General features: G+C 41.7%; 1 protein-coding gene across 1 annotated transcript; it reads left to right on the top strand.

The window, feature by feature from the left end:
* Positions 1 to 21,472: 21,472 nt before the first annotated feature.
* Positions 21,473 to 66,233, top strand: LOC139758289 (zwei Ig domain protein zig-8-like). Its single transcript, XM_071679504.1, has 9 exons — positions 21,473 to 21,525; positions 33,793 to 34,662; positions 43,156 to 43,283; positions 51,216 to 51,294; positions 54,650 to 54,781; positions 59,696 to 59,767; positions 62,830 to 63,002; positions 63,288 to 63,417; positions 65,277 to 66,233. Exons 2-9 carry the CDS (start codon positions 34,599 to 34,601, stop codon positions 65,618 to 65,620), a joined length of 1,122 nt encoding a protein of 373 aa, XP_071535605.1. The 5' UTR covers positions 21,473 to 21,525; positions 33,793 to 34,598; the 3' UTR covers positions 65,621 to 66,233.
* Positions 66,234 to 72,089: the final 5,856 nt, after the last annotated feature.

The following is a 72,089-nucleotide window of genomic DNA, read 5'->3' as shown; positions in this document are numbered from 1 at the left end:
ACACACACATACACATACACACACACACACACACACACACACACACACACACACACACACACACACACATACACTGATGCACAACAACTGGCAGCAGATCCAGCCTCCTCACATCCATGGGGCCAGCCATCACACTGTGCCAGCAGGCAGGAGAGCGGACCGCTCTCTCTCTCTCTCTCTCACATATTCACCACCTACCTCGCCCAGCTTTATGGTTGACATCAAGATCAACATTATTTCCGCTTGCGATGCCACATCATCCCACTGGCGCCACATATGTCCTGCGACAGGGTTAATGCTCCTGTAGAAGGGGGTTGGAGATGGGGGGAGCTGTAGAGCCGTGGGTTGCTCTTCAGGTGGTCTACTGTAAGGGTGTGAAATGGTTCTGGGGGGAGAGGGGAGGATTTCATGATGGTGTAGTGGGTTATAGATCGGCGTGGCAGTGTTGTTCATAAGAGTAGTGTTGTGTCTCGGGGGGGACTTGTGGCTGTTGCAGTTTTCTATACAACTGTGTTGTTTCGTACACGGACGTTCAGTTACTTAAAAGGGCCATTTACTGTATATTTATGGAGCCATAATTCTTCTAACTAGGTAAAAGCGTCGTGTCGGAGTCTGGCTGGGACACTGGGGTTTTCTCGTGTGTTTCCTCATCATATACAAACATAAAGCAGTACTCACTCACGAACGTTGGGCTGGTCCTAATTTTGCTGAGATATGATCATTGGGTGATCGCTGAGACTATAAAGCCATCAAGAGAGACCAGAAAGTTGTGACGGGTTTTGAAAAGAGAAAAATAATGACGTGATATAAAGGAGAGAGATAAGTTAGGAACAGTAGTGCAGTAGTATAGCTGTGGTCTTTTGGTTCATAGGGTGGATGGTGTGCGTGTGTAGGGAGGAGGGACAACTCACAGTCCAGCCCGGCTGGTAAGCTTCTTTACTGGCTCATGTGAGCCGCGCGTGGGTCTGAATGTATGATGATAGTCTGTGTAAAACGAGGGAAATGAGTAATGATTCAGGTGACAACAGCTGTCCAGGGAGGCTGATCACTACTGTAGAAGGTCTTCTTGGAGATCTATCTTGGGTCTGGTTTTATGTGAAATCTTTCTTTGATTTTGTCCATTCTAAAGTCTTCTCCCAGTGGTCTCTCGCACTGTGTCATATTCATCACACTCTTTCTCCTTTCCTTCTCTCTTGCTCACATGATGTCTTCACTCCCAAGATCTACACGTCTAACTTTACCTGTGGACCAAACCTTCATGTCGAACATTCATCATCAGAGTCTATGTACCAAGACTACTGAGGCGATCATCTCACAGACGGAGGGGAAATAAAGATCTGGCCAGAAGCTACGCTGCCGCCCTTACCACATTACCCGAGATGGTGGTCGCTGCCGGGTGGGCACGCTCAAGCTTATGGTTGCTGCGAAAACTGACAAGATTTGTAAATCTTGAAAGAGCTTTATTGGACCTTATGTGAGCTGGACTCTCTTTTGAAATAACGGGAGTGTTTCCCTCAAAAGAATCAAATTTATTCGTCTGTAAGGTAGACCTGATATGAATCCATACATTTAATGTGTCTGTGGTTGAACACTCACATCTGTTACTTAGATAAGCAAAATCATATATATTTTACAATGGGCGAGTCTTCTGAAGAACTAAGATTTACCGTCTTTGGTGTGTCACACGAACCAAAATGAAACTAAACTCGCTTTCATCTGAACAAACCAGCCGAGAAATATTACATAAACTGTCCCAAAATCTTACGACCACTTTATACATGGAAAATACATATATGTAAAATGTTTAATGAATACATGTTGGTTCTGTCTTCATGTGTTTACTGATCTCAGTCGATGTCATTCGCTTCATGTAAGATATACAATATATCGGAGTTTCTGATCTATTCTGCTATCACAAGTCTGGAAAGTAACCGTTAGCCACACTGAAGTTCGAGGACCTTAGTTGAACACTTATAACATGTGAGAGATACCTCATACCTGTCAAACTGCTTTGTGGGTTCGGACTGGCAAAATAACTTAGGGTTTTGATACCGTGCCGTTCAAACGGCCAATAAAGCTGGTTTATGATGCATTCCATATTGAGGGGTTTATTTATTTATTTACATGGGGATGCAGTGATGCATTCTGGCGCAGTGTATACTGAGGCATTTTATGGAAGGGAAGTTTATCTTTCATATTCATGAAAATTCTGGTAGGAAAACATGCGGGTTTTTATATGTGTTTGGAATCGTCACGCTGAAAGAATGAGTGCTTTTGTGTGGTCCTCAGAGGCTGGACATATTAACAGACAGACAGACAGAGGATATCATAGATACAGAAACTAAAGGACAAAGGCACATGTAAGCTACGTGTGGGTGCACGAGAGCGCGCGAGCAAAAATACACACAAGTGTACGCAAGAACATTGGCACACACACACACACACACACACACACACACACACACACACACACACACACACACACACTTTATCGTGATCAAGCATTAGAGAACTGGAAGAGATTAAAGTTCTGACAAGTACTACCTTACTCAAGAACTTGATCGTGCAAACTACAATTACACGTCGCAAAAGTTCATGAAAGTTACATTTAATAATTCAAACTTTCTCTAGTCCGTCCAGTACGACGGTACGACCCATTGGTACGTGGATACGACGAATGGGAACGACTATAAAACCCTTGGGTATGATAACCCAGTCTTTGACTTAAGCTGTGAGCCAGGGTCAGGTCAAAGTGCAGGGCATCATACCCTAGGGTCGCACCGTCGTGGTCGAGGGTCGCACCGTCGTCGTCAAGGGTCTCACCTTCGTGGTCAAGGGTCGTACTGTCGTGGTCAAGGGTCGCACCAGAGGTTAACTGAAGGTAAACGAGCCGTTGGTGCAACAGGTTTACTACAGTGATGAGAGGCAGGAGGTGTGTCGTGCGAGGCTTGAATTAATCATGGAAATTATTCAGATGGATTCACTGTTGAGGATGTAGTGAGGGACGGTCTCTACTGCAGACATTGTGCACTGATGTACGGGGACCTTCTGGAGGTAGCACGTGTGTAGCTCAGAGTAGCATAATATAATCTCAAGCACTCCTTTATGATGCTAATGTTTTACATTGTTATCTGACCAGAAGCACTTTAGAAAATCTTATATTCTTGCAATGTTAACTCACCCCTGTCCCCCCTACTCTCTCTCTCTCTCTCTCTCTCTCTCTCTCTCTCTCTCTCTCTCTCTCTCTCTCTCTCTCTCTCTCTCTCTCTCTCTCTCTCTCTCTCTCTCTCTCTCTCTCTCTCTCTCTCTCTCTCTCTCTCAAATACACTGGTATGACAGAACAAAAATACGCGTGTCCTGCGAGGAAGATGGAACGATTCTTCAACGTTCCATGCAGCGAGATCAGAGATATGTCTGGAGTAAGAACAGAAATCCAAACGAAAAATTGGTCGGCTGGTTGAGGAAGATCCCTGGCTCCACCAACACATAGACATGGACAATGTTTATCAGTGTGAAGACAACACCAGTGTGGATGAAGCAATACATACTGTGAGCACTACGCGTTAGCTCTACCTTACGGGAAAATCTCGTCTTAGACACGTAGATACCCTCCTCTACCTTCTCTCCTCTACTTCTCTTCCTCTCTTCTCCACTCGTGTTCCTCTTCCACTACGGACCAGAGAAATGAGACCCCCATCCACTCACCCGTTATAACACTACTCACACCATTGTTTCACTGCCTCTCAACGTAGCACACTTTCTGCCACTCTCAAATTTCTCTCTGGAGTCATATACTCCTGGCCAGACTTCTCCACCAGTGTTGAAAGTTCTCCGTATTCCCCATAAATCACGAAAGCCAAAGATCATAAATCTTTTACTAAATCCTCATATATTTCCTTCTCTTTTTACACTTCATCTTAAGTGCACATAAACGTCTTAAAGCTCAGCGATCCACGGCTCCCCAGACCCTACACACACCCCTCTTCTGGTGGGCCATAGTATTTTTTAGTCATACTGTTTTTCTCGTAATTCCTCTACAGCTGATTGGCCTCCCTCATGAAATCGACAGATATACTGTCTTCTTGATATACTCTCTGGTGAAGGTAGGAAGGTCAACAGTAGCATATATATATATATATATATATATATATATATATATATATATATATATATATATATATATATATATATATATATATATATATATATATATATATATATATATATTTATTTATTTATTCATGATAATGATAATGAGAATAATCTCTGCTAGTATTTGGACATGTAGTGTTAATGCATAACAGATGTCTCATATGAATTCTCTGAGGACAACATTCAAAGGTCGTAGGATGATTAAGGGTTCAGCCAGATATTGTTCAATCAGCTTATCATTGTCAGCATTATGAGCGGCCTCTCTCTCTCTCTCTCTCTCTCTCTCTCTCTCTCTCTCTCTCTCTCTCTCTCTCTCTCTCTCTCTCTCTCTCTCTCTCTCTCTCTCTCTCTCTCTCCCCGTGGATGATCATGTATATCCTCAATGATTTCAAGGCGCCATATGTATTACTTCACAAACATTAAGATTCAAGAACAAGTAAAAAACTTTTACTTTTACTACTACAAATTCCACCTCCAGAATGATAATAACTTTATTGTATTAAAAACAAAAATATAGAAACAGATTTCTTAATTTTTCTGATGAACTTCGTTTGTCTCATTAACATATTGTGCTCAAACTGCACAACCACAAGATATCATGTTATCGATGACTTGAACGTAATAAACTTATCAGAAACATGTTTGAGAGTCTTCTCTTATACAACACCTATGTTTGATCATTCGTGGTGATCGCTTTGGCGCCTTACGGTGCTGGAAGAAGGACTCTCTCGCACTACGTACACACTATTGACTTGTGATAATGAAACAGGTGGGAAAACATTCGACAAAAGAGAGGCTACAGCCGAACTTCCTTCAGAAATTTAGTGTCTTTGGGAGCATCCAAGTGTGAGCAACGAGGCTGTAATCTTGAAAGAAGTTTGCAAGTCGTTGATCGAGAAAGGCAGTTTTATCCAATTATTGACCGTATAACGAGGTGGAGGGTTTTTATATGTTGAGGAGAGAGAGAGAGAGAGAGAGAGAGAGAGAGAGAGAGAGAGAGAGAGAGAGAGAGAGAGAGAGAGAGAGAGAGAGAGAGAGAGAGAGAGAGAGAGAGAGAGAGAGAGAGAGATGCTAACTCCACAACAGATATACATTTGATGGAAAACGTCTCAGCTCAGACTGTGCAAGTGCTTGTAGCTGGTTCTTGTTCGCGTGTTTGATTTAAAAACCTGCACTGTGGCAACAACATCCCTTTCATCAATGTTTATGTAATATTATGACATTTCAGTCTTACATCTATCTACATCTATCTACATCTATCTACATCTATCTACATCTTAATGACATATTTCTATATTTTGTTGATGTGATTTTCTTTAGGTATGATATTGTGAAGTACGTAGAGCTACAGCTGTTGTAGTTATCAGGTGTCACCAACCTCACACTCTCACTGTTATGACTGCCATGGTAAACGTAGCATGACAGTGGTCACCTCGTTCACACCGTCATCTCACGACTAACGCCTCTGTTCTGTGGTAGATTTAACAGCCAGTGACCTGGGCGAGGTCATCAGACCCATCATCCTTCACACCTTTGAACTTTATATAGTCCATTATCTACCCAATAATCTTTCTCAATCAATCACTGGTTAGAGACAAACAAAAAAGGAAAATTCTAGTATTCCTTTTTTCAAAATGGTGAATCATAAAAAACTAAAGACTAAAACGCAAAAATCAAAACATATGTTGTGGTCGGAAGGTTATGAAAGCTGACTAACAGCTCGTAGGTTGTTACTGAACTGTGACCAACAACCATTAGCGCCAGAGCTGGTGATAAAATGATTTTCCAGTCCCGTTCCTTGGCTGACAATGTACTGAATCAGACTTCAAGACTGCTCATATCGGTGGCAGACTGAACTTATACGCGCAAAGTGCACTTGATTTATTCCTGTACTGTGGCGAGACGCCGTCCCATCCTTGAGTTATGTCGACTGAACTGTAGAATTTCTTGGTATATTTTCAGCACAGCTTTGCTTCATGTTAACTACCGCCGCTTCAACACCTACTCTCGGTAATGAGGGAAGACCACACTTCGAAGCTTATCTCTCGGTCAGATTCTGATACATCTACGAATGTATCTGGACCAACCCTGTATAGAAACCGAAACCTCCTGACTCACGAAGACATAATTCTACCACTTGATCTACATACGAAGAACGAGAATCACCTACGGACGTAGCCGCTGAGACTCGACAATTCCCATGTGGGTTTTCAAGGATGTGAAGAACAAATGGATGCAGATGGGCGATGTGATCTGCATGTTCAGTGCTGTGCTGTGGGAGGCTCTGTATCTTGTACTTATGGGTCATCTGTCCCTTGTGAACACTGGCCAGGCTGCTATATATATATATATATATATATATATATATATATATATATATATATATATATATATATATATATATATATATATATATATATATATATATATATATATATATATATATATATATATATATATATATATATATATATATATATATATATATATATATATATATATATATATATATATATATATATACATATATATAAAATTCTGATGCATTATGAATCATAGATTTCACAGGAGCAATGATCTTCTCAACTCTACATCCAGAGTGTGTGAGAGTGAGATGAATGATTACTCATCTCTCTCTCTCTCTCTCTCTCTCTCTCTCTCTCTCTCTCTCTCTCTCTCTCTCTCTCTCTCTCTCTCTCGCTCTCTCTCTCTCTCTCTCTCTCTCTCTCTCTCTCTCTCTGTCTCTCTCTCTCTCCACTGCGACCCTCCATTTCACGGCCCAAAATATTATGACATATCAAGTGGGAGCCTGGCGGAGCGAGACGCCTTAATATCGTCTAAAATCCTAGACAGCTTTATGTCGCCTCCCCTTACAGCAGCAGGGAGCCTGGGAGAGCAGAAGACAGTCGACACCCGTCTTGTCATGCTGCTGCTGCTGCTTCTGCTGCTGTCGCTGTGGTTGTTTGCTCATTGGTTGACGTGCCTGCTTGTCTCTGCTGTTGCTTCGTTCCCGTAGCTGCTAACTGCTGCTGCTGCTGCTGCTGCTGCAGTTGTTGCTGTTATCGTCAAGGCTGCTGAGTTTATCGAGGAAGGCGAATTACTGTCTCTGTCGCAGCTGCTACTGTGTCACTGCCGAACTCCTGATGCTGTGTCCCCCCCTGCTGCTGCCACCCCACTGTTGTCATCACTGCCGCTCTGTTGCTTCTGTTTACATCGCTACTGCTGATGTAACTTGGGCTCTGTTGTTGTTACTGTTGCCGACTATCCCCTCTCTTGTCCTCTCTCAACTTTTATTTATTCTTAGCTTCAGTATTTGGTGTATGACCACCAATACAGCCACCTCAGGTCTGGTGACGGAGTGAAGATTTGTGGAAAATGTTTGAGAGCAGTTAAGGTCGAACCTCTCAATGTTTACAACATGGAGCTGTTGGCAGCATATGCTGCAACACTGACTGCATGAAAAACAACTTGCCTCTGACACGGGAGAAAAGATTTTTTTCTGCATTTTTATGTTGCCTTTCCTGTGACACACACACACACACAAAAGAAAGAAAAACTAGCACAATAGAGCAAATACATTTGTCACAGTTTTTAGCCATAGTTTTATTCCTTTTATAGATTTTGTGTAACTATATTCATCTGTGCACATCTGTGTTGTCGACCATCCTGGGAATGTTTCACTGCTTCTCACATGTAATTCTTGAGTGTTCTCGGAAGTACGTGACTCTGCCAACTTTGATTAAGATGTTTCAGAAACCAGAGTTTGCATCTCTGGGTCAGTCCTGAAGCCTCTAACTGACCCACCACACCAGGCTCGTTGGTGTTTCCTACCTCCAGCTCCCTGGCTGCCTCCATCATCCTGAGTGCACGGGGTCTAACAGAGCAGCCTGCCTCCAGCACTCTGGCTGCAGGAGGAGCCAACGAAGGAGCATTCATCTTAAAGCTTCCTCGTCGGGCCAATAAAGACGGAGGAGAAGACATCACAACAGTTGACTCAATGGTCGCGAGAGGATAGAGTTCCCATCACATGACTCCTGCCTGTGTGACCTGAGTCTACCACATGACTCCTGCCTGTGTGACCTGAGTCTACCACATGACTCCTGCCTGTGTGACCTGAGTCTACCAAATGACTCCTGCCTGTGTGACCTGAGTCATGGAGTTCCTCAGTCATAGAGGTGGAAGGATCGTGAAGTAAGGTTAACAGTGAAGTGCATTAGTCTGTTTTTTCTCCCCTAAAACTTTATGATGGTTCCCTTGGGTTGTAGGTTTCCTAGTTTTGGTCACGTACATGACTTTTTTATGTATATTTTTCTTGTATACGGAAAAAAGTTGAACCAAAGTTTACAAAAGCATTTATACAAGCGGCTAGAACTATTCTGAAGAAAATCTTCCCTAGGAGTCAGATATAAACTATAACGTTTATTCTGCTTCAGTCTGTCCTCTTTATAACCATTTATGAATCACGGACTTCAGGGAATTACACTGCTAACCTACGTTCATAGGATTCGTTACTTCAACACAGGATACAGTCCTTGGAAATAGGAATGATTTGAGTGACAAATGACAAATAATAATTTTACACTGTTCATTTGCATATATTATGGAAAACGTTTTGTTGCAGACATTGTTAACAAATTTCCATCTGAATGTCTTGAAGATCAATTAACACAAGACACTAGGTGTCATGTAATGTATATCTCATTTACATATATGAAGGAAGAAAATAGATTTGGCATAAGTAACGTTCCTCCTGAGACAGATTTCTGATTCTTTACCAGTTACACGAAAACAAAATTACGTAAACTTGGTCAGCATCAGTGAGCCTTGAGGGCCTGAGCTCCTCTCCTCAGGAGAAAGTTAAGGAAAGATTAATATTACTAGACGTAGGATGCAATATCCTACACCCGCTGGCTAGAGGCGGTATCCTTTCGATTATTTTCTCGAAGACTTTTCTATGTTGAAAATCCTACGGGATGAAGTGCTTTCTGCAGGAAGACAGATCACTTGTCTTAGAACGGGAAATGTATTTTCCTAAAAGCCAGGCTGATGATCCTATGGAAGACTGAAGATCTCTTACGAAAATATCTTGGAAGAAATTGATCATAACAATGAGATTTCACATTCAGGGATAATCAGGGAGCATTATAGTGTGTTGTGGGGAACAACATCCTCGTGTTATGGTTCATGTTATGGTTATGGTTTACTTATAGTTTCTCCAGTAAAACTAACGCAGGATTGGCTTCCCCCTGTTCTCCTGTCGGGGAATCTGAAGCTCCTCCATTTCTACGCAGCGGTTTTACTCAATTCTCTTTACCTCGACTGAATCCATAATGAAGGTTTCAGTCCCACGTCTCGACGTAAGCAAGATTTACCACCTAGATGCTCTATCAACTTTTCCCCAGGGGTCAGCTAAGACCTTAGTTACCCAGGTAATGAATCCTACTGAAATTTACTGCATGTGTCTCTCTCTCCCAGGATTCCCTGATAAACCTGTGCTTGGGGCGAGTAGCGCTGGTGTTGGGGGCGAGTACTATGGCTCAGTGGCTAGTAGGGACCTTTTGCTGAGGAGGAATGCTGGGGAGGAGTGCTGGGGAGGAATGCTGGGGAGGAGTGCTGTGGAGGAGTGCTGGGGAGGAGTGCTGGGGAGGGTTGCTGGGGAGGAGTGCTGGGGCGGGCCCTGGGGACAGCGGTAATGTGGACATTACCTTCAGTAATACGTCCCTGACTTGTGGCCATTATAACAAGGTGGTTTATAAGACCACGCTAACACACGTCCGTCTGTGTGCAATATGAGGATATACAGATGACTGTGTATTCCCTTGTCTTTTCCTCGTTGCTCTGCTGTATATGTGTATATTTTCAGACAACGCTTTAATTCTCCCTCAATATCAGGAAACACTAGTGTAGTCTATACCTTACAGGAGAAATTATGTAATGATTCGTAACATTGTAAAGTGTTCCGTATATACATCTTACCTAAATATGAATATAGGTATTTATGTATATCATTACTATCATACAACACCAGAACCCCATTCAGGAATTTCCACAACTGCAAGTATGAGTTACACTCAGTAGCCGGATAGATGGACTCTTTGAAGCGAGAAGTTCTTGGACGAGATCGTACCGTCTTTCGCTAAGAGACGATGATATAGCCTGGCCAAGGTCGACTCCACCTGCATGAAGTTGCAGCAAGAGTGGAGAGTCACCTCTGGTGAGGCTCTGTCATCGTCAGTAGACGAAAAGAAAACGATCATGTTGAGGATCTCTCCATCATTCCCCTCCTCCTGCTTGGAGTGCAGCCTGGAAGCCGCAGGAGACCAATAAAAGTGGTCGTGCAGTTGTAAAATGATAATCTTAACACACACACACACAAACACGCACACACACACACACACACACATACACGCACACACACACACACACACACATTGGGCCCCAAATTAAATGACAAAATTTCTGCAACGCTGTTTGCAGTGGTGACATTTTGGCATTTGTAATCAAAACATTGTAATTGAAATATACAACAGTGAATTTATTAAACAGTTGTTCCTCTTGTGTTGGGTTATAACTTACCAAAGAGACATTTCTCTTGCCCATGTTAAACTACAGTTTACGAACCAACCCAGGCTAACTTATAGCTTCAGAGTGTGTTACAATAATACTCTGTTTCAGAGGTTCCAGCACATCCCTTCCAGAAATTTTTAGCAAGAACACAGAAGACAGAATCATTTAGCCTCGCCCACTCTGAATCCTAGCCGAATGGGTATATATACATATATATACATACATGTATTGATGACTCGGATGGGGCATTCTGGTGCGAGGTACAGGCGTCTCCCGCGAAAAAATGTTTGGACAAAATACTTGACGAAAGAGTGAGGTGTGTGTTAGTCGAAAATCTGTAGAAATCGTATGATGAGGGTGAGAGAGACGCATTATGGAAGGTGCTACTGATGTATGATGTGAATAGAAAGCTTCTAAATGCAGTGAGGAGTTTACATTGGAGGAACAAAGCATGTGTGTTGGAGTGCAGGAGCGTGAGTGCTTCCTGGAGAATACAGGTTTTCGTCAAGGATGTTGTGTCACTATGGCTGTGTAATCTTCACCGAGGTTACTGCTTGGATTCTGGAGCTACGGAGCGGACCTGTAGTGTGCTTGGGGTAGTTTGGGATATGGGAGGCAAATGAATTGTTGTTTACAGATGACATGATTCTGTTGGCGGACTCAAGACGAAACAGCAGAAGCTGGTGGGGGGACGTGGGTGGTGGTGCGGCGGGAGAAGCTGAAGGTAATGTGAACAAAAGTAAGGTAATGATATGGGATATATGACATGACGGTTTGAGTGTGAGTTTAGATGGGAAAGAACTGGAGGAAGTATTGTGCTTTAGGTGCTTGGAGGTGGATATTGCGGTGGATGAAGCCATCCGGGCTGAGGAGTCAGAGGACGAGGGAAGGTGGGAGACCCTGTTGCATTTGTGAGCGTGTGAAAGCAAAGCTTAGCGACTGTAAGGTCAAGGCTGAGTGTGTCTTAGGGTAAAACAACGCGAAATTCTTGCAAAGATGTGTTTTGGACCTTGAATGAGTGGGTGAACGTGTTGGAATTGAAATGCCTGAGGAAGATATATGGCCTGAGGTGGCTTGCTCGTGTAAGAAAATGACATTTTCAGAACGTGGTGTGGTTGGGAGCGTAGTCTGGCTAACAGGACCGATCCAGGTGTACTGAAATGGTTCGGCCATACGGGAAGCATTAGTGTGGATAGACTTACAAACGGTATCTATTCAGAGAGAAGCAGGGTTGTGTTGGACTGAATGAGTCGGAGCGATGGAATATATGGGGGGCGACGTGCTGTTAGTGGGCTAAACCAGGGCACAGGAAGTATTCAGGGCAAGCAGTGCATGGCATACTCTTTCATCCATACTATCCATCTCCTCTCTCAACACACAGGTGCCCATCCTCTCAACCCATCTATCCGTCCTCTCCTTCATATCACTCATTACGGTAACATATACCCGTTGTGACGGAGACTGGTCTGTCGTTACGTCCTAAACCTATGAATACATGACAAGGTTTGGACGATATGTGTCATGCGGAAGAAAATATGGGAATACTGTCGACGTATATGTGGACTCATAGGAATATATATATATATATATATATATATATATATATATATATATATATATATATATATATATATATATATATATATGTGTGTGTGTGTGTGTGTGTGTGTGTGTGTGTGTGTGTGTGTGTGTGTGTGTGTGTGTGTGTGTGTGTGTGTGTGTGTGTGTATGTGTGTTCTACGTTTCGGAACCAAAATCTTAGGTCTATCAACATCAATTACTTGTTTATTTCTTGATATAAACGCTGGGATAACATATTTCTTACACTAGTCTGAAATTCTCTCTCTCTCTCTCTCTCTCTCTCTCTCTCTCTCTCTCTCTCTCTCTCTCTCTCTCTCTCTCTGCTCTCTTCTATTTTCATCATCCGATGCAAAATAAAGTGAACTAAGCTTTGTTTTGAAGTGTTTTCGTTTCAGGTAACTCCCCTGCAGGAGGCTCACGAGAACAATCAAGTCAGCATATGAGACAGAGTCGTTACGAGGGCGGGTGAAGAGAGGAGCATGCCTGTGGGTGAAGCTGCATGGAGCCATCGTGCCTTGCGAGACTACACTTCTGCCCTCAGCGGGAACAGTGGCCTCCAGGAAATAAAGAATCCGTCACAAGAATCAGTCAAACTGCGTCTATCTTCCATAGGTGTCCCAGACAACATTCATCCACCATGTTGTGATTTAAGATGTTGATACAGATGAAATAATGTTTATTTACCATTCTTCTTTCAGTAAATACCTAGAAAAAATGTCCTGTTTTCTCATTCCCACTAGAGTTCATATCTCCACGATTATACCCCCAACAACCACATATCCCACGCTCACATTTAGGTGGCCTTGCACCATCCTCCAGTCCCTCGCATCAAAACTTCCATATCGCTCACTCACCTCATCCCAGAAGCTGTTTCGCTCGCTTCCAGATGCATAAGCATTATCAGTCGCTCATCATTGTAGTCTATTCTTTCTCTCATCAACAATAACCATGGAACTCAGGTCCTTGCCTACTTCAACAGTCTTATTGCTCATTCCGCATCAAGGGTACCACCCCTAGTTCTGCTCTCCTTCTCTCACTAACACCAGACTTTAACACCTGAACATTGCCCATCCACTTGAGCCTTTTACTCTTCAACATTGTTTTACTCAGAGCCAAAACATCCAGGTTTCTCTCATTACAAACTGCACCTTCCTCTCCCTTCTTATTACCCAGGTTACAGCCACTCACTCTGTTATCGAGGCAAGGTCCTCACTTGGCTGCTTCTTGTATTCTTACCTTTATGAAGTAATATTGTTGCAAAGAAATTTCCAGTTCCAAGTGGGAGGTATTTTTACCCCTGTCATCCAGGGGAAAGTGTAATATCAATTATCTTTCAAGGTAACATTCAATATCATTCCCTCTGTTATGGATGTTTATAATATTTCGTTCTCGACACAGATACACTATATTTATCTTTCCTTCCCAGACAGTAAACACAACGAGGTGATCCTAGAATTCTCAAAAATCATCTTGACGCCAATTTTAACGCCTTGACTGGAGTTTTCTTGCCTATGTTTCGCTACTAGTTATCTAGTGCATCCAGAATAGATATCATCAATTGTAAATGAGGATATCATAAAGTCCTTTCTAAATCTGTGATCTTCCATAATTAGTGGTTTCACATGATAACCTGTGAAGAGGTACGAACCTGTGATCTTATAACAGACTTGATGGACGAATGGATGAAATTTAACCCTTCATCATGATTAACACACTTGCCCGTCCATCCATCCCCATGGTTCCTCTTCCCTCATCATCTGACTCACATAAATCCAGCCAGTCAACTTTACCGTGGACCAGATTAACCTTTCATAAATCACTGAAGGATAATATAACGTAGCAATCTAACTCTCGTTGTGAACGTACGTAGAGTGGTCAGCTGCACTCTCATGATCAGTTTATCAACCAGTTAGCCTGGCTGCTGGATGACCTCAATGATCTCAAGGTTACTAAAGATTACATTTCTAACTCCATCAAAGTATCCTGGTGATTATACACATCTACCGAGAAAATCCCATAGAAAACCTACAGCTATCACATCTATCTATCTGTCAATCTATCTACCTATCTATCTATCTATCTATCTATGTATGTAGAATGAGCACAGATTTTTCTATACTCACATGGTGATAATCTTCTCTTATAGCGGGAGGATATTAGTTATATCCATAGCTCGTGTGTTTCTCTCAAGTTCCTTAGGTTGAACTAGATCCCATAACGGGTAAACCAATAGTCCAGATGAAGCAAACTCGATCATAAATGAAAGAGATTTACATATGAACTACGAACAAATTTGTTTGTTTAAAGAATGATCAGCGTGAACATTCGTTATTGAAATGTAGTTGCACAATTCTTTTTTTACTTTTAATGGTATACATAATCAATGGCCAAAATAACAAATATATTGAGATTCACATAATTGTCGTGGATCCCTTGAAGTAGATGTCTCACTATTGGACCTCCAGGATCGTACAGTACCACGTGTTTATTACAAAAGGAATTCACTGTCTCATTACACCTAGACTATGTTGCAAAACGTATATGACAACAGTTCATTTTCCCAGTGCAATACTCTGAACAGCGGTGGCCATTAAGCAATTACTGCTCATCAAACGACAGTGGATTTGATTTTTTGAATGTTGTGTAGTGGTTAATTGGCCTGGTGACATGTGTGGATTATTTCAGGTATGGAATATACGTTTTATCTTTCAAAATATCTATCTATCTAATTAACAGATATATTTGTGGATGACTGTCAGTGGAATAGATGCAAGGGAATTCAGCGAACAATACCTGAGATGCTCGCCATGTATGAAATGACTTTTAACTAGTCTATTATGCCTGAAAGGCCAGACAGAACACGTTTCATTAGAGAATTTGATGACTGCAATAAATCGCTACTGTTGCAGGGATGAATAAACCGTTTTAGATGAATAGATTACTAATGCCCTGGACAGGATAGATAATCTAACTACACACACGCACACACACACACACACACACACACACACACACACACATATATATATATATATATATATATATATATATATATATATATATATATATATATATATATATATATATATATATATATATATATATAGAGAGAGAGAGAGAGAGAGAGAGAGAGGGGCAGCAGTCGGTGCGTGCAGTCTCTGCCGCCTGGACTTTATTGCTTGCAGTTGTGTGGTGTTGGCTGGAGGAGGCCGCACGTGTGCCCCTGCCTGCAGACCATACACACAAGACAAGCATGAGGAAACTTCTCGACTTGGAGGCTCGTGTGTGTGTGTGTGTGTGTGTGTGTGTGTGTGTCCAGGCTGCAGCCCCTCACCATCGTAGGTGAAGCGCTGTAAAACTTAAATTTGTGTGGTGCTGCTCTGAGGGAAATTGCTTCTTTTCTCCCGTCTAAAAGGAGGCCATTTCAGGACCTGTATTCGCGCACCTCTTCCCCCAAGACTCATATCCACTCAGGAAGTTTGTATTGTATACTACGGAGCCAGTCGGGTCCAGGGCAAGCAAGCTTGGTCCGTTGTGCTGTGATAACGCAATGCCTTCATGACCCTTGTGGGTTAAAATGTACCGACCATTGCGTGTGTGTGTGTGTGTGTGTGTGTGTGTGTGTGTGTGTGTGTACGTAACGGTAACAAAACATTTTTCAACACCATACTCACAGGATCAACCCAAGCTGCGTGCAGTCTTCGCTTCACCCAAGTAGTACAGACATAACGACCCAAGAGACCCTCCAGTATAACTGGCCCTCAGTGTAGAGTCATCCTGCTGGTGTTCATACACTCCAACTTCACTATATTTTTAACTCGTGTCTCGTTTTCTATTCAAGATCCAAACTAGGACAGAAATAATGGCCGCCACAATTACTGTCTGCTTGACGGAATCGAGTGATTGCCGTTAAAAATTCCCGGAACCCCCGACCATAACCTCACGTTGAAAGGGGTGAACGTGAAGTTAGTGAGGGACGGCGGGGGAAAAGTGCAGGGAAACAGAACGAGAACAGGGAAAACTGTGGGAGGCACTGAGGACACTGGACAAAGGAGAATGTTACACACACACACACACACACACACACACACACACACACACACACACACACATACACACACACATATATACCAAACAAGAGACCACACGAAGGTTATTTCAGAATAAACCTTATCAATTAATCTGTTAACTGAAGTCTTTTTCAACATGGTTTTTAACGGTGTTTATTTCCTTTTGTTCCAGTTTGGGAGTAGAGCTCTCACACACCAGCCTGGTTCCCGTTACCAGATCATACTGTCTGTAAATATTTTTTTCGTACAATGTTTCTGATGACGTCCCTCTGCGTCCTGCCACGCTGACCTTCTCCCCTCCTTCCCTCCTGCACCCCTGACGTTCGTCCTGCGCTCCTGCCTCCCGCTACGCACCCTCGACACCCTGATTGTACCACTGCGTCCGTGCTGTACCCCTAGCAGTCGTGGTGTACCCATAGGGTTCGTTCTGCACCCCTGGCAGTCCTACCCTCACCACAACAGGCACCGCTGTCTCCCTCATATCTAACACTACACAGGTCTTGAAAACACTCTTCCCATCTATATATTCTAAATGTAAATTACAAGAATGAATTTTGTAGCTCTCCAGTAACTTTTGAAATCGTAATTGTACGAATTTAATCATGATTGGAGAAATGGATTACATAAACAAGACACTGGCCGAACGTAATGGCCACTATGACAAGGTACAAGCGTGTGGCCACTAGTACAAGGTACAACACTGGGAGGAGCGTCACTTCTACTTAGCATCAGGACGGAATAAAGAATAAAAAACATCATCTCGATAATGTTTGAAATCAAATTAATTTCCGCTTTGTTGAAGCGTTAGTTGCTATCCCGCAAATTCATGGAAAGCCTTACCTGTGTATCATATCGGCAATATCCTACAATTATTCACGTACGAACGATACTTATTCACGTGCGTTTAAAAATACATAGAGACAATGAACAGTAAATGGTACCTGGGCAACATACACACAATAGCAGAGATCTGTGGTAAAAATACGAACAATAGCGGCCACTAGTACACAGGATTGAGCAAGATTATAGTTACATGTACGTACAGGGATGTATACATACATGCATATATATATATATATATATATACTTTAATACATTCACAATCATACTTACTCAATTATACACAATATCATCACACACACACACACACACACACACACACACACACACACACACACACACACACCAATTGAATGAGTTTCAAACGAGCAGACGACTATAAAGAGCGAAAAGTGTACGGTGCGCTGTTATAAATACCACAGTCCAAAATAACCGGGTTTATACTTCATCAGGTAAAAATTGTGAGACTTTTTATGGTTAAGAAGTGAAGGTTATGAGTAAAGGGATCGTCAAAGATCATAAAGAACTGGAGTGAATCTCTTGTGTTTCCAGATATTAGCATCAAGATGGCAAGGAGAATATATTTTTGGAAATAATTACAAGGTTGGGTGATTAAAACAGTTTTGGAAGTGCACGTGAGCAAGACCACAGGCATATCCATTTTTCTATTGTATATAAATGCCAGAATTGATCGGTATTTGATAGCACAAAAGTCTCTATGACGGTACCATCGGATTTATTCCAGGTATCAGTGATGCTCTTTTTCAGATCGAAAGCTTTGCTGCTAATTGCTTTAGGTCAGACTGAGCTGCGTCAGCCCCGCTCAGATCAGTGCATCGTGTGGGAGATTATACTGACCTCTTGCACACGATCGTACGACCTTCGAGTATAATGACCTCATCTTCGAATCATCAGGTCAAATGTCTGGCCATCACACTTAAGGGTCGCATCTTTGTTCTCTAGAGTCGTCCTGAGGAGTCATTCCATGGTCGTCCTATAGTGCTCAAGGGTCGTACCGTATTTCTCAACGGGTAAACAAAGATGAAATCCTTAACATGTTTGTGATAAAACATTTGCTGGAGTCAACATTCGAGCGAGGCAACACGTCTTGCTCGTCAACCCGGAACGAAAACTTGCCAGTCTTTTAACGGTTGATGACGTGCGGGTTACTGCCGGCTCTGTGCTCAAATTTCCTTTAACTTTGTGGAATTTGATACGTAAACAACTCAGGCTTACGTCACTCAGAACTTAAGGTCACGGTTAACCTCGACTATGGACTTATACACTCTGCTATCTCTTACTGTGAAGGATTACGGTAACTTGGTAACTGGAGATGTATTATATCGTAACATATGACCAGCAGGTCACACTGTGGCCCACATCTCAGGGGAGTGAACTATGATGGCTCAGTGTCTGGGAGTTGAGATGATCACTTCAGCATTGCTGTTCTGGTTAAACAGTGACGTGTTTACTCTGGGATCATTATCATATTTTGAGTCATATCATTACTCCTCTTTTTCCGAAATTCTGATTATATTTCAGTTTTTATCTCTGGAACCAAAGTGCATTTCACAGTCATCTATTTTGTTGGTACATCTTTCAAGTTCCCGCCGTGTGTACTTGGAGGGGAAATCACACTTAGTGTTGATGTGGTTCATTTGGTAAGTATTTCATGAAGGTTTGTAATGTCTCATTTTGTTTTCTTTTCTTTTCGGTAGATCTACGTATATGAGGCTCGTGCACCAACCCTCTGTTAGTAATTGCCTCTTCTCCTTTAATTTTTCTTATTATAGAATTGGTATATAAATGCTAATGATAATGTACCGTCTATGGATACCCTCTGAGGACTTCTAGACACACACACACACACGCACACACACACACACACATTCATGTGTACGTATTCTCATTCATCTGTACATTTTCCAGTGGCTTCCCTGGGGGTAGACATACTGTTCAACATACATGAGGAGAAATAAGTCAGCAAATGAAATCATATTCAAACTTCTCTGTTTAGTGTACGAGTGAGATACCGAGCCGAACATCAAGGTGAAAAATGATCATCAGCGACCAATAATTGGGTGTCAGAGCCAAAGGGAAGCTAATATGTCTTCTGGATATTCACGGGAATAATTCGACAGTTGAATACGAGAGAAATGAAGCATCACTGAACCCTGGCGTGGCGCTTGTCAACTCTATAAAGTGAAGCAACGTCGAAATGAGGAAATAAATAGAGAATTTGATAGCTGGATGTATAAGTGATACCATATTGATACTTAATACAGTCTAATGGATCTTCAGTCTGCTTTCATCTATGATTTTTCATTTCTTCCTTTACCAATTTCTTTCCTTTTTCTTTTGGTGTTCGTGGACTACTTATCCCCACCTTCTACACTCCTGCGCGCGCGCGCGCGCACACACACACACACACACACACACACACACACACACACACACACACACGTCACAAAAGGAATTAGTAAGTTTTAGGTTGTTTCTGATTCCTTACATTTAGTTTCTCATTCTTATCTGTACTCATTATAAAATCTAGAATGTGTAGCATAAACACATGTTTACATGATGTGTACATGAATGTGCCCTGGATGACGAGGTGTATATAACTGTGTCCTGGACAACTAGCTGTACATAGACGTGTTCTGGACAACCAGTTTCATATCAATATGTCCTGGACTGCCAGCTGTACAGACAACTCCCCTGGACAACCAGGTGTACAGGAATGTGTCCTGGAGAACCATCTGTAACCAGACGCGTCCTGGGGAGCCAGCTACGTACGTCTCAAAATGTATATGTATGTAATGCATGAGAGTCGTGCCATGGATGGCAGGGCAGCGTCATGAAGTCGAGTGGTTCCCCCCAAGAAAATAGATTGCATGATGGCCTCTTTGTTGCGACCTGAACCCCAGCAGGCAGACGGAGGAGGAGGACACACCCTCCCTCACTCTTTCACCTGAGGTGCTCTCCAACCTGCTCTTCGTCTGTATAAGTCTGTGAAAGTTTGATGTCCTCTCTATCAATAATTTAAACTTTGGATCTTGGGGGAAAAAGGAGGAATATACTTCTGATTTTAAGCTGATAAGATATTTGTTCTTTTTTTTTCTCGCATGTTATTGGATTTAATGAACATTGGTGTGTAATAGTACCAGGACTAACATACTTCTTTGGTCTATTGAATTGGATACAGACTAGTAAGATGTTATGTAGTACTTTGTTCTGGATGAGGTTATGAAAGGGTGAGGATAGACGACGTATTTTTCCTCCAGTAATTATAGATATATCACAACCATCCACGAGAAGGCAGGTAGCGGGATCATTCAATGGTGAGATTATATTAAATCCATCATTCATCTATAAAGGGGAGGAGCTACACCCTCTTTTTGTCTTTTTCTTACTTCTTCTTCTTCTTCTTCTTATTATTATTATTATTATCATTATTATCATTATTACTATTATCATTATCATTATTATTATTATTATTATTATTATTATTATTATTATTATTATTATCATTATTATTATTATTATTATCATTATTATTATTATTATTATTATTATCATTATTATTATTATTATTATCATTATTATTATTATTATTATTATTATCATTATTATTATTATTAGCATTATTATCATTATTATCATCAATATTATCATTATTATTATTATTATTATTATTATTATCATTATTATCATTATTATCATTATTATCATTATTATTATTATCATTATCATCATTATCATTATCATCACCATGCTATCATTATCATTTTCATTATTATCATTATCATTGTTATCCTTGTCATTATCATAATCATTATTATCATTATCATTATGACGATTATCACATCAATATTTATTTATGCAATACAGGAACGACTATTCAAACTTGAAGGGAATTCTGAAGGAAAAGTAAGTTATGTTAAGCCGTGCACAAATCTGCACATAATAACTGTACATATTGTACATTATAACTGTACATATTACACATAATGACTGTATTGATTATGTCTCATCACCGTATACATTGTATTTGACGACAGCGATGGTAGTAACAAAATTAATGCCACTCCCTAATCATGTGTTCTGAGTCTCAGTCACTGGAAACTTTATTTACATTAAGAACGGAAATAATTGTTGATCATCCGGAGTGTCCTGGGCCAGCCGGGGGGGGGGGGGGGGGGGTGACACTATAGCAGGAGCAGCGTCAGCCTCTCTGGTGCTGGCCAGCTCGCAAACCCAGTGTCTCCCCGGCCACCGACACGGACGGACCTGGCGGCGGCGCCGGTAGTGATGGCCTGTACGTGTGTGTGTGTGTGTGTGTGTGTGTGTGTGTGTGTGTGTCTGTGTTACGAAGATCGGTCGTCGCCGGAACTTTCTATGAGGAAGTCTGTGATAGTTGACTTCTATCTCACTGGATGAACTTAGCACAAAACTTTCACTGTATGTCAAAAACTCGCTTGTAACTAATTAAGTTCTGGACAATAACTTAATGGAAGGCTGGTGGAAATTTCTGAATTCAGTCGTAGAAATTTAAGAAAAGATAAATGAACTTGGAATCAAAACATTTGCCGACCAGAGTGAGCGAGTGCACGACCAGAGAGATCTGCTCAAGCAACTTGCCTAAACGCAGTGAGGATCCTACTTAAGGTATAGTCTTAAGTGAGCAAAACGTGAGTGATCATAACAACAGACCGGAGTGTGATGTGGAGATGGAAGGCCCGACAGTGACTACAGTAGTGGATAGGACCCGGGCTGAAGACTGACTCACTCATGAGGAAATTGGATTAACAAGAAGTCAATAGTTGGCATGATTTCCTCTACACAGATATCATCGTCCACCTGAGAGAGGACATCCCCTCCACCCTACCATGGGAGATGGGACAACTTGGTGGTGTCTGGTCGTGAGCAACGAATGGAAGATAATGTATAACACACACACACACACACACGCACACAGTTAGTCTTGTATGTAGATTTACAGGTTTCGTATATATATATATATATATATATATATATATATATATATATATATATATATATATATATATATATATATATATATATATATATATATATATATATATATATATGGCAAGGGAAGAAAATACGAGTCTTGGAAAGAGGGGCGAATATGCAGTCTTTAAAGGATGAAAGGGCCTGCAAAGTGGGTTAGCTGTGGTTTGCTGATGATACAGCACTGGTGGTAGATTCGAGTGGGAAACTGCAGAAGTTGGTGACTGAGTTTAGAAGGGTGTGTGAAAAGAGGAAGGCGATATTAATGTGAATAAAAACAGGATTATAAACTTTAGTAGAGTTGGGGACAGGTCTGATGGGGCGCTAATCTAAATGAAGAAAAATTGGATGAAGTGTTCGAGATACCTGGGAGTGGACGTGGCAGCAAATGGAACAATGGAAGAGGAAGTGAGTCATAGGGTGGTTGAGGGTGCAAAGGTTCTGGAAACACTGAAGAATGTGTTCGATGAGAGATCATTACCTGGAAGGGTTTAACAATATTTTTGCAAGTATAGTAATCCAAACATCATTATATGGATGTGAGACATGTGCTATAGATAAGACTCTATGGAGGAGGGTGGGTGTGTTGCAAGTAAAATATTTGAGGACAGTTTGTGGTGTGAGGTGGTTTGATCGAGTAAGTAATGAAAGGGTTAAAGAAAGGTGTGGTAACAGAAAGGGTGTAGTTGAGAGAACTGAAGAGGGTGTGTTGAAATGGTTTGGACACATGGAGAGAATGAGTGAGGAAAGATCGGCAAAGAGGATATATGTGTCAGAAGTAGAGGGAACAAGGAGAACGGGGAGGCAAAATTGAAAATGGAAGGATAAAGTGAAAAATATTTTGAGCGATCTGGGCCTAAACATACAGGAAGGTGAAAAGAGTGCACGGTAAGCAGTGAATTGAAAGGATGTGGTATACATGGGCCGACGTGCTGTCGATGGACTGGACCAGGGAATATATCTATCCTGCACATAGCGCAGCTCACAATGTAAACCGCAAATATTGACTCGGCTCTGCTCATATATCGTCCAGCTGCAGTCAATGTCCTTTCTTTCCCCTCCTCTGCGATATGGAACAAATCATCAAACACCCAACACGGGTTCCTGATCGTCTCGACCTCCCCTCTAACACACTAGACCTCTCTCCTACCTCGGACCCCTCCCACTATAGATGCATTATTTCTGCCACCTTTAGGGTCGCCCGATCACGACTTCATTTCTATTCTTTCCATCCTAGCGAGTTGGTCCCCTTTCCGTTCTATGTCTGTGATTTCACTATACATTCGTCAACTCACTTTCCTTCCCTCCTCGCTGACACTCGTTTCTATTCTAGTAGTTCGGACCTGTGGAACATGTGCGAATAGGGAAGCAGTAACATGGTAAAGGTCAACAATGCAAAAATGAGATTTGAGTCTATTTCTTTCTGACTCTCACTTCTTTCCCGTTACATATTTTCAAAGCGCTACAACTAACCACGTAACAGCATGAAGATAGTAAGCATAACCACATCATCTTAGGAACCTTACGTAATGATACTATGAAGACATGTGTCCACATCCCTGGAGATGTTGTATAGATGCCGGAAATATTCCTTTCTAAACAGCTGTTCTATAATTCACGTGGGTCTTATCAACTTCAGTATGGGGCGCTGGTGTGGTACTTCATCTTCCTCTCTTTTCGCGAGAGTGGAATCAAAATCCTTTCGCCATATCAAGTCTCCTGCTATCACATCCCTTCGTCCATCTTTGTCCATCCATTGTAGTGCTTCTTTTCTCTCTCTGTTATGGAGACGTTTCGACCACTCCTACCTCGAGCTGTCTGATTGCATCCATCTCCTAAGACCTGCAGCAGCGGCACGCCACTGGCTACTTCTTCCCATAGTTTTTGCATCGAAGGGCAGCCACGCGAGGACTAGCCGTTGATGCCTCCCTCCCCCTTTTTTTTTTCCTACACAATAGAAATATACACTCCACCATCTTCACTGTTTCCCGCCTATCTTTGCATATATATATATGTATATATATATATATATATATATATATATATATATATATATATATATATATATATATATATATATATATACATATATATATATATATATATATATATATATATATATATATATATATATATATATATATATATACACACGAACAAAGTACATATCAACGCGCACTTTCATAGAACATACAATCCTCCAACAGCCCTTCAGAACCCCTATATAAGGTTTCCACATCGCCCAGGTAGTCACCCACGTCCATACTGGGTGGGACCACAAGTCGATAAGCTTGGCGGGCATGTGTGTGCGAGGTGAGGCAGTTCCAAGGTAAGTGTTGTGTGTGACATGTGTTTGGTGGTCGCATCTCGGGCGTGAGGGGTCGTGCCATGTGTTGAGTCAGTATTGGTAGTGTTGGAGAGATGGTTGGTGTCCAGGACGCAGGCAAGAAAGTGCAACTTGTACGTTTATGTATATACCTATATATATATATATATATATATATATATATATATATATATATATATATATATATATATATATATATATATATATATATATATATGTAGATGCATATCTACATATGTAGATAGCGGTAGATTGTGGTAGGGTCAGGGGTTAGACGATAGGAAGGTCGGGTGTAGGTAGTGGGTAAGGTTCTGGGGCTGGGGGAGGGGGAAGGGATGGGCAGGGATGGGTATGGGTGTGTCTGGACCGAGCGCGGGGGATGGGAGGCAACTCACGCACTCGTATGCTGGTGATTCTTCCCAAAATTTAGTATTCATGAGTGTACGTCACCGGTGGAGGTAATCCATTGTTTCCTGGCTTACACTCTATCTTCTGGAGATGAGCTCCATCCCTTATTCTGCTTCACCGTCTTCGAAATTCTAACCAAAGCTTTTCTGAACCCATTCTTATGTTGTATATAGTTTGTAAACAAGTTAATCACAAAATGTATCTCCTTAGTGTTATGAATAGGACAACCTCCGTGACTGTTAGATATAGACAGAGGAGACAGTCTGTCATGACTGATAAATAACCTCAGTACCTGGTATACAGATGGAAAATATACATACCTTCCTCGACCTCTCCGGCTCATGAATCTTAATCTGACTTCTTGTGACCTGAGTGTGTCAGCTTGAATGGTTCATGGTCGCAAGGTGAGTTGGTTGATTTGACTGTTTGGACTTTATGAATTGTCAGATCATTAAAGCCGTCAGTGTTAAGCTACAGCCACCAACCAAACAATCTTCATCATATTGTTCAGACAGATGGACCTCGAATGATCAAGTTAAGGATTTTCAATGTGAACACAGATTACATGATTTGAACAATATGCTTTATCATGAATAATTCTAACTTCATTACAGTTATTATTCTCTTTTTTTTTTACCTTTGTCTTAAACAGGTAATGAATATACCAACTTCTTATGAGCAAAACTTAACCAGAACTGCGGTCAACGTAATTCTTCTCCAGGTAAACTTAATTAAGAGACACAGACTACGGTGCTGCTAAGAACTCCAGGCTCTATTGAAAACCCTGGTCCAGGTTTGCAGTCAAACCTCAGAGCTACAGATTCATATGTCAGGGAAAGAGAAGGAGAATGTTTGTTTCTACGTAGGTACTTTAGACTGGGTCTGCCAATACCAGGTAACTTTGATATCGTTAGAGAGAGAGAGAGAGAGAGAGAGAGAGAGAGAGAGAGAGAGAGAGAGAGAGAGAGAGAGAGAGAGAGAGAGATAGAGAAGGTTTGTGAGCCTGGGCTGTGTACTGAGAATGCTGCGACCGTCTCGTCTACTTTAACACGAGGATAAGCCAATGTTAGCGGTAAACCTCTTTACTGCAGTCTTGAGCTGTGTCTCACTACACCACATAGTACACGAAGGCGCACATTGCTCCCACCAGCTGACGTGGCTCAGTCAGGGTGGTGAAACCTGTGATCACGTCTGAACTTACCTCACTTGTGGCAATACAGTTTCATTTGTGTCATGGTACTTTGTCAGTCAAGCATGTATGACGCTGGATATAAACCTCATTACAGTTTCATTGCTTTCATCATCCACAGATAACTAAAAGGAGAAATTCAGCGAAGGATTTCTGCTTAAATCATCGGAATCTGAAACTGAGGCGGCGCTTTTCATATTAATAACTTCTGATATATTTCTAGAGACTTTAAGATACGCCGGCAAGTTTTATTCTGACACTAAATGTTTCGTTAAGGTAATTGATTAGGTTCTAATGGGAATCAGGGTCGGTCAGATGACATTTCTGAAATCTATATTCAACCATATGGACTAAAGTGAGAGTATGAAGAATACGTAACAGGTTAAGCTTCACTCAGGCCCCTGGATGACGACCGGAAATTTCCTGAAGACAGGATATCTCTGGACGAAATACTTCGCTCAACCATGACGGTACGATTACGACGGTACAACAATTGAGCAAGACGGTACTACCATTCATTACGACGGTACAACCCTTGATCACGATGGAAATACGTCTTAATTACGACGGTACAACCCCGATACAAGACGGTATGATCCCTGAATATGATTGCTTAGCCACTGACCTGACTCTTTCACGTCAGGTTAAAAGCCGGGTCATCACACTCACGAGCCGTACCGTCGTGCTCAAGGGTCACGTCTTCCTACTTAAGGGTCGCACCGTCGACCTCAAGTTGTTGCGGTCTTGTCCCACCAACACCCACACAGACAGGCACCGAGGGCGGGAGACCTGGTCTGTCGAGGTCATTAGTTTTGGGATGCGAGAAGTCATTACCTGGGATGTGGGGAGTCATTACCTGGGATGTGGGGAGTCATTACCTGGGATATGGGGAGTCATTACTTGGGATGCATTGGGAAGGGGGAGGGGTCATTACGTCTGGGATACGAAGGGTCATTACGTCTGGGGTGCGAGAGGGTATTTATTACCTTCGGGATGTGAGAGGTCATTAAGTTCAGCGGAATAACTCTAAGGTGTTCACGCCACGGACGACTGGGTGGAATGCATCGATCCTGTTGATAACTGTGTAATTACCAAGTGTACTTTACGGGGAGGGAAATCAGACCTTGTGGGCTTCCCATCTCCTCTAACGTCTTACGGTCTTTTAAGTTTCGGTTTTCTGTTCATAGTGTCTCATGATTTAGGTTACCCATTCATCCACAAACCTTACATAACATCAGTATTGTTTACATCTTTTCTAACAAGTTTCTTGCTTCATTTCTTCTTATAGCCTTTGTTTCTTAATTAGGTAGCTCCTCATGTGCAAGACGTCGTGCACTTGATCTTCGATTATCTTTTCCAATACTTCACAGACCTCGCTCGTCTGGAACACCAGTCTGTAGTTCATAGATACGTATGATGAACCTTGTTCCTTCAGCTCCCTTGGCACCTTACACCTTTCCAGCGGCATCATGAACAACATTTCAGGCGGTGTGTCAAATGTACCTACACGCATCCGTAGCAAATAGTGAGATACTTCATTGGGGATATTACCCTTATATGCATCAGGATCCTTTATTACTCTTTCAGTGTCTTTTCTTGACATTTCACTGCTTTCCAAGACCTCCTACATTTCCACGCTACGTGGTGTTGAGGTTATGGCATTTCCACTGTGGTAACATTTCTAAACATGTTATTCAGTTCCCTACAAATCTCTACATCATCCTTGACCACACTTTCCTCCGAATAATGCCTTCAGTCTTATTAGCATGTCTTCAGTTGTCTTCTATAATGTGTGTGGTTGTGTGTGTGTGTGGTTGTGTGTGTGTGTGTGTGTGTGTGTGTGTGTGTGTGTGTGTGTGTGTGTGTGTGTGTGTATTCACTCATTAATACTTTATCTGCTCCGTAAAAAGATTCCTGTTTACTATGTATTTCTAGGCTTCCTTATATTGCAACCCGTCACATCGTTATATATATATATATATATATATATATATATATATATATATATATATATATATATATATATATATATATATATATATATATATATATATATATATATATATATATATATATATATATATATTTGAATACGTTTTTATTTATGTAATTCTGTTGATATGACTATCATCAAAGAGAAGGTATTTACTGAATATGAAGAAAATGGAAATGTTCCTGACTTTTTATAATAATATCTGGTCATCATAGCCTCGTTCTCTACCCACATCAAAGTTCTGAAATAGAGAATAAATAGGTAAGCGAAAACATAAAACCAGGTTAGTATCCCCGGGGAACGTGTGCACATGTGTGAGTTTGTACTATTGTACACACGCGCACACACACACACACACACACACACACACACACACACACACACACACATACACACACACACACATACACACACACACACACACACACACACACACACACACACTTCCTGACTCGGAGAGAATTGTTGGCATCAATCTTGCATTCCCAGAGTGCATCTGTATTGCAGGAGTCAGCTTATGGAAGGCCTCAGCCGTGCAACTGGATATGAGATGAATATATCAAACACAGCGCGTGAGATGTTCCTGACTCACTCTATCTGAGGGAAGGAGGGAAGCTAAATGTATACAGGGACTGCAATGTTTATATATGACACATAAACACAATCGAAGCTCAGCTTCATCTTCTTCTGACTCACTCTTTATTCATTTCTTCCATTCCCACAGTTCTTGTCGAGTCTAGTACCTCTGCATTCGATGTTATTGTTATTTTTCTCTTTCATTTTCATTCGTTAGTATCATCCTTGCTTTTACACTCTTACTATTAATCATTCAACACCTACATCATTCATTTCCTCCTTCATTTACACTCAGATCCCGTTAGATATTCAGAAAATTTAGGCCATTTATGCAAACGTCTATGTATTTATTCATTATTCTAAGCAATTTTCAAAGCTTCAACATTATCATTCATTCTTCATAACTTACAGTATCGTTCATTTATATAACTTATTTTTTTCTGTTTACCAGAACCTTTCTTACCTCTCTGTATCATTCCCTTCTATGTTCCTCTTCATTCAACCAAACATCCATTCAGTTATTCACATTATATATCACTTTCATTTCACCTGTAATCACCTTCATCATTCATAACCTTCTTTGATTATTCAGAGTTATCGTGGATTATCCAAACTCCCGTGGTCTCCATGTGTACAATTCATTTATCACAATAACCGCTGATTCCCCAGAGTTGTTTAATAACAAATATAACTACGGCAGTAACTTATGGTGTCCTGGGTTATGAATTATTTCTTGACCCTAACCATATTCCTGTTCAGTTATCGACCGTTTCTTTCATCTATTTCAAGTTATTGTTTCAGTGGCCTAAAATACCACTAAAGAGGAACCTTTCATCCTAGCCATCCAAATACCTCTCTATTTACCTAGTTCCTCCCTCCATGGCAGACTGCTCTCTGTGGTAGATCCAGTTATGATTCATTACATAGCCTCCATTATAGCCACCCCTTGCTCTCCATTAGTCTCCCCTCATCCCAACCCTTACCTCCAGGTTACTCCCACTAGTCCCTCCAACCTCCCCTAGATCTCCATTTCTGACTCCGCTGACGTGACCCAACGTTAGCGTCCATCTGTGGAAGACGTTGATCGCCCAGTACCTCGCCATAGCCATGATGAAGGAGGTCCTTCTCCATTTCCAAGATATATTCCAGTTTATACGGGAATTTGAGAATAGCTTTTCCTACATCGAACCCAATATTCTTCTTGGTCCTTCTATAGTACTTATTCGTTCCTTTATCTTATATTTTCCTCTCTCTCTTCTTCTTCTCCCTCTTGTCTTATCTTTCATTCTCTTCTTCGTGTGATCAGTGAGATACACTGAGTTCCTCTCTTATCTGCGATTCCCTGTCTGTCAGTGTCGGTAGTGGTCGCCCACTGACGTGCTGACATGATGCAGGGAGAGAGAGAGAGAGAGAGAGAGAGAGAGAGAGAGAGAGAGAGAGAGAGAGAGAGAGAGAGAGAGAGAGAGAGAGAGAGAGAGAGAGAGAGAGAGAGAGAGAGAGAGAGAGAGAGAGAGAGAGAGAGAGAGAGATGCATTACAGTGGTTGTCAAGTTCCCTAACCTTGACTAGGATGCTGTTTTTTCTCTCTGCCATACAGACACGTGGGGTACTGGCATGCAGTCCCCAAACACACACTTGCGCCACAATACACACAAAACCCGACGTAACTCAATTCACGCGACACTTTATTATTACCTCTAAATCATTTTGCGTTGAGCGTTACTCGCTAGTCCTGCCTAATGACAAAGTCTACTTGCATACCTGCGTAGGATGGTGCTCTCTCTCTCTCTCTCTCTCTCTCTCTCTCTCTCTCTCTCTCTCTCTCTCTCTCTCTCTCTCTCTCTCTCTCCTCTGTCGTTTCAATATGTCAGTGGGCGACCGCTCCTGACACTGATAGACAGCGAATTGGAGATACCAGAGGAACTCTCTGTATCTCACTGATCTAACGAAGAGGAGAATGAAAGATAAGACAAGAGGAAGAAGGGAAAATAAAAGATAAAGGAAGAACTGAGTAGATAGAAAGACACGAAACAAATGTAGGAGTTGCATGTAGGAAAATTTGTTCTCAGAATTCACGGATAAGTGGAAACCATCTTGAAAGAAAGAAAAGAATTTCCTACAACATAACTATGCCAATTCAGTGGGCGAGCGGCTTCCTCCACAGACGGACGCTGACGTGGGGTCATGTCACTAGGTTCAGACTTGGAGTCCTCAGGGGTTAGGGGGACTAGTAGGATAAACCTGGAGGTAAGGGGTAAGGGGACTAATGGAGACTAAGGGGCGGCTATTCGGGAGGTTGTGTAACGAGTCATAACTGGATCTACCGCGGAAGATTGTTTGTGATGGGGAAAAAGGCTGGATAAATGGAGTGGGGCTCTGCATGGCTGGAGAGGGACGTTCTTGGGTAGTGAACCTGGCAACTGGCAACAACTGGCATGAACGTGAAGTAACTGGAAAGAATCTTGGCTACCTGAAGATGATCGTGGCCAGGTGGAGATGATGATCATTAATCTAAAGCATAAGTCACCCCAGAGAAACCTTTGTGTTGATAAAAGATTATATATATATATATATATATATATATATATATATATATATATATATATATATATATATATATATATATATATATATATATATATATATATATATATATGTATATACATAACGTACCAGCTTTTTTTCTTATAATCTCCTCTGTATTACCTCTCCTCTTCATCTCTTTGTCCTCTCATTCTTCCGTTCAGATCCTGTTTTCTACCCATTTATCCATCTGTTTTCTTCCATCCCTTATCTTCCCTTGCCTCCTCTGCCTTCAGATCCTTCCCCATGGTGAAGTACCCCACCTCGTCCCCAGCTCGCCACTACTGATCAGGCAGGCTGGGGTAACTTCGCTAAAAGTTTAAGTTTCCGCACTGCTGACTTGAGGGTAAAAGTTTCGTCCCATGGACGCAATCAAGTTGGTGTGGGAATGAAACGCTCAGGACCCGGGCAACAACTAGGTCCTTTGTATGGCTAATCAGGTCTATTACGTATGCACTTCCCTCACACAACTTTACACTCTACCTTTATTGAAACATAAAACAGATTCGTTATACGGTTTTGCAACTTCATTCTATATATATATATATATATATATATATATATATATATATATATATATATATATATATATATATATATATATATATATATATATATATATATACATGTGGACAAAGTCAGTAAAGGTATTTCGGATTGGCTTTAAACTTGGTATAAATGTTAGCTATAAATAAAGAACACAATCTGAGCACTTTTCCCGCGCTTTACTTCTCAGAAAACAATACTTTTTTCCGTGTATACATCACGGACCACGTCCGGCACGAGGCACACCCGCCACACTGATCGCACGGACCACCACTTAGTGGGGGTCTGGGGAGGGGGAGGGGGTGGGCTTCTGGGGTCTGGAGGGCTGGAGTGGGCGATGGCAGTGCAGGGGTTGAGGGTTCGGGTCAAGGGAAGGCCTTACGAGGAGGCGTTGGGTGGCGGCGGGGGGAGGTGGTTAGGGTAGTAAAGAACCGTGGTAGGGAAGGAGTTGCAAGGGGCGGGAGCCTGGAGGTGGAGTGAGAGAGAGAGAGAGAGAGAGAGAGAGAGAGAGAGAGAGAGAGAGAGAGAGAGAGAGAGAGAGAGAGAGAGAGAGAGAGAGAGAGAGAGGGTTCTTAACTGCAGAGATATGACAGAAAACAGAAGGAAGTATAGATGACATAAACCAATGCTGGAATACCAGTTTGAGCGACAGGTAGGTATCAACCTTACCTGGAGGACAACCAGCTTTACAAATATTGTGGAACAGTTTATATTCCACGAGGAAGATTCACGACGAAATTTGTCATGTAAATACATGACAAGGAAGACAACGGTGACGTATGTACCATCTTACTTTTATTACGTGAGGCTGATAGTGTTGGTCAGGGATGACTGACCTGTATGATAACTTGTCTACGACTCCCAAGGATCCTTCACTGAACAGAACCAGGATATGTTTGACTTCTCAAGAAATTGTCGAAGCCAAAGAGTAAATATGTATGTAATATCCTTCAATGAATAACCTTGTCATAGACTATTAAGTGATCTACTGTTTGGTATACTTTCCTATCTCATTTACACCACACGGATATGGGAAGAGAATGATAAGAAATGAATCCAGACTGAGGAAATGAGAATGAACCTACGATGCTTTAAGAATGCATGAGGAATATCTCCACCTGAACCACCAGGAGACTGATGGTGATTGAGAAATATTGAGAAGGTCACAGGGTGGGCGGCGGTGAGGAAGACAAACACTGACGAAGACAAAGGAAGATTGGTTTCAGGGTATGGAGGGTGAGGGGTACTGATTGGCCACAGGGAGGGAGGGTAAGTAGTATCGATTAGCTTCAAGGCGCGAGGGTGAGGATACTGATTGGGTTCAGGTTGTGTGGGGGGTGAAAGTTTGAGTCTATGGGAAAAATCATCAGCTTCGCCCACCATTAGAAAGTCGTCTGAAATAATAATAAAGAATAATCATATCGCGTTTATCTACTTCCACGGATTTTGATGATCTCCTCACCGACTATCATCACATTTTCTGACGCTCCGTCCACAGCTGAGATAAGATTCTAATCACCTGGAAAGCCCCAAGACCTTCAGGCTCCTGGCCGCCATGCCGAGGTGTCCACCTTCATGGATGGGTCTCTTTCAGTCGGCCACTGACGGCGAGGATCAAAGCTATCGACTTTAGCCGTCCTCACCTGCATCATGTTTCCCCACACTTGACGCACAAACACTCTCGCTAATACTTCCTTGCTTCCTGCACCAGGAGTCCTCTCCGTCCTTATGAGGCTCCTGCAGGACTTAGGAACTTGGACACGTAAACCGGTTGTGACCACAGGTCATAAAGTGTTGTATATATAAGTAAAATGGATCTAAGTACATGTATACATAAGTAAAATATATCTATCTTAAGTACTGTGTGTTTCCAATGTCAACATATTTCCTAAAGATACTTTCCTTTTCAGGAATAGCCTAATTAGGAAGGTCCAGAGGTTTCCCTCACCTCATCTTCTCAAAAACGTAAGACTGATAACATTTCTTTCTTGCGAGTTCCTACAAATAGTTGATATTTCACGCTGGTGTTTACAGTTTGGTAGAGGTTTCCAGTGAGACTCAGCGACTCAACAACGTTTTTCAGTTGGAAGAATGACTCGGTAAATGTTTACAGGAAAACAAATGTATCTGAAACAGCCTAAAAGAAGAAAAACAACTGCACAAAGAAAAGGTATTTTCTGTTTTTTCTCGGAAATCTTAATAAACTATTTGAAGAAATTCTCATCACAAATGTTACAATAAAAACGTTTGTTCTGTAATCATACTGTTATATAATCTGTAATCATACTGTTATATAGTCTGTAATCACACTATTATATAATATCAAACGAAATTCCGAAAAGCGTTGCATTTTGACTCAGAATACATCATGACAAACAAGGTGTTTCCCAACCTCACAGAAAAACCTGCAACACAGATATAATTCTTAGTTTCTCCCAACGAATTTGAAACACCGCAACACAAGGAACACAAGAACACTTGACATCAGCAGGATCTAGACACAAGAGGAGAGGGGGAAGAGGAGGAGGAGCAGGAGGTGTCTGCTCCCTTCACCAGTAGCCCCCACCACCTCTGTAAGCCTCCAACACTCCAGCAGCCTCCAACCAGCAGCCTCCAACACCCCAACAGCCTCCAACACCTCAGTTACCCCCACCTTCCCAGCAGACTCCACCATCCCAGCTGCCTACAACACCGTATCAGCCTCCAACACTCCACCATGATGGCCACCACCTACCAAGGCCGAGCTCATCTGTTGTGGCTGCTCCTCTGCTGCTGCCTAGGTAAGTCTACTTTCTACCTCCTCCCCTGATGGACACATACATCTCAATAGGTCTACCTAACCTGTAGGAGAAAGGGATTTGCTGGTATTTTTTCTGTTTCTCTTCTTCACCTGAATCATTTTTTGACTGTACGTCAGTAACTTCATTTCCTATTTTGTCATTCGATTGACAGCAAACATGTTGACTTAAACATCAAGAACATTTACTACAATGTGTTTTGAATTCAAATTTGAAGTTTACCGTCCTTATTTTGTAATGATATATGAAACATGTGCTCCACAATATCACTGTTTTCGGTGCAGTGTGTTCCACTAGACGAGTCTCACTTGATACACACTTCACGTCAGGCTGAACTGCCCTACAGCCTACACCCCTCACAAGACCCATAACTACGGCCTTACATATACCTACTAGACTTTTTCTTCTACTATGAACATCTGTTTACCTTTCCATCCATTTTTCAGACGGTTTTATGAGAAGGTATTTGAATATTCTATATTACATCGTGGATGTACACAAAATGAATAAAAAGCTTACCTTACGAAAGTCACAGGTCACCTGGTATGAAGGTCACGGGTCACCTGGCATGAAGGTCACAGTTCACCTGGCATGAAGGTCACAGGTCACCTGGCATGAAGGTCACAGGTCACCTGGCATGAAGACACTTCTAGCCTGGTCGTTACCTGAGTCATCTGAAAAGATATAAACAACTGGACTTAAATACGGTCCTGAGGTTCACTCCTGATATTTCTTACGTGTCTGGTAATGCTGTCGAAAAGGTATTCAGTATCAGCAGAGTTTCATGGATGCGAGATTATTAAATTCACATGACTCAGAAATGTTGGAAATTACTACACTTATTGAAGAAAATATTTAGGACGGACTGTAGACCAATTTCGAAGCTCATCTTTAAAAATACATTTTTTTTCTATCTTGAAATCTAATTTTCGCAATTCATGCATTTCATAGTGAGTTTGGAAACATTAGACAGGCATTTTTGCCCATTCTTTTAACGGACAACCTTGCAATTAAAATTACAAATGTCAAACCATCAGAATTACAATCACTCTATGAATATTAAACAAGGTATCATATTAGTAGTACAAAAAATATAAAATGATGTATTTTATGCCAAGCTTCTCTGTAATATTCCATGCCACCCCAAACATTACTCATCCCCCTCAAAGGCGAGGCAAACCAAACCAAACTCTTTTCCACGACTCCACGAAAAATATATCTTCTGGAACGTCACCTGGGATGAAGGTATATTTCACAATAAAGACCAGAGGGAACCTCGGCCAACAAGGCACCGGCCGGCCGTCCTAAATCTTGGGGAAATGAAAGAGTGATATTCCTGTGTACTATTGACACTGGCCAGGTCCCGCACCGCACTGGAGGGACTGCTCAGCGGCAACCAATAATATAATGGTAGCATCACTTTCACTCACGATATCCAGCAAGGACTCCGACATTTCTTATGAGATTTTTTGGTGGGGATTTTCTGTACCAAGTGTCTTGTGGATGTCTGTCGATTATCATCAGTTCCTGGACGGATATCTAGCAGGGAGGATGGTGTTTTCTGAGCAATTTTCATGATTTTCTCGGCGTCTGGTACATGGTCATATCATGATACTCATCATATCACTAGTGATGATACACATCATGAGTTTCATCTTTGTCTTGACCAATATTCATCACGGTCTTTCATATCTAGGGAGACCCTCTGGTGATGGACGTCCTCATGCCTACAAACATATGGATTATTCATAGTGTTTTCATTATACATAATAGTCTTTCATGCTGTCACTATAGTGTCAGGGACAAACGAACAATTGCTTCATATACAAACACCCAGTCTGCAGTCGTCACATATGATATAGCCTACATCATCCTGATCCCTCTTCCTCACACTCTTTAACACAGTCTCACACAGCACAATCCTCATCAGAAAAGCCATCCCTGTTTTTGTCCTCTTTGATCCTCTCACTAAGCCCACTCTTGCCCCTTGAACACTCACGAACCCCTTGAGCCTCTTGCTCCTCAGCTTTGTGTCACTCTCAGCCAGAACATCCAGGTTACTCTCATCAAACATAGCACTTGTCTCTCAATTCTTTTCATCCATGTTTCAACCAAGTACATTCAGACAGCCTCGCCTGGGCCTTAGAGGTAAAGTCTTCTCCATCCTCTGTTTGTGGTTTTTAATATAATGTTATTATACAGAAGGGTTTCCAAACTTCTGCTCCTGGCCTTGTTAGTCTCATCACCTGACACGAAGCAGATACGTGGGTAGTATTGCTTGTTCCCCATCCCGGCGGGGGAGGTGTTTTATGCTCTAATATTTGGATTCCAACATAAACACACAACCCAGATGGAGAACTGGATTTGCTTATTTTCTTTTCTACAACTCAGGACTAAATGCTTGCATGAAACATAAAACGAACGTAAATTAATCTCCATTTTTCACATTACCTCAGCATCCTATTTTCTCAAGTAACGTGGCCTGGCTGGAGGGTCGCAGGCAGTTCCAAGTCTTTACGTAAAAGATTTCAACATCATAAACCTACAGCGACAACGAACACTATATTGGCTTAGCGTAGCAACGTGAACCCAAAGTGAACCCAAAGTGGGTTATCGTTCTTGACCGAGTCATAAGTTCATCATTACCTACAGTGGACACAAGAATCCTATTTAGGTATCACAGTTTGTTTTTATACAGGGATGTTTGTGGTACGTCATCAACGGAGGAATGAACAAAAATTGTGGCTGAGGATCTGAGGTAGTGTATCGCCTGGTTCCTTTGACACAATAAATTTATACTTTAATCGTTGATCTGTGGCAGCTCTGCCCCTCAACAGGGACAAGATTTGTGCCAGGAAGATTCTATCAATTTCACGAGTAAGACACTTGTCTTAACATCCCTAGTTGATACCTGAAATTTAATTCAATTCTTAAAAGCGGAAGAATACGTATCATTCAAGGCGGTGAAGAAGTCACTTTGTTGTGAAGAGATTTAAAGAATTATACGTAACTTTACGAATACACATAGAATGACAGGCTGGACTCAAGTTGTGCAAAAGAGAAACACTTATTCTAAAAAAGAAAGTCGGTTTTGATCTCAACTACAAAAACCTGGTTATAAAATCGTAATGCTCTACAAGTATGACCTTAATCTCATTTACATGTAAAAGAGGTAATTAGATGGGCCGCCTTGTTAGAATACAATTACTTTCAGGTCAGTGTCTCTCCTTCTCTGTGGCGCCCGGTGAAGACTCGGGTCCCTGGGTTGGCTAATGTGGAAGTTCAGAGAGGTTAACACCTCGTGTTCTCTCCACCAAAATTATAATAGAAAACTACAATCGTGCATCTTGACCAGGCTTTTGAGAGTTTAGAATTTGGTGTAAGAGTTTGTCCTTCGTGCTGTTCATAACGTCGAATAAAGATCTGGACTTGTTTTTTGTTGTACTTTAGCTAATCAGTTATATCACTAAGTTTACATTATAGGGAGATAAAGTTTTTAAAGTCAGACATTCGAGATGTTTAGATTTCAGGATGTAAATACTGAATACTGAAGTTGACTGAAGATCAAACGGGTGTAGTTATACGGAGGCCTTGATGACGGAGGCCTTGATGACGGAGGCCTTGATGAGAGAATACTGTTATTTCTTATTCTTAGCAACGTTTTGTATTTATGATAATGTTAACCACAGGATGTACAGAGCAGTTCGTGTAACCCTGTGTGCTGGAGGATTCTGAGCTTCGAGTCATGATTTTCAGTGTTGCTTACATTTGGAAATATATTGTTGACAAACTCACTGTGAATTCAAAAGCATTTCTTAAAAATGATTAAAGATCAATATTTATATGTGAATCTTACAAACTTAACCTTATATCTAGATATCAGGTATTGCATGGAAATGTCAACTGTACTTCAGAAATGTATTTCTATATGAATGTGACGCTTCCCAAATGATCCTAAAACAGTGATCGTCAGCCAAGTTATCGTGCTATAACAAGATAAAAGATGAACCGTATGATATCGTCTCCCAGCGAGTGACTTAACGTAAACTGAAAAATTTTCTCCACACAACCGACTGACCGACACATAGACAACAACTCACCTGCTCCTTCTCACACTGAGGGGATAATCCTTCCCTCTCCTCCAGCACAGGGGGTAATCCTTCCCTTTCTTACTCCAGCACCAGGTGTATTACTATTCCACTGGAGCGACCTCACTACTGTTAAATATTTGTAATCTGTGTTTTCTGGATCTCAGTTATCATTACAAAGCTTATTACAAAGCTTATAATACAGGTATTCAGGAGAGCAAAGGCTGTGCAACGCTTCACACAGCGACCCTCAGATTTCTTCAATAATCATATATATATATATATATATATATATATATATATATATATATATATATATATATATATATATATATATATGTATATATATATATATATCTGGAGATCAAGTCTTTGCACACTAAACTCTCTCATCATCTGGAGACAAAATAGTTCAAGTTCCTCCAGCTGACCAGCGACCCTAGCTGCTGGAGATTCCCTCATTTTCCTAGATAATCCTCCTCCCTGGTAGAGTAATTCTCCCATCCTGTAGTTGGAGCAAGTTGATGCTACTGTAACTACGCTAATGTTCGCCTCTGCGTCCCCCTCCTGCCGTACTCTGGTCGAGTCTCTCAACTGGCGAGGGATGAGGATAATGGGACCCCTGAGCTGGCCATACAACACACCCCACACTGCTACTCCTCCTGCCAATGTTGATGGGTTCCCCTCTGTGTGTGTGTGTGTGTGTGTGTGTGTGTGTGTGTGTGTGTGCCACTTAGCACGTCAATTTTCGGAAGATTTCTACAACTGTTTCTATATTTCTGACAGACCTTTTCTGAATATTCATTCTATTTACCTATATTCTCAAACGCTGACTTTATTTCTTCCTCTCCCGTAGATCATTTTTGTGATGCTTGTCTGTAAGGAGGAATTTACTTGGAGGATCAAGAGATCATCCTTGATGTTTTGTGAGGTTTGAAAGAAGTTTTTGGCGTGAGTGTTCTTACGACAGTGTTGACATTGACTTTAAAATCTCCCTTTTCCTCACATTTTCTTCTTGAAATGAAAAAATCAAAACCTTAGATTACGTCTCTGAGATTGCTTTTAAGGTTTCCGGTCAGTGATCTTTCAATACATCTGCCTATATACATAATCAATGGCCTATAAACACATGTATACACACACAGTAGCTCATACACGCATACATACATCCTCACACAAAGATACAAAAACACAGACGAGCATACATATACACACACAACTAATAAGCAAGGAAAAATACAAAAATGCCCCAAATTAAACACACACACACACACACACACACACACACACACACACACACACACACATACACAGTGTAACAATTTCAGCAGGTCGAAGCAAGCACTCTGCACAGACATTACCAAATGGTACTTCGAGGACAATTAGACGCTCTGAATAGCTGTACGAGCACCTGCCGCAGGTAAATGGGAATGTCAGTTTAAGGAGTTTAAGTGGCGATAGGACAGTCCCACCTCTAACAAGCGACGTGTTGTAACGAAACACTGGCTGAGTCCCGCCGGCTGGGTCATCCACATGAAACAATATGTGGGTGATTCTCTGAGTGACCCACTTCGGGCCTTAGGTTTCTGTGATGACGATAATTAAAGCAGAGATGTTTCTGATTATCTCAAGATAAAACAAGAATCTGCTATTTGAATGATAGACTTTGCAGATGTTTTGTTAAGAGGAATAAAGAGTTTCATTCACAATATCTCACATGATCCATTTAAATGATAAATGATCATATCAAATTTAGATGTGCGTCATTAAAGGTAAGGTGGTTAGAAAGAAAAGAACTGCTCAATATTTTAATCATATTTCAACTTTAATTTCAGACTATTAATGATAACATGAGTTACATCTCAGCTGAGGCGAGGGGAGAACATGAAACTGCTTTCCTGCTTCAGTTTCATAATTTCAGTGATTTTATCTTTCATTCCTACACGAGAAGCCCAAATCTTTGATGCCACACCAGGTTTATTTCATACTTTAAGCAAAATAATCATCTTCATTTGCGATACTTTTTCTTAAAACATTTTTCTTTTACAAAATCTATTTATGTTTAGGATCATGTTTCGGTTATGATAACATTTTCTAATGCCCATAACTTCTATGGGATGATATGAAATCAACTGTGTGTAACATGTTCGTCTGGGATATGACCACCATCCCAGTCTTGTACTGGGATATGACCACCATCCCAGTCTTGTACTGGGATATGACCACCATCCCAGTCTTGTACTGGGATGTTCTCTTGGGATTCCGTTATCCACTACTCCAACCAGTACTGAGACGTTTCCTGGGGTGGTCCTACCCCCACCCCCCACTATCCCAGTTTCTACTGGGATAAAAATGAGGCAACAGGGATACATCTCAGACTACAATGCTGCCTCAACCATTGTATTGCACTCTTTATGACACTTATAAACATTACAACTGATCGTGTTGTAATTTTCCACAGACAAACAGAAAAGATGGACAGAAAACAGAAAAGAAATGACAACAGGTGCGTATATCAACACACACACACACACACACACACACGTTTCCACATGAACAAAGCAAGAGTAATTGCAACGTTGCATAGATGTAAGTGGAAAGCAAATGAAAAACAACCAAAGCCTTTGCTCTGCAGTGGCTGGCGTTGCAAAATACGAGTCTGAAGGGTCTGTGTTGGAGTTCCAGCCAGGGTGTCCGGCTCACAGCTACCCCTAATGTTCATCCTCTCGTTTCGTTCATCTTTTAGTTCGTCAATCCATACGTACCCAGCATTTACACACACACACACACACACACACACACACACACACGCATATATATATATATATATATATATATATATATATATATATATATATATATATATATATATATATATATATATATATATATATATATATATATATATATATATATATATATATATATATATATATATATGTATATATAATCATTACATATTCATATTTTTCATTGGTAATTGTCTCGAAAATACACTACAGTTGATCACCTACAGAAGGTAAGTAACCGTTGACTCAGTCATTTTTCAGACAGGCTATTGTATGCAGGCGGAGGCCAGCTCAGGGATGCCGCCAGGCAGTGATTTTGAACCAATACATTTTGAATCCGCGTGATAACAACACACTGCAGACACGAACATGTAATTCAACTACAACTGGGACGGGAATCACAGTTGATTTGTTTCGTGGTGGCGGACTTGGGCCGGTTGTTTGGGATGACTTTTATCATGCGAACATTCTCACCTCATCAACTAAGTTGCTCAACTCATAGTTACAGTTCGGCTCACTTGGTTCAGCTTGGCTGTGGACGGCATCTTCCAATACAGTCGCTGGTGGTTCTGAGATTGTTTAGGTACCCACTTGTGAGTGAGCATACCTGGCGGGCATACGTCGTAAAGGTGTATATTTCTTCTATTTTAGGTTGCATCTTCATAGACTTCTGGCACAAAAGTACTTGTAAAAATCAAGAACCTAACAATTTTACTTGATAACGTGCGGATCATCATCAAATATCTAGTTTATGATTACGATCTAGTTGAGGCAACAACTGAATTTGTTCACAGATATTTTGAATGATGGCAGAGGAATGATATGTTCTTCCTAAGGTTTCTTTTCCCCAAGGAATGGCTGTGAATTCTGAGAGACAATCAAACAAATGATCTGCAGCTGTACCATGGCGCAGCTCACCAAGATTCCGCCATGAATAATTTTTACGAATTCCCTGTCACTCAACACGCCACTTATGTACAACGGACGACTCAGTAAACTCCTTCCAGTGTGTGAATCACACAACAGGTCACTTGCCTTGGTATACCGGGGGGGTAAACTCACCACTCGTCCGCTACACTTACACTCGCAGTCTACCCAGCAGCGTCACGTAACCTCATCGATCGTCGGAAGACCTGAGCAAACGCAGCCCAGAGTCGGCACACACATATTGCTGTGTGTGAGCCACATGCGCTGCATTCCAGGCCGTACTGGAGTCAGCCATTCCAGCTCGCAACGCGCACATCCCCTGCCTCTCCTCTGCTCCCTACGATGCAACCCCATCCCCCCCCCTCCACACACACACACACACACACACACAGACACACACGCACACACACACACAACTGCTAAACGCTGCACAACGACACATCCAGACGTTCTCCGTCCAGGGTACCATGTGTGCACCTAACCAACTTACACAACTTACAGAAATGCCTTCCAATCTATTCATCTATCTTATCAAATAATCGTCGCCTTGAGGGATGAGCATTAACTGTCTATCTGTCTGTTATCTGTCTCTTTATCTGTCTGTCTACATAGCTGTAGCCATGATAGATGAGCACTACCGTCTAGCCCTAACCTTACCCTTGGGTTGACAGGCGCTGGTGTGACGGACGGGAGACGGAGTCAACGTCCGGAGTTCGGTCCAGCAGCTGACACTGTGACGGTGGAGGAAGGCGAGACGGCCAAGCTGCCCTGTGTCGTCCTCCATCTGAACGACAGAGCCGTGAGTACCACCTGTCGTTCTGTAAAAGCAACGCCCTTGTGTCAGATGGCAGCAGTGATGGATGATTGACACTGTCATCTCCCTAAGAGTGAAGGTAAAAAGATACTAATCCCAGGTGAACGATGGTCCAGTCTTTGCTCCTCCTGGTATTATCACAGTAATAACAGGAAACTTGTAATTTGTTTTCCTGTTCCACTTTTGTTTATTATCACGAACGCTATCGAGTTTGTCTGTGTCACAACACTAAGCGCGTCACAACCCGGATATATATTGACTATAACCCACACGTTGTAAATAACTTGTGTTGGTTGTTTGATTCTTGTACTGATGGCTTGGCCTTAACTGGCGTACTGTCCGTTGGTAATGTACCATCACGGGAGAGAATTGCCTCTTTCCCCTGTAATGCCTTGTGGTTCGCGGGTATTACTGAGGAATTGGAATTGGATCAGAGAGAGAGAGAGAGAGAGAGAGAGAGAGAGAGAGAGAGAGAGAGAGAGAGAGAGAGAGAGAGAGAGAGAGAGAGAGAGAGAGAGAGAGAGAGAGAGAGAGAGAGAGCAGGACGTGTGCTTGTGTCATTACCAGACATTCCTCGTTCGGATAACTCTACCTCCTCCTGATCTACATTAAGAACAGCCTCCTCCTGCCTGCTTAACTCTTACAATCCACCATCTTATGACTTCCCATCCTGGAGAACACCTTCTCTCGAGGAACCTCGTCTGGAAACTCATCATCTTTACACCCGGTTAATGTACCAAGTCCTATCGGGGTTACATTATGTTATTAAATCTTTTTATGACCGCGCGAGAGCTGGGCCCACGACTGTCTAATTCTTTGAAAGCCGCTACGTCACATTTGGTCGTTGCTCCGACTCGCTTGGCAGGGTGCGACGGAGATGTGAGGTGATTGGACTCGGTGACTAATACGTAGGGGTGAGAGGTGCTTCTTGTTCGTCTGGGAATGGGGAGAGTGATGGGGTATGGTCGTGGAGCTAGAAATTGAGGTGGGAGTTCAGGAGGGTAATTAGAGAAGTGGAATTTTGAGAGCTGGAATTCAAAAGAAGGAAGGGGGTTGGCTATGGTGGCGGGGTTTGGATCAAGTGGACAGTGAACAGGGCTGGTATATGGACCAATGGAGAAAATACGTGAAGGTGGTGATAGGAACTGATGGAGCCAAGAAGGGATTGTAAAGCAGTAGGTGAGAGGGGCACATTTAAGGTCATTCCTAAGGTTACAAAGGTCATGCTATGTTAAATGGACAGACTCTACTACGTCATAAAGATCTTTATATATTCCTAACGTTAGGTTAGGTTAGGTTAGGTTAGGTACATGGGTTAGGTTAGGTTAGGTACATGGGTTAGGTTAGGTTAGGTACATGGGTTAATAAATATATAAATGAAATTGTCACTGACAAACGGAAGCTGAAAATAAAAATAATTAGATTTTTCTTTAAAAATGTAAACTCACGAAATAGAGTTATTCTGTTTAAGTTTGCCTTGATATAATGCGCGCGCGTGCGTGTGTGTGTTTATATATATATATATATATATATATATATATATATATATATATATATATATATATATATATATATATATATACATATATATATATATATATATATATATATATATATATATATATATATATATATATATATATATATATATATATATATATATAGCCAAAATGATGTAGTTCTCTGATAATTATCATGGAACTACAAAGATAATGAGGTTAATTTGCAATGGCAATTAACTTAGAGATGCTGATGACTACGTGCGAGCTGAGAGTAGGTGTTATTGATGTCAACAATACCGCCTGCTGGCACAGAGATGTTCAGGCGAGATGTTTGTAATTAGATTGGTCTCATGACGCTGAGTTAGGTACGAATAATGAGCAACACTTTATTAAATGATTGTCGTAGGTTACATATGTCCGGTACAGGACTCTTATCTAGTTTGTCGGGTTACATGTCCTTCCTCAACACTACAGTGACGTGCAGGAGAAGGTCTCAGATCTTGTCTGTAACAGGTACTGAGTACTGATCAACACTGTGTACTGAGCACTGATCAATATGGTCCCCCAGCTAAAGGTCACCAGATTGAGATGGTCATCTGGGATGGATGGAAGCCTTGTCCACAGATGGACCACTCGGGTTACATCATACTTATCCCGCGTCTACACACAAGACACAACACATCCTTAACTAGGAACATATTTCTGATCTGACTGTAGGCAGATCTTAAACTTGGTGGTGTACTCGAGGAACATGGAGATGTTAGGCATTTTTCATTTTTTCTTTGAGGCGAAACATATGTGATTCGTCTGTCTTTCCCTCGTGTGTTTCCCTCTTACGAATAAGTTGACAGATCTGGTCCCCAACTAGCTATCAAATGCGCCACCAACCTGTCCTGCAGCTTCTGTAAGTGACGTGTGACGACTGGGATAAAGACGTGACCATAACTTTCAGACGAGTGGCATCCAAATCGCTTCCAAATCTGCTACATCAGAACAAGATCCTCATTACATAATACATGCCTGACGTTGTCTTTGAAGGAGCTATCATCCGTCAGCAGAGAGAGAGAGAGAGAGAGAGAGAGAGAGAGAGAGAGAGAGAGAGAGAGAGAGAGAGAGAGAGAGAGAGAGAGAGAGAGAGAGAGAGAGAGAGGAGTTCTATCTTTTCCCTGCCACCACAACTTTCATACAGGACTACACACATGAGGGTTAGAAGATTACGGAAGAAGAGGTAGAATATACAGATGAAGGATGATTGAGACCAAAGGTGATGAGAGATGTATGTAGTTGTTCTGGATTCATAAATAAGTTCAAAGTTCGAACTGATAGTTTAAATGCGATGATTGTTGTTAAGATTCCATCAGCGTTTTCTAATGATGTGAGCATCGCTGAGCTTTGCAATTTGCGACAATGGTTGAACCGCGTTATTGAGGCTCCCTAAGATTAATCTTCACGATTCTAACACATTTCTCAGGCGAGTTGGTACATTTAAGTTTTACATCCAGTAAGATATGTTTTGTTTAAAACCATTGCGATTTACGTCACCTTCTCTTACCTTCCTCGTTTTGTAACATAAATACTATTCCTTTCAACATCCATGTCTGTTATATTTCCAGCCTAAGTTCTTGATTGTTATAGTTATGTGACTTCGCGTGAGTGTGAGCTGAAGACTGTTGTGCTGTCAGAGAAAACCTTGCCAAGTGTTTGCCGTTGATGTTATTCATGACGTAAAGTTCTATATCAACAACTTCACAAAGTCTCGTTAGGGATACCAATTACTTTTCCAAACAACATTACTCTTACTTTCTAAATCTAAGAGATGATCACCAATTGCCTTTTCATTCTGAGCTGTTGAATTCCAACAACTTTGCCGTGAGAAGTTGTATAATTGATTCACCATCTCAGATATTAACGTATTTTTCAACATGAAACATCAAGAAGACAACTCGTCCCTGCGAGCAATATATTCCCCCGAAATTCATTAATCAGATTCAGATAATCATTAATTTCCTTTTACATCAGACACAATAGTCTCTCTTCCCGGGCTATGTAATGAATATATCCGACCTGAACCCCAGACAACCCGAGCACTGTTGGTTCCAGCTCAGAAAGACGACAGATCTTCCGTCCAAGAACGTTACTGGTATGGAACTTATGGAAACTGGAATTATATGAGGCGAACTCGAACTCACTAATTCATACTTTTGGATTGTCTTATACTGGCTGGGGATTATCTAATGCTAAATCTTAGGATTAGCTGATACTCTAGATAGCTAGATAGATACATTATACATACATATATATATATATATATATATATATATATATATATATATATATATATATATATATATATATATATATATATATATATATATATATATATATATATATATATATATATATATATATATATATATATATAAATATAAACAATGGAGGACTAAGGACAGGAAGTAATGTTCGAGAAGAATAAGGGAAGAATAAAACGAGACACAAAGAGACACAACAGTACAGAGGGTTTACGACAAAGAAAGTTGGGTCAATTATGCTTGTACAGGAAGATTATAATGACCTCATTAAAACTCTACCGAGGGAGGGGTTCCCACTTGACTATAAATCATTTGTATAATCGGTTTATATGTCAGACGATGTGTATTTACACACGATCACAGGTACACATCCACATATATATTCATATATAAACCAGCACTTTATTTAACCATAATCACCCCAGGACCAATTGCTAGAGTTACCTACGACCTTTCTAAAGCTCCTACTACCCAATGCTACGCTACATCCTGCAGTAGGAAAATATAGACTCTTGGAGTGACAATTTCTTTGACAAGTGTGCACTCTCAGTGATACAGCCACGCCAAAGGTGACTTTTCACTGGCAGTTTAACCTCGAGCAGGTGGAGTCCGGAAGCACCCACACACACACACACACACACACACACACACACACACACACACACACACACACACACACACACACACACACACACACACACACACACACACACACACACACACTGCTTCTTCTTCCACTAGAAATTCAGATCAACACAACGATCATATCTGACGTAGGTTCACTATGCACATGTTTATCCGATCTAAACCTAAACATGAAGTGGGATTTAGTCACATATAACATGTTGTAGACCTTATACCCGTGATACAGTACAGTGCGGCAGTCCTTTGGTCTCTAGAGATGAAAGGGTCACCTTCCATCTGCCCTGGAAGTAGGCGGTAGTACGAGCTGGAGGTCACCCACAGAAAACCATTCATTTAAGACTACCTCAAGGACGGACCCTCGTGGCACAGGTGTGTCTAGTGAGTGTTCGTAGGAGGCAGGACCGTCTACAGCCACAGTGGTTGATGATCTTCAGGTATAGTCATCAGGCAACAAGATGAGAGCCTCTTCCGAACACTGTGGAGAGCAGCGTTTGTGTGATGGTTGTGCACCATACACAGGTGGAGACAACTGCATTAAAGAACGTAGTGTCGAGGGTGTTCACGTCACCGTCAAGTGCATACTGCCGCTCCTTCTACCACAAAAGGAAGAAGTAAACGAGAGACCTTGATGACTCTAATCTACGACGTCACTATAATACCAGACTATGCCAGGTCAAGTGACGGCACACTTCACGTACTCGAAATATCTTCTCTTGTTATATATACTTGTGTAATCCAACTTCTGGCTGCCTGTTATACATAGAAGGTACTTATGTTTGTTTGTATGAATAGCATCAGGTTTTTACCGTTGGTAAGAAAGTAAGAGAGATATCATAGGCTATGTAAAAGCAATATTACATTTACGCAGGAAGTGAGGCCTAGAGTTTTGCTGACACATTGTGATAATGTATTATGTATATATACGAGCAGCTGCAGTGACGGGTAGAAGTCCAGGAGTGGTGAGGTGGTGACCCGGTGGTGGAGTTCTGTGCTGAACGTACGAAATGGAGCACCAGCGGACCCTCCATGTTGTGGTATAGTTGATGTGGGGGATCAGGTGGGGTGGGAGGAGGCTGCAGGTGCTAGTGTTGGTGTTGGTGTTGGTGTTGGTGGTGGGGATTGTGTTGGAGGAGGCAGATGAGGAGGGCGCTTTGCACATAATGTAATTTTGGTTCAAGTGTAGCGAGCGGCGCCTGAGGCGGTGGTGGTGGTGGTGGTGCGGGGTTGCCTGGTGCGCAAGATGGTTTATGTCTACGTAGCTTGAGGGAAGCGGCAGGTAGCGAGGAGAACCAATGAAGACATATTCTCTCTCTCTCTCTCTCTCTCTCTCTCTCTCTCTCTCTCTCTCTCTCTCTCTCTCTCTCTCTCTCTCTCTCTCTCTCTTGTTCTTCCTTCAATACTGACAACTGCTGATATCATCAACGTACTCATCAACTGTTCGCTCCACTCCTCCCTCAACCTGCCCACACAACCACGAAGCTCTCCTACTGCCCATTACCATCAGCATCACCATCAGGACAATCACAATCGCCGCCACCATCACGGCTCTCACATGCTCGGCGCTTCACTAACCCATCCCTGCGAGTATGCTCCGTGAGAGGGATGCAAACACTTATCCCCCATGAGTGAGTATAGTTCCTACATCCGCTGTGCCCTATGGACGAGCCTGATCCCTGCCCTCATGTTGTCATGCATGACTTTGTTTGCCCTTCACTCCCTGCCGAGCGTCCACCTTCCTGTGGAATGTTGTGACGATCAGACAATTCTATTTTACTTGTAATGGTCATGAGAAAAGTCTTGGTAATCATACACACAAATATAGAACTTATAGATAGGACTAAGTTTCTTTCTGGTAAGCTAGACAGGTTGTCAGGGGAAAGGTTAGATGGCTAGTACGTCAAGATGGAGTGAGAGGAAGAGATAGTGAAAATCAGACGCTGGTAAATGGGAAAAGCGTGGGAAAGAAAGGGTTGAGAGACAGAGAGATACACGATGCTCAACCGTAGTATCTCACTCTCCGTATCACTCGACTCTGGACTGATCCGCAACTTGTCTTAACGACTTGTCTAATGTTTTTTCTGAAGGTTTCTGAAGCGGCGACTCCTCTGCAACTGCCAGTCTCGCTGTACAAAACACTGACAAACCTCAACATCTCCCCTGCCAGGCTCGCGACTACTTTTGTTTTGTGCCTTTTTGACGCCTCCTCGCAGGAGTACTTGAAGATGGAAGTACTCAAGTTCTTTCCGTTTTTAGTCATTTATGATAGTTATGTGTTCCTTACTTGTAAGGTACTTTTGAAGTCTCACCAGCATTTTAGTTTCAGCTCGCTGGACTAGAGGCTGTATAACGCGTCAGTATTATGTTTTGCTTCTTACGTGCATCGTGAAGACTTTCATCATAAACTTTCTATATCTCATCATGAAAGTCTACATGATCACACCGCTCATTGCTATGTCCGGCGGTACAATCACGTCAGTCTGTTCTTTGGATTCCAGCTTCCCTCTGATCATGACGTACGCCCTAGATATTATGACATTTACTTCACTTCTGATCTCCCTTCCTGCTCGGACCTTGTAAGATGTCACCATCACATTATCAATCGTTCACAGTATTATTCCACATTCATTACCCTTAACTGGAATGGTAGTTTCTTAAATCATTTCTCACAGCTTAATCTATAACTTTAAGGTATTTCCCCAGTCTGTTGCATCCTCGTACCTTTCAATGACCTTGAATGTTGTCTTCATCAGACTAATAGGACGTGAGCAGCTTGCTCAATATTTTCTTATCCAAACAGAGTACTTGAATACTTCTATAATATTTGCCATCAAACAGCCTATCTCTACTATTCCCTTGAGGTGGAACTCTGGTGCCAGGTTAGGGACCATGTTTTGCACTGTCTCCTGCCTTCCTCTGCTATATTCTTTTCTAAGTTTCTTTGTTCCTCCTTTTTCTTCTTTTTTTAAGTACTGTTTTCTAACTAAAGCCTTCCACATGTCGGCTTGCCCAAGTGCCGCCTGTGTCTTATACAAATCACATCGCTAAGCTCCTTCGCTCTTTGACATTATCTCTCACTGGTGCAACCCTTTTTCATTATCATTATGTTTTTAATCCTCTCTTGTAAGCTTTACAGATCCTTCTACCACAATTCCCTGGTTGTTCTTGGCTATATGACTCCATTTTCAACGTATGCAACATAAAAACTATTGAATCCTGTATGATTTCCTCGATTTTATCTCCTCTGTGAATCATGTTTCATTGTTGCCCATTTTATGTCCTAATTTACCAAATGATCAGACTAGCATTACATGATCATTTTTCCAGTTGCTGTATCGTGTGTGTGTGTGTGTGTGTGTGTGTGTGTGTTGTAAGCATGTATGGGCGTATCCTCCCATCTCTTCCTCTGCACCAGGAACTATCTTGCTGGTCAGTTACCCTCAGCATCTGTCTTTCCTCCGCAGGTGACGTGGCTGAGGAGCCGAGACCTGCACATCCTGACGGCCGGCCACCACACCTACTCCGCCGACCAGAGGTTCCAGGTACCTGCCACCTCCTCGTTCCTTCCTTTACCTTGTTCCTCACTTACCACACCTATCAGAGATCCAGGTACCTGCCACCTCCTCGTTCCTTCCTTTACCTTGTTCCTCACTTACCGCACCTATCAGAGATCCAGGTACCAGTTAACTCCTTGATCTTTGACTTATCACCCCCTGGCCTGGCCTGCCAGGGGTTCTAGATACCATCCACCACTTGTTCCTCCCTTTTCTGCCCCTTTACCACCACTACCACTACCAGGCACCTCTCGCTCTCTTGCTCCTCGCCTCGCCACGACCCCTTCTTGTGCCAGAGGTTCTGAGTAGTTCCTCCTATCGCCTCCTTAACTTGAGCCATTACTAATGGCTGCTCCTTTCATCTCTAGCTGCCTCACCTCCCGCCACAGAAGGAACCCGACTTCCCTCCCATTCCGCTCGTAATGCCCATGTAACCTCACGCCCCGCCTGTTGAACCTTAGGGTCATAAATCCCTTCCCGTTTCCTTTGTGATGTTTGAATTTTTGTAATTTCCTTGAAATAAAGAATAGCGATCATTGATATACAATTTCTTGGATACTTTTCCAAGGAAATTTCCGGCAGACAGATGAGATACGAAAAGTTTTGATGAACGGTAGATCTACTCTGTGTTAGGAGATAATATGAAGGTTGTGGCAGACTTCCTACCGTCAGAACTCAGTATAGTTGTTCCAAGGATCATAAAGGAGTAAGAAATAACTAAATGTCTTCCAGTGGTAAAGAACTTACAACGACGGAGAGTCATTATATGTCCTGATTACACAAAACGAAGAAAAGATACGTATGATATAGTGCAGGATTAACACAGGGATCCTCCACGTATGGCAGATGACAGAAATACAATTATGAACTATGAAGGTTTTAAGTTTGCTAAAGCTGTTCCTGTCTCAAAGACAAACACAGTGAAACAGAACCCCTGCGACATTTTGGAAACAAAAAGATATATATCTGGTCCAAAGGTTTGACTTTATGTAGAAATATGTGTGTAGGGTTCCTGATCCAACATCAGGAGCAGCAACAACATAAAGATGATCTGCCTCCCTAAAGATCCAAGAGAACCGTAGACCAGGACCCCGCACCACCACCACCACAGGATAGGCTGATGATGAACATCCGACCACCTCGTTTCCCTAGCTATTGTGTGGCGTGATACACTCATCGTTGCACCGCCAGATCTGTCGCATCCAAGACTTATTTCATGGATGATGGAAAATCACAGACCTATCTCAATCCTGATAACCTGAGATGTTTCTCTCGCACACTGTTTGCAAGTGTCAACACGCAGATGTGCAAGTGTTGGATCGGTGTGCAGAGATCAACAGTACACTGAGTTAAAGTCACAGGGTGCCTTCACCCGCTCATGGGCACACGATCCAAATTTGTATGTGCGATTAAAGAGTATAGAACAGAATCAGGCAACAATGCAAGAGAATAGAGATGATTTCTTAGCCAATTTTGATATGAACAATTGCTTTTGCTATTGATTAGCATATCTTTTTGAACGATCTTTTATCAGTGATAAATCTAGTTTTAGGATACGATTCAATGTATGCTTTCATCATGCCATCATTATGTGCCATATATCATAGTCTCTCCTGCAGGAGCACAGGGAAGTTATCATCTGAGGAAACAGGGAGGAAAAAGTTGTTGCTCAGAGACGCAAGGGAGGAGAAAATTAAGATAAGGTTGTGTACGGCGACTGTCCAGGATTGAGGGAGCTAAAGTGATTTGTCAGAGCGTCGTCATCAGCCTCCCTTATCCTGAGTTGTGTAACTCAAATCCTGCCGAGGTTGACATAGTCTACTGTTTATGATGATTACTCCAGAGAAAATAATTTGCTGAATTCATCCCTAGTAATCTTCTCGTAGTCTGTCCTGCTCAGATAAGAAGACTCGACTAAAAATAAACCCCCAAAATGGTCTGAGCAGAGAAGTGCCTCGGGAGATGTCGAGGTGTGTGGGTAGGGAAGTTCCTGTGTGGCAGACCCGTGGCATAGACATGTGGAGCAGGAGGAGGAGGAGGATGGACTTCTGAGAGATGGCAATGCTTCTAATTTCATGTCCCAACATGTATTTGAATTTCACTTCTCTTACATTATGGATAATGGACGATCATTCAATCTACGTGAAAACCGAAATGTCTATTACCATTATTATATCTTTAGTATTAACTGTTACTTATGCCAATATGTCTATCATCACCGAGGTCTCCTTACCAGTCGTCAGGGGCTGGGTTGACGTGGTCAGAACAAACATGATTCATATCCCACAATCCAGTACGTGGTCACGTGACTAACATTACGTAAGACGTCACACGCGCAGGTTACACGCCCACTCACAGCTGGGTGTGGCACAAGCTCACATGTTCCGGTGAGAGTCGAACCAACAGCCTCCAGACTAGAAAAATTTGTTGATGATTTATCAAGGTTCTGTGACTGGACTTCAACGCTGTACGTAGCCACCATGATAGCGTCCACAGGTGTAGTACCATGTGTCTGGTATCGTCAGGGTCGTACTACCAGAGTCGTGGCGTCAACTGAGTCGTCCCACAAGCAACATGTTACTTTAAAGTGCCGGACGGACCATGGCAGGCCCGTCCACACAGTCCAGCACGAGAGGCCACCATCTTAATAGATGGTCTGTGCATGTTGAGAGGGGCTCCTTCGACGTGTGTGTGTGTGTGTGTGTGCGTAGTGTGTGTGTGTGTGTGTGTGTGTGTGTGTGTGTGTGTGTGTGTGTGTGTGTGTGTGCCCGCCTGGCACAGCTGATGGGTAGGGCCAAGATCCTATGCATAACTGATATCCTGGCGAGCAGTCTGGCCCTCCGGCTGGACCAGAGGTACGGAAGGATCCAGTCTTCTTGGATGTGTGCCGCGGGGATGGTTCAGACGTGGTGGTATTAAAGGATATGTCCGTATACCTTCTCGGATTGAGTACGTCATTCCGCGAGCGATTGAACCTTTGGTGAATATTTTATGCTGCCACGCGGAAAAGGATCTCTTGCTGCAGTGAATATACATATATATATATATATATATATATATATATATATATATATATATATATATATATATATATATATATATATATATATATATATATATATATATCTTGACTTGTGTCTGTTGAGACATTCCGTGTCCTGATTTGTTCCCATATCTAGATGGTTGAGACACATTACCATACTAACTTGTACCAGTTACCAGTTTCCCATATCATTCCCGTACGCTTTGACAAGTTGCCATACCCTGACTTGTACTTGTCGACAAGTTGCCATACCTTGACTTGTACGAGTGTGGTCGTTCTGATCGCCTGTCTCACTACCGGATGGTGCACGCTGAGGGGAGCGAGGAGTGGACGCTGGTGGTACGGTACGCCCAGCTCAGGGACGCCGGAGTCTACGAGTGTCAAGTGAACACCGAACCTAAACTCTCCAGACACGTCACCCTCAAGGTCCACGGTGAGTCCCCTGAGTTCTGGTGAGTCCTGATGAGTATTGATGAGTCCCCTGAGTCTTGATGAGCCCTGATGAGTTCCTTAAGTCCTGGTGAGTCCCCTGAGTCCTGGTGGATCCTACTGATTCTAAAGTGAGTCGTGGTGAAATTTGGTAAAGCCCCTGAGTCGTAGTAAGTCCTGGTGAGTCTCGAATGTCAGGTCGACACGGAAGCTAACCTCGCCCGGTACGTCACCTTCAAGGTTCACAAAGAGTCCCCTGAGTCATGCTGAGTCGTGGTGAGTCCCCGTCGATGTCATATGACGGTAAGGTCCCCGGCTTTACCTGAAGAAGACTTTAAACCTTAGATTTCCAGAACATTACGTCGACACTTGATGTGAGGATTGTTTCGAAAATTGAGAACTGTTCCCCCCCCCCCCCCTCTTTCTCTCTCTCTCCCTCACTATGTCTAGTACCAGACATATTCGACAAGATATCTGGCTGATATGGTAACTTACCTGCAACTCTACTATCAAGGTAAGTGTGGGTGGCTGTTGCACTTCTTTTAATTCGTAATAATGATAATTCCTGAGGTCAGATTATGCTCTTCACCATTATAATTATGACAAGTGTAGAATAAGATTAAACCCAACATGCTTATGTTATTCTAGGGCTGAACTGGAGTATTTGAAAATCTGATTGCAGGTAATGAGTGACATTCAGCGAGAGAGAGATACGTAGAAATTGTTTTTTCTTACCCGTGAATTAAACCAGGTTACTGCTCTTCCATTCCGAGATGCCGCACAAGTCCAAATTAAGAGAGGAAACGTATTCAGGACGACAGAAAGAAGGTTGACTGGAGTGGGGGGAAGGGGGAGGGGACGAGAGTGCATTGAAGTCAGCGTAAGAGTGAATAGGACGAGAGAGCTTGAAGAAAGACGGTAGTTCATGAAGAGAAGAAAGAGGGTAGGGGATAGGCCAGAACCCTGAGGTATGCCGCTGTTGAGGACCGTGATGGAACGACTGGAGAGGTAACTATGCATCAGAGAAAAGTGAAAAGTGGAAAAACCAAAGGAAGGAAGTCTGGAAAGCAGAGACTTATGCCACACTTTATCAAATGCAGTAGAGGTATCGACGGCTGGAACCAAAAGTTTACCAATCTTCCCAAGAGATGAGGAATACCAGAAGTGAGTCATACAGGAGAGAGGGTCACCATCACACACTGCACCTCGAAGGCCACTATACGGTCAACACAGCTGCGGGGGTCCCAGCCAAGGATGACATACTGGCCTCAAGGCCTAAATAAAGACAGCGTAATGTGTAATAGCTGGTTCATGCATATATATATATATACATATATATATATATATATATATACATATATATATATATATATATATATATATATATATATATATATATATATATATATATATATATATATATATATATATATATATCACTTACACAAATGGCACATAAACCAGTCTGAATCGTTTGATCGTTTGAGACAGGCTCTAGAGAGAGGAGAGAGCACGTTTCTGATAAAGATTTTTTTCCTCGTGTCTTTTCCCGACCTGTCTTGTTCATTGTCGTCTTTTTGGCTCATCCTTTGTGACTCGCTTTTTTTCCTCTCTCTCCCTGGCAGCTCTTGAAGCTCTTTGTTGTCTTAATTGATGCACGAAAGTCTAATCTACTCGCCGAGGCTGAAATTTTCTCATGAAATTGAGTTCGCGCTCATGGTAAGAGCCATTACCTCACTCTAATATCCTCTTACGTTAGAAATATTACCTGTAATTATGACTTGTTAAGTAGTGGCTGGGAACACGACTCCGCTTGGGTACTGCCCACAAAATGTGCTTGTCTGTGTATGCTTGATCCACTCTGTGTTTGTGGCAGTGGAATTAATACTAAGAAGATAGATGGGTATATAGATATAGATGGATAGATAGCTGTCAAGATTGAGACGGGGCAATACGAGTGTAAAACATTTTCTCCCCCAACACAAAATAGTAATCACACACACACACACACACACACACACACACACACACACACACACACACACACACACACACACACACACACACTCACACATACAAACCTGGTTAACCACAATTTCTCAGTACACATATGGTATGCCAGATGATAAGAATTAGCTAAATAATGAGTAGAAACTCTCTGGGGATTTCCACTGTCTCTAATTATATATAATCTCTTAATTATCAGACAGTTTTTAACGAGTGTGACACAGTACAACTGATGGATGACATTTGGCCAGATCACAATTTCTAAAGACATGTAATCATCATAATGCATAAACGTCTGCCAACAACTGCTTTATCTACATTAATAAATAAATGAAAACGTGTCCCAAGGTGTAGAAGGATAACGTATTCGTATCTGGAACAGAGAAGCAATGGAAAGGACACTGTAGGTCAGATATGTCGTGACGTCACATGACCTTCCGCCAGACGTTGCTTGTCTGACCAACAAAAAATCAGAGATAATTTACCCTTTCATTAAAGACATTATATTCCCCGCACGTAATGTGACAGCTCAGATGCCTGACATATGACCTTCAGTTTTCCATTTGTGTCATACATTAATGTATGTAATTATGACGATTAAATTTTTTCAAAATCGTCAATTTTCTAATAGTCTTAGAAAACAGTTTGAAAAATGAATGCATTAACCTTATGCTTTCAACAGAACTAACGCTAACGGTTAAGGAAAAGAAAAAATAGCTTAAGGATAAAGTGAACAAGGGACCAGAAATCAGATACATTGAACATAGAAAGTAATATGGTAAAGCATGACGCTTGTAAACGTTCCTGAGATACATTAATTTTACTCATCATGACATATAGGTTTCCGTACAGCTCATCTGCAAGTCTACGCCATCGACACCCACGTAAATCATAAGGCAAGACGTCCCATTAATAATGTATAATGTTTTTATTGGAAAACATTTTCTCATTCATTGCTTATGAGATGTTTTATGATTGCATAGGAACAGTAACTTATAGCATGCCTATGTTATGTGAAGTTTAGAGGATATGACTAAGTCATGTGAAGTCAAGGGAAGATATTCATGTTATGTTACTTCAAAATAATGTCCCTATCTTATTTGACAAGAGAATCTCTACATCTATGTCAAGTGAAGGTAATGTGTCCACGTCAAATGGAGTCAAGGAAACATAGCCATGATATGTGAAGTCAGGGGAATGTGATAATCTAGCGCTCCCTCATACAGTGGTTAATTTCCTCGTATATTTAGGTAAACTTCAAGATGGAAATGCACACTAATGAAATTTCGTCAGATAATCTTGTCTCTGAGTCACCCTGGAGAGCTTTCTGTCTGCTGGGCTGCGCGTGCGATCTGAATAGCTCCTCTGGCGTACGTGGGGAAAAAAATATTCTTAACATTTCTAACTTAAAAAGAAAAAGTTTAATATGAAGGTCAAAAGTGGCAGCCAGACACATAAAAAACCTAGAATCTCCGCCAGGTAATGCAGACGACTGGACAACTATCATAAGGACGCTGACTGGATCAGGAGAACATCTTCCTGTTCGCCATCGACCTTCAGGAGGGTGAGGGCCACCTTCAGGAGGGTGAGGGCCACCTTCAGGAGGGTGAGGGCCACCTTCAGGAGGGTGAGGGCCACCTTCAGGAGGGTGAGGGCCACCTTCAGGAGGGTGAGGGCCACCTTCAGGAGGGTGAGGGCCACCTTCAGGAGGGTGAGGGCCACCTTCAGGAGGGTGAGAGCCACCTTAAGGAGGGTGAGGGCCACCTTCAGGAGGGTGAGGGCCACCTTCAAGAGGGTGAGGGCCACCTTCAGGAGGGTGAGGGCCACCTTCAGAAGCCGAGCCACACATCCTTCTCCGAAAGGATGGCAGTGGCGGGCTTGTGCGTCCATCACGAGTGTGGAACAAGACGACAAAGTCGTCATAGGAGTTGATAAAGTGGGAGAGTGACGCCTTGCCCCAGGCGCCAATATGACGTATAAGCAAGAGAGTAGACCAGTCTGTATTCAGTAAAGGTAGACGCAACGTACACACAGCAACAGATACGGTTACGTATACATAAACAGACAGACAGACAGACACGCATTCATAGTTACGGGAAACTGTCGTATCAACTGAAAAAAAGACTTCAGACATTTGAACACACAGGATGGTATTAATGCCGTATACAGAAACTCTGGAAACACAAAGACAAACGTATGAGTAAATCTTAAACATCCGGTTGTATTATCCTCTGCAGGAGGAGAAATTCTTTTGCTTTCATCGTATTTTTTCTTATTTTCGTTCTAATAATCAGCATCCTAAGCCTGGTCGATGACCTGACCTTTACAGAACAGGTCAAACGCCAGGTGTGTAATGAAGATGCATTTTCTGACTCTGTGGGTCAAGTAAAAGTTCGGCAATGTCGAGAGATCACTGAAGATGTGGATTTAGTGAACTTAGTAATGAGGTAGTGAAGTGAGGTTTATCGAGGTTGTAGTGAAGATGTGTTTGGTGTTGTCTCCCTATGATGCTGAGCGATGGTGAGTGATAGTGTTGAGGGAGATATATTGAGCAACACAAGCAATTGCTACAATTTTAGTGATTTTCCCAACTAATGACAAAACTCATAAAGCTTTTCAGAGAGAGGTAAGAATTGTGTTGTATATTTTTCATGCAGGGAAAATAATTCATGAAGGAATGAATAAGAGCCTGCCTTTGAAGAATTTAAAATTACATTGTTTATATATGATATATTGTTAATGTTAAAGCTACACATTAAGTTCGAAATAATAGCTTTCCACTACAATAGTGATAATAATTATATGTAAAAAAGTATCACATTTTGTGTGAACGTCCATTCGTGAAGATGTACACAACACTCAGGGTAATACTAGTTGTAGCCACAGCTGTTGTCTTATGTCCCACGTACAGATCCTGGGGCTTCCAGCACCGTCACCAAGACGAAGGTGTTCGTGGCCAACAACACAGCATCGACCAAGGACGGTGGGTCCTCATTAACCAGTAATGACCTCATTCATCAACTCATTGCTCGTCGCACTCGCCTGCATTTTCCCTGACTTCCTCCGTTTATCTTTTTTCTTTAAATAGATTTAGCTCATTCAACATTCCATGCTTAATTTTGCTTTCCAATAGATGATTTTGTGGTTTCATGTGTGTGTGTGTGTGTGTGTGTGTCTTTCTGTGTTTACATGTATTTTTCTGCCTCTCAGTATGTTGATATGTCCGCACCTTTCCCTCAGCTGCTTCCCATGTGCATGTGTCTATTGTCCTTCTTGATGACTTGCTAAAACTCTGCTTCACTGCAGTGGGCTTTTTTTCCGTCTATCTGTCTGTCTGTCTATCAGTCTCTCTCTCTCTCTCTCTCTCTCTCTCTCTCTCTCTCTCTCTCTCTCTCTCTCTCTCTCTCTCTCTCTCTCTCTCTCTCTCTCTCTTTTCTCCTTCTCTTCACCTTTATCTTGCTTTCTCTATTTACTTCTTTTTTACTCATTCTTCCCTTCCTGCTTCCTGCTCCCTGGCAGTCTGTACGTCACATTATTCTTCCTGGACACACTCACTAATAAGGAAAGCTCGCGCAGAATAAGAATTAGAATTTCCATTAGGTATCAGCGAGGCTGAACCGACCTATTGTCAGGTGGACTCCTCTCATTTTTATGGGAAGTTCCTATGAAGAGGTAGGAGCAATTCTGCCGGGAATATGGTTCACTCTTTTTGGAAATGAATATTTCCTTCTTGCAGTGACCTTCATATCACACTACCCAAAGCATTCACTGTCTCATCCAAGATCATTCGCATGCATATGGATGCACTCATACACATACTCACCAGCAAATTCTGACGTAGATACTTTTTACCACTTACATTTAGGAAGTCTCTCGCTGTCTCCTCTCTTCATATATATCTAGATCTACAACTCTCTAATTTTTCTATCTACTTTACACACACACATCATCTGGAAAAATATGTTTTTCATGTTGTTTCAGGTTTCGTTTATCAGTGACTGATTCAGGTCTTAATGATCACTTCTTGAGCTGAGTTGCCTCCTTCAGTACGTCTAGTATAATTTTCCGCCTACTATCTTGCATCGTCCTAAGGTGCTCATCTATGAACTCTCATAAACCTGGATACCTGCTCTTCATGTCCCCTTCTGCAACGCCATGGAAGAGATGTTCCAGGCTTTACGTCTTATGCCCGGTCAACCACGCTCGCTGGTTTCATTGCACTGTTCACTCATATTGATTGCAACGCTTTTGTCGACTCGAACCGATCCAGATCTTATCTTACCTTTTTCTTTTTTGATAAGATTGCTTTTCCTCAAGACTCTCTTACTGCTGTGACTTTCTCAGCAACTGTTATTTACTCGAAACTGGCTGAGCGCCTCTGATCACTAGCAAGAATATAGACTTGTGCAGACATCTGTGGTAATGTTGACAGAACTTTAAACCAGTTTACCTCACACTACTCTTGATGGTATTTAGTATTTTCGAAATACCGTTTCACTGGTGCACCATTCACTGCTTAGCAGATCTTGTGTAAGTACTTCAGATACTCAGTCTCTCCAGCAGATCTTTGCACGTTCAGCTTTACATGTCACAGAGCTACATACTCGGTGTCTGCCCACACTCAAGCTTACAGGGACGCCCGCTCGTCACTTCGAAATTTGTTACGATTGTTTTTCTTTTCAGTTTACAATATCTCTTTTTTTCAGTGTCAGATTTACCTTTTTTCACTTTTTTCTAAATTTCCTGCAGCAGAGAGGACAAAATTACTCAAAGGGAAGATAATGGTATGCAACAGTAGCACAGAAAATTCTGTAAAGAGCTTCCTTGATCGACACCCGTCAGCAGACTCCTCTCTCGTCACTCTGAATTATTCTCGTTTTGTGTTTTGAATCACAGATCTTCGCCTTTGATCTACAATTGTTTTTAACAAGTGACCTTTCTGAATTCTCTGTAGCGCTGAAATGTTGTAGCCAGACTCGCTCTCTGAGGGAAGTGATTACGTACAACGGTACACTCTAAAAAATAAACAGAAACAGCAACTGATCTTTCGTAGAACATCTCTCGTTGAACACTTGCTCTTGCTTGCATCATACGACTGTATACACCTATGTGTGCTGTAAACATTTACAATTCGCTAACTCAGTTCATCCCTTAATATACCACTATCACATCACATATCTGAGGCCCAAACCTTTAATTCAACTCTTAATTCTGGTATCATTCTTGTTGCCCTCATCTGGATGTTCACAATTAGTCCTTTGTGCTCCTTTTAGTAGTGTGTGTGCGTGCGTGCGTGCGTGTGTGTGTGTGTGTGTGTGTGTAACGCTATACAATCCTGTTCTATCATCCTTAACATGATGATGGTCTTGCAGCTCCAGGCTCCCTGTTAGCCCGGGGATCCTCGTTGATTGTTGCAGCGGTTGCAACTGGCTGGGGTGATGTACCATATCTCTGTCTTTCTTTCTCTGTCTGCCTTCAGAACTCCCTCCTTACCTTCCTTCTAATGCCCACTCCTCCCAAGTGCTCCACCACCTTCCAGGCTCAGTTGCATTTCTTCTTCCGTACATATGCTTTACTTTCCTTCCCTCTCTCTCTATTTGGCCTTCGTCTTCACACTCCCTCATCTTAGATTACACTCTCCTGCCCCAGGGTCCGCCGCTCCAGCTGTACATGATATATGATTTCTCTTCCTCACATTGATATAAAATTTCCGTGGCGGTGCTACATGGTGGTCCTCTCCCTCCTGCCGTCTGGTACTACTGAAGGGAGTAGTGGCTGGGGGAAGTGCCTGCCGCTTTACTATCTTGGTACTTGCTATCTTGCCGCTTCACTGCCCGTCTCTCTCTGTGACTAGTAAGATGGAATATATCACCGACCTCTGGCTGGTGACCTCGTCATGGACCTTCAGGTCTCTTGTTACTTGTCCTTCACGCACGTCATTCCCGACGTTGTCCCTCCCACTCTGTCTCCCTCCCTCCTTTCATGTACCCTCTTCCACGCCCTCCCCCAGCCACTGACGTTCCTCCCTGCCTGCCTCCTCCTCAGGGGACCTGCGGGTGGAGATCCAGGGACCTCGGGAGCTGTATATCGAGGAGGGATCATCGCTCAGCCTCGTCTGTGTGGTGACCTCGTCCCAGGGGCCATCCACCCTGGTCTACTGGTACCACGACACGAGCCTCATAGACTACAACTCTCCCAGGGGAGGCGTCAACCTCAAGGTGAGTCCTGGTGTCCCACATAATGATGATAATGATCATAATGACAATTATAGATAATAATGTTAAGAATAATAATAAATTGCCATCATTTTCAGTGTCGTCTGTATTTCTGAAAACGAGTTATCATCAACAGATGATATGTTCATGATTGAAGAATAAGACTATTGTTACTTATCTGTCTTGATGTGATAACAACACGCACCCTTGACTACCAATCCAACACACCAGCTTCTCTAACTACCATCAAAATGACCTCATGTTGTTTGTTATTGTTGTTGTGGCCAGATTGACCGAGGTCGTGGTGAGACGACGACCCGGCTGGTGGTGTCATCGGTTGGTCCTGGAGACTCTGGCATGTACTCCTGTGTCCCCCAGGGATCCCACCCCGCCACCGTGTTAGTACATGTACAAAAGGGTAAGTACTGTCTCCCTCTACCCTACCATCATGTTAGTACATGTACAGAAAGGTAAGTACTGTCTCCCTCTACCCTACCATCATGTTAGTACATGTACAAAAGGGTAAGTACTGTCTCCCTCTACCCTACCATCATGTTAGTACATGTACAGAAAGGTAAGTACTGTCTCCCTCTACCCTACCATCATGTTAGTACATGTACAGAAAGGTAAGTACTACCTCCCTTTACCCTACCATCATGTTAGTACATGTACAGAAACTACCTCCCTTTACCGTACCATCATGTTAGTACATGTACAGGAGGGTGACTATTGACATCCCCACCAATTTCACTTCAAGGTTGCTGTACAATGCAAGGTTGAAGATATTATCGCTTCTCTGTTTCCCTGTCAACATGTCGTAATTTGATAATATTTGCTAAAGTATTTTACTGAAGAATCCTCAGAGGAAATGTAGAATTCATTCAACATCGATAGAATGTTTGAATAACGTCCACGCAGATGTGTTCACTTATATTTCTTAAAATTATGGATAGACTTTTCAGATCTAAGAAATGAAGAGAGATCGAATTGTGAGATTAATTGCAATACTTTATATGATTCAGTAATCATGAATCTGCTGACTAATTAACACGGGAAGGACACCTTAGTGAACTTCCATACTCGACATAAAACACTATCACGTACTTTACTAATTACAAAACCAGGTCGTAATTAATGAAAGAATGATCATGATGATGTTTATCAAGGTTTGGTTGTTACGTGAACACACACTGATGAATTCTTTATCTTGATTAGACTTTGTCCACTGTTGTCCAATATTCCATCACAGGAAATAAGTCTCCTGGTAAGCAATGGACTTTCACACAAACATACAACGATCTACTTGAATCATGGCTGTCCAGTTGTGAAAAATAAAAACTGCTTTATTCCTTTACTTGTATGTGGAGGAAGGTAGTTCCATTGAATACCAAAACTGAATTTAGGTATAGATTTACTCGCATGTATTTGGTATAGGTTTACTCGCATGTGTTTGGCTTAAAAACAAGTGATGTTTCTATGGCTCAGTGACAGGAGTGATGACATGTGTCCCCCCCTCATCTCTCGGGCCACAGATAGCAAAGACAACCTCCTCTTTCCCCACAAGGATCACCAGGATGGAGGACCGTCCGTCCTTTGTATATGATTTGTTCTGAATCATCTCCCACTCACTCCCTCCCCTTCTCTACCCTCCTCTCATCCGAGGAATATAAAGTGGAAGAGAAAAAGAAACTTGAGATAAATTATCTTAATTTTTCTCATCGTTCCATATTTTCTAAACTTTTCGTTTCATGAGAATATGTTGTATTATTATTATACAACCAGCATTATTCATGGTGCATAATGAACCTGTCTTCTTGTGTATTGCTCGAGTTTGTCATCTATTAAAATTCGGTTGGTCTATTTTCGGTTTGCTCATTATAATAATAATTACACCCTGACGCTGGCTTCGTAAATCCAAATGTATGACAAAGCGCTGACATCATCTTGGAGGATATCATATACCAGACGCCTGTCTTATCTTCGAATAAATTTAGCTTTATATTTTCTATTGTTCTTTCTGGTTTCCAAATATACATTATATGAGTTTTAATGTTCAAACGACAGCTTACTATTCGCATTGATTCGCTTGTAAATATAACTCTTGCATGATATATAACAACATAAATGTATTTTCTCGTTATAAAGATAAAACTATATTGCAAGGGAGAATAGAATGATAATTCATTTTGGTGAAATGTAACTAATATTCTTTTAAAATATCAAGTAAGTAAGAGGTCACTTTGCCCCAAGAAATTAATCTTTTTCTCTTGTCTGCAGGGGAACATGAAGCAGCAATTCAGCAGGGCGGTCTAGGAGAGACCAGCTCCTCATCTTCCTCTATATCTTCATCTTTTCTTCTCCTTATATTCCTCTCACTCATGAAGTACTTCCTCAGCCTCGACCTCATACTCCAACACAGCTGGTACTTCGACACCTCCTCCTCCTCCTCCTCAAGCATCACATGTGCTGAGATGCTCAATTCTTCCTGCGTCTCATCTCGTGATGGATACATGGGTCACCAGTTCCCATTTTCCATCAGAACTGGTCAGATTCGTTACCAAAACGAGTTGTCGTCTTCTACCTTTTCTTCACCTGTTCCCTCAGTATTTATATCTTTATAATCCTACTTTTCCTCCTTTCTTATCCTTCCATTTTGATTTTCGCTGTGGTTCACACCTACAGTTTGGCTGGGGCTCATTCGAACAGCCTTGCTGTGGTTCACACTGACAGCCTTATATATTTCTCCTTCCAGTCATTCCGTGTCATGTACGTAGCTCTCTCGTCAGTGAAAAGCCTCGAACTGCCACTGGCGAAGGTCCTCTGCTTGATTCCTTTTGACCTGCCATTATCAAGTATCTTCTTCTTGACCTCCTTTGATCTGCTACGATGGAAGGTTTCCTACCTGACCTATCTTGTCCTGCCACTGGTAAGGATCTCCTGCTTGACCACCTGCCAGTGGTGCAGGTCTCCCACTCGACCTCGACCAACCACTAGTGTCTGACCTCTATTGTCCACTTCGTCTGTCTATTGACGTCTTTTTGTTGTTATTGTTGTTGCTCCTACTCCATACCCTTGCCGTCTGTCCTGGTGTTACCAACTTCTTTTTTCTTCTTTATTCTCTCTGAACTTGTTTCCATGTTTTATTACATTTAATCCTATTCTTTTATCTCCTCTCTCTCTCTCTCTCTCTCTCTCTCTCTCTCTCTCTCTCTCTCTCTCTCTCTCTCTCTCTCTCTCTTCATCTTCCTTTCCTCACGCAGATATCTTCACTCGTCTAAGGGGTGACGGCCACGCAGGGAAACTTCGCCTCAAACAGTTGGATTTTTCCAGAATCTTTGAATCGTATTAGAAAAGTGCATTACAATATAATGCTTACATATATACTGAAGATTTACAGACACTTTATAAATTATATGGTGTAAGTTCTGAATACTTTAGATAATTATCATCGTACTTAAGCTCTTGATAAGATTTTTTAAAAGAATTTCAGAGTTTTTGTTTAGTCATAATTTTCCCTAAAACATGATGAAGGATGTCTACGTAAAGAATGAATCTCAGAATCTGTTGTAAGAAAATAGCTTAGATTATTACACTTAGACGTCCTAACTTTTCCTCAGACACTATTTTTCACTTAGGTCTCATTACTCTTAGATCTTCTCACTATCATTCAGCCATCATCATAATATTACTTAAACTTATCACTCTTTGCTTCCCCATTTCCTGCGAGCATTACATCAATCTAAGGTCACCACCAAATGATCACAAGTGTCACATGATGTCATCCATGAAAAAATTCATGGGTAAAGTTCGTGATATTTCCATCAACAGACTTGTCACTGATTCTAGAATCAGATAAAAAGTGTTATCAGTATAATGAAAAGATGAGGTTTGTACCACGCTCGATTATTCTTTTTATAAGGTCATCAAAAATGGTACAAAGCTCAAACTCTTAACAAGGTCAAATACAGTGGTTACATATGATCCCACAGACACGAGTGACCGTCAGAGATAACAGAGATAACATTAATCTTCCTTCACGTCAATCGGAATTTTTTTCTGATTTTGTAACACTATATAATGTTTGTAATTAACATGATATTTTCTCCAAATTACTATGTATCAGAAGTAGATAAACAAAAATCATGACATCACTTTTACATAAATAAACTTTGGCTGTTTGAATTTAATTGACATTCCAAAATCTTTGTGTACATAACACTATATATCTATTTGGAATGATAACTTTTTGTAGGTATAGAAGTGGATTCGGAGTCGTATTTATAATTTGACCAGATATGTATAGTACTGTGGTGTTTTATATGTATTTAATACTGTTCATTTGTTGAATAGAAACTGGATTTTATTTTACATATACAATTTTCGTCCTCATCAATAATGTTGTAGTGTTTATATTGTATGTTTTGTATGGATTTATTTGTCACGTGCCTTTAGTATGGTGTTGTATATCTGGGGTAAGTGTGAGATGTGGCACCCGTTGCTCTGTACAAAGTATAGTTCTACCAGTGAAATATATTTGTTATGGATTTCCTCTTCTGGTACATCATCTTAATTAAATAAAGATCATAACAGTTTTAATCTCTGTGTATCACTGGCCTTCGTACCTTAAAAACGGGAAAAGGAACTGCAAGAGTGCAGCTCATACCCCTATGTTATCCCTATGTTTTTTCTAACTCTCACTCGTGTCTTAGTCACACGTCAAACACCACAATTCATCTCTGCATTAACACAGGCCTAATCATATCCAAAACTTCTTCCTGAAAATCCCACTCTCTGAACGTGACAAAGTTTGCGTCTTAAGATCTGGTAGTATTGCAGAGATGTCGACATTATATCATATCTACAGGAGCCGCCCTCACCCTAGTGTGAAGTACTGCTCGCATGTTTGAGGTGGCTGTCCGTCCCACTCTCTTTCAGGCAGACTGGACTCAAGTCTTCCCACCATATCAACGATCCTCCTAGCATATGTCATCGTACATCAACCACTTCTTTGTTCTGTATTACTGCTTCTCTCTCTCTCTCAACTCTAAAGGTATCATATCAGCCACTGTTCTTGTCAGGTGTGTGTGTGCGCTCCTCCGCGAGACTGGCTTTCATTTCATGGTTTTCGTGATGAGAGCATCACACGAGGACTGGCCGTTATCAGTACCATATTTATTCTCTGAATCCATAAAATGATGCATAAATTTTCCTCTTTTTCTCCTAACATTGCCCTTCTACCTGCCTAAGTGCCCTCTCACCAACCCCGTTCTTCCCTTACACAGAGTTTAGTAATTATTTCAACACACTCACTCGTTCACTATTCAAACACACAATGGCTAACTGTGTTAATGAGATTGATTCATCTGTAACCGCTATGATTATGTTAACTCGCTTTATACAACGGGATAATTACTACCCTCGTCCAGTCCTCAGGGACCTGACCAATCTTTCATGCTTCCGTACACACATTCCAAGTGGCGCTCACAACTGTCTCTCTTCTGCACTTTACCATCTTGCCCACAACATCATTCCTGTACTCATCTGTATCATTGCTCCTCTTACCTCTGTTTTCTTTTCATGTCTTCTTCTTCCATACATGTATTCCTCTCTCTCTCTCTCTCTCTCTCCATACCTCTGACCTTACTGTGCCAATACACGCAGCTCTTTCCATGTCATTTCCAACTTATATTTTAAGATCAGCCACATGTAAACACACCTTCAGTTTACACACGTTTTTGTCTTTCATTCACATGACTTCAAGTGTCATCACAGGTTGTCGACCACCTGGTGCTGATCTTATCTGATCCTCGAGACTGCAAGATGTGAATCCGGGTGTAGTGACGATACAGCAGTGTACAGTGACAAACAAAAAGAATGCAGTGACGGTACAGAAGGGTACAGAGATTGTATCAGGGTGCAGTGACGGATAATACAGCAGGGCACAGTAGCGGCATAGCAAGGTTCAGTGATAGTCCTGTGGCCGAACTGTAAGATACAGTAATGTTGCAGCAGAGTACAGTGAGGGTAGGGCTGACAGCTAGCTGGGAGGGGGACAGATTTTTGTTGTATTTATTATTCTGCTTCATAATATTACTATACATGTCTTTATCTCCCTACCTCTTGTTATTCTCTCTCTCTCTCTCTCTCTCTCTCTCTCTCTCTCTCTCTCTCTCTCTCTCTCTCTCTCTCTCAACCTTTCTATCTACCTCTCTCTCTATCACTCCGTTGATCAGTTCGTATCCCTTCGCCTTTCTTCTTCCCCACACAAATATGTGTGTACAGCTTCAGAAATATTTCCATAAACACAGACCAGTGATAAATGAAAACAAAAATTCAGGAACAGTTCCAACACAAAGTTTTTCCTCACTGAAATTTTATATATTTCCCAAACTCCACTGCCATACGGTCACTGCTGCTGCATTCATCACTGCACTTGGTCACTGCTGTTACATTCATCAGTCCAATGCGGTCACCGTTGCTGCATTTATCACTGCCAATCGGTCACTGGTGCTGCCTTCATCAAGCTTTTATAAAGTTTAATTAAACTGGAATGGATTAAACTCTTTGCTCAAAACATCACACTGTATCACTGTATCACACTGATGGTTAATGTGATTGAGTGGAGAGAGAGAGAGAGAGAGAGAGAGAGAGAGAGAGAGAGAGAGAGAGAGAGAGAGAGAGAGAGAGAGAGAGTTAGTCTTTAACGTCTACAGAATTTAGTCCTGAGAAATACAATACACTCGACCATTACAATAACACAGTGTAAGTCTTTATTGGTATTGGGTAAATGTAACAATAATTTTCCTTACAAATTTTACGCTCAGATCCAAAACTAATATTTCCTGAGCATTAAGTTACCGGACGCTGAACACCGATGTAATTATAAGGAAGATGTTCACAACGCTTACGAAGGTTTGGTATGTTATGTTATAATGAGTTTGGACATTTAATTTTGGCTGTCTTGTGATCATTTCTCCTAATGTTTTCAACTTCAAACATAGGAAATTGTATGTGCGTTAACAGACAGCCAATATATATATATATATATATATATATATATATATATATATATATATATATATATATATATATATATATATATATGAAATCGCTATTAGGTAGGGGTTCAGATAATTGTATTGTGCAATAACCAGTGTACAACATGTTTCACGGACACAATCCACCTCATCAGGTACAAACAGTTCATAAAATTTTAAATCCCAACATCAACACAAAGGCTTGTACGTCCTGCTACCGCCATGCTGGAGTGTACACTGGCCTGACCGTGAAAGGGAAAGTAGGGGTTGGGGGGGGAGTGTCTGGTGGTGAAGTGGGGGGTTGTGTGGCGGAGGTGGCCTGGGTAGCGAAATGCGTGTTCGATCATTTTTTATGTTATTGTATCTTAATAATTCTTTTATAATGATATGGTTGATGATAGGATGTATTTCAAAGTTACAGTGGACAAATTAAAGTTATTAGTATTAACAATTAAGACATTCGCGATATTAAGGTCATTAGACTTCGACGATGGGTACAATGTGACTGGGCAGTTAAGGTCTCCCGGTGATTGTTGTCCTGTAAATGTTTAGCGATAGCATTACTGTGGTCACCTCTGCCTACTGAATGACTGAGCTGACCACATGTTGCTGTCCTTTTTGTGTCACTAATTTCACACAACACTAGACAACACGCAACACACACATGTCTGTGTGAACGGAAATTTCCCGCACTGAGCACGACGCGTTAACCCTGACTGTTGGCAAACTCTCGTAAGCACTCTATGTAGATGGTAAGTAGGTAGGTTGGTAGGAAGGTATGTAGGTAGGTAGGTAGGAAGGTAGGTAGGAAGGTAGAAAGGTAGGAAGGTATGTAGGTAGGAAGGTAGGAAGGTAGGTAGGTAGGTTGATATGTAGGTAGTCTTACTCGCTACCTCTCCCTCATCGTAATATCTTGTTGCAGGTGTTTGTATGTACCCAAGACCTCTCTCTCTCTCTCTCTCTCTCTCTCTCTCTCTCTCTCTCTCTCTCTCTCTCTCTCTCTCTTTTCCAATATATATTTCTCTCTCGTCCTCGTTCTTTCTCGCTCTGTTTTCCTAACGCCCTTTACCGGCCAATGTGTTAAATTACCAAACTGTTTATGTTCTGCCGTCCTATGTTTTACTCATCCGAACGCAAACAAGTGAACGCAAACAGACATATACCTACACATACTGGCTAACATACACACGCTCTGCACGACACACAAACACACAAAAACCAACATAAACATCCAGGTTCAATCACCGTGCGCAGTTTCACCAAAAAGTCTGACTTTTACCTGTAATACATTTATACGACTTCAGTAAAATGTTCCGAAATATACATGGATTTAAGGCCTTGCTAAAAATATCTACAAGTGGAATTTATGTTTTATGTAATTGATTATAGAGAGAGAGAGAGAGAGAGAGAGAGAGAGAGAGAGAGAGAGAGAGAGAGAGAGAGTTGATGTACTTCAGACAGTAGACATACTTGAGGCGTCTCTCGTCATGTGTGGGTTGAGACCCTCACTAAGCGTGACGTAATAAGGTGAAGGCAAGTCATGACAGACAGACAGACAGACACCTGCCACACTCCATCCTGCATTTAACTTAACATATATCAACCTCACTCAGACCTTGCCACGCTTCATCCTGCAGTTAACTTAACATATATCAACCTCACTCAGACCTTGCCACGCTTCATCCTGCAGTTAACTTAACATATATCAACCTCACTCAGACCTTGTGAAGGACATTCGTGGGAGGGAGCAACGCTCAGGTGAAAAACAAGTCATTATCATCCTCTTTATGTCAGTAATGATCATTACGAACTTATCTGGTATATGGACTGGCTTAAAGCCTACGTGAGTGCTAATAAGATTTGTCTACGCTATTCTTCCCTCGCCTTGTGATGTACGAGGCTCGTCTATTGTTAAGAAGATGCTCAATAGATTTTCCAAGTCTGCCGTAATGAAAGATATCCATAATTTGTTTATATCACAATGGTGTAGGTTGTGGGGAAGCTTTTGTTGTTATAGTTTTAGTAGTAGTAAAAGTAATAGTAGTAGTAGCAG

Source organism: Panulirus ornatus, chromosome 30 (assembly GCF_036320965.1).
Source record: "Panulirus ornatus isolate Po-2019 chromosome 30, ASM3632096v1, whole genome shotgun sequence".
Lineage (NCBI taxonomy): Eukaryota > Metazoa > Arthropoda > Malacostraca > Decapoda > Palinuridae > Panulirus > Panulirus ornatus.
Note: the sequence above shows the minus strand (reverse complement) of the source record. Positions and strands in the feature narration are given on the sequence as shown.

Bases quoted from the DNA above. Each gene is read 5' to 3' on its own strand.
- LOC139758289 (XM_071679504.1), top strand. From the start codon at position 34,599: ATGATGGCCACCACCTACCAAGGCCGAGCTCATCTGTTGTGGCTGCTC. The intron at 59,768-62,829 runs GTGGGTCCTCAT...CCTCCTCCTCAG, and splicing joins CACAGCATCGACCAAGGACG to GGGACCTGCGGGTGGAGATC. The intron at 63,003-63,287 runs GTGAGTCCTGGT...TGTTGTGGCCAG, and splicing joins GGGGAGGCGTCAACCTCAAG to ATTGACCGAGGTCGTGGTGA.